Source organism: Rhipicephalus microplus, chromosome 4 (genome assembly GCF_043290135.1).
Source record: "Rhipicephalus microplus isolate Deutch F79 chromosome 4, USDA_Rmic, whole genome shotgun sequence".
NCBI lineage: Eukaryota > Metazoa > Arthropoda > Arachnida > Ixodida > Ixodidae > Rhipicephalus > Rhipicephalus microplus.
Window position 1 is genome coordinate 97270581 of NC_134703.1, and position 71878 is coordinate 97342458.

The 71878-nt window shown below is 45.6% G+C and overlaps 3 protein-coding genes across 4 annotated transcripts in view; 1 reads left to right on the top strand and 2 right to left on the bottom strand.

Moving 5' to 3' along the window:
- Positions 1–334: 334 nt before the first annotated feature.
- LOC142814506 (deoxyribonuclease-2-alpha-like) lies at positions 335–37512 on the bottom strand. The gene is made up of 7 exons (XM_075893319.1): positions 37259–37512; positions 35389–35581; positions 34313–34385; positions 31740–31904; positions 29571–29771; positions 1653–1897; positions 335–868 (listed from the first exon to the last, which is right to left on the bottom strand). The coding sequence occupies exons 1-7, from the start codon at positions 37372–37374 to the stop codon at positions 479–481; spliced, it is 1383 nt and encodes a 460-aa protein (XP_075749434.1). The 5' UTR covers positions 37375–37512; the 3' UTR covers positions 335–478.
- A 5549-nt stretch (positions 37513–43061) lies between these two features.
- Positions 43062–59641, bottom strand: LOC142814509 (trans-1,2-dihydrobenzene-1,2-diol dehydrogenase-like). 2 transcript variants are annotated; one of them, XM_075893322.1, is made up of 8 exons: positions 59251–59641; positions 55288–55399; positions 53471–53634; positions 51969–52221; positions 49084–49208; positions 45831–45981; positions 44026–44101; positions 43062–43176 (listed from the first exon to the last, which is right to left on the bottom strand). In XM_075893322.1, exons 1-8 carry the CDS (start codon positions 59341–59343, stop codon positions 43113–43115), a joined length of 1038 nt encoding a protein of 345 aa, XP_075749437.1. In that variant the 5' UTR covers positions 59344–59641; the 3' UTR covers positions 43062–43112. The 2 variants fall into 2 exon arrangements, with proteins under 2 accessions (XP_075749437.1, XP_075749438.1); XM_075893323.1 differs by lacking the exon at positions 44026–44101 and having other exon boundaries at positions 59251–59635.
- A 5931-nt stretch (positions 59642–65572) lies between these two features.
- The window catches only part of LOC142814387 (juvenile hormone acid O-methyltransferase-like), a 6518-nt gene continuing 212 nt past the window's right edge, over positions 65573–71878 (top strand). Inside the window, exons 1-3 of the mRNA XM_075893123.1 lie at positions 65573–66139; positions 66796–66952; positions 71695–71878. The exon at positions 71695–71878 is cut by the window's right edge and continues 212 nt beyond it. Of these exons, the coding sequence (XP_075749238.1) occupies positions 65573–66139; positions 66796–66952; positions 71695–71861 (891 nt within the window). The 3' untranslated portion in view covers positions 71862–71878. The remainder of the gene's footprint in view (positions 66140–66795; positions 66953–71694) is intronic.

Sequence of the window (71878 nt, forward strand, 5' to 3'; positions counted from 1 at the left end):
TATATAATCAATTTCTGAAGAAATCGTCACTTCAATGTCTAGAAACATCGAAGATCTCGAGAATAACGTAAATATGAAAAAAATGAATGCCAGTTTCAAATTAAAAAGCTTATGTTCTGTGGTTATGCTTGAATACACGGTTACAGTATGATGTGCCTGGGTAGAGAGATACTTAACAGTCGTCACGTCTCTGTATACCTCATGAACGTACTTATTAGGGGAAAAAATATATGAAACGACGACAGCCATGTGTGGGTTGGTCCACGTGTTTGAGACTCCTGGTTCAGATAATTTAAATGGTGTGTTAGTTCACGAACGTTTCATTTGTCAGCCGGACAGTATAGTCATATTTTATTTGTGTAACCAGCAGTTATCACGTACGAGATAAACCCAGTGGGGTTCGAAGCGAATACTTGTATTCAATGCTAACCTCTTAGAGTCGCTCTCAGTAGAATTCATGCCGTATAAAGTCACAGTCTTAGGATTTCAAAAGATTGCGAAACTGCATCATCAACGGAAGCTCTGTCGTCGTGCTGTACTTGCGCGACCTTCTGGATGCTGGCTTGTGCTCTTGGGGATGATTCAGCTGAGACAACGTTGATATGGCGACATCCATCAGGAATTGACGCAAGCTGGGCTTCGTCGTTCTACCTGTGGTGGTTGTGGTGCGAGCTGTGCGTTTTCGTGGCTGGGCATTCCGCGATCGTCTTGTCCCAGAGCCCGAAGAAGGAGTCGGTGTCGAGGCACTTGTCTGTCGCCCTCCATTGAGTGAGCAGCCAGTGTTCACGATGGCACTCCTGCGGAATAACTTCGCGAGAAGGTTGTCTTCAACGCATACTGCTTCTCCTCCTCGCTTCAGCTGAGATTCCTACGATGAAAAGAAGCATGAACATTGACGTTAGGTGCGCTCAAAGTTCACATTAAAAGGAGGAGGGGGCTGTGTTCCAGCGCAGACCACACCCTTGCCCCCTTCAGTCGCAGTCAAAAGAGAACAACCCTAGCAACAAGTGCAAAAAAAAGTTTATTCCAAAGACCTCCTTCTATTCAAGGAGAGGGATGTAAAGGTAGGGGGGTAAACAGTTTGTGGAATGCAACACAATTGTTTTTTGTTATCTACTGCTGTCAGAAACCTCTATGGCCATCATCCTGACTTTATAACAAATACGGGCAAGCCGAACGCAGTAAGCACATAAGACTTCGTGCCCCTGAGCTAATTACGTGAATGCCTCTCCTGATTGATTCATTTATTGATTTGTAGGGTTTAACGTCCCAAACGACCATATGCTTTTGATAGACGCTGTAGTGGAGGGCTCCGGAAATTTTGACCACCTGGGGTTTTTAACGTGCACTTAAATGTGAGCACACGGGCCTACAACATTCCGTCTCCATCGGAAATGTAGTCACCGCTGCCTGGATTTAATCCCGCGACCTGCGGGTCAACAGCCGAGTACCTTAGCCACTAGACCACAGTAGCGGGGCAAGAGTGCCTCTCCTCTCTGTGTCCTCTAGCTCATAAACACATGACAGGAGTGTAAGTTACGAAATGGGCATTGAACTACAATTTGTCAAACACAGAAAGGAGGACTTTTTTGCAGCAAAACATCAGTTTGTTTTTGTAGGAAGCGGAAAGACTCAAAGGATCAGCTACGAACCATGCGGTTCATCGAGCCAATGCAGAAGACAGGTCTATCCACGGCCACTGCCCATTTGCTGTGGTCTTCCTCGGTCTTGAAGGTAATCGAACGCCGATCGGGCAGCGACAGCTTCACCAGGTCCGAATGCGTTACCGTGTAGGAGCGACTGCAGTTCGCTGGTAGCTTGTCGCCAGCGCCGTTCCTCCAGGATTGAACGACAAGGTCATCACGTACCAGTCCAGCCAGAATGGCCGAGTAAATGTCTGCATCAGGCAAGAGAAGTAGTGAGAATCAACTGGCGCTTTTCTTTCGTTCACTTTTTAGGGACTTCTCAACTAGATGGTTTTTCAAGGAACTGAATGAAGGGTCCTGCGGAACCTTCTACATTACGCTATGAGCATGGTTCAGCCAGGCTATGACCGTCACAGGACGTTACCCCCGATGCATCGACGGCTCAACCTGAGAGAAAGCTTTCTGCAAACTTCAAGAGGTCAACACGTCTCTGTAGGGCTGGCTTTCGGAGATTTTTTATTTCATTTCATTTTTCTAATGCTAATATTTGCTGCTCTGTCGGTCCGAGAGTTGGTCGGGATTATCTACAGACAATTTCACGTAAGACACATGGGAACAAATGTTTGCTGAGCTTTCTATATTGCTACGCAAACTAATAAAGTGATGAAACCTTGAATGCCTGAATGCAATCGTTTTCATGTGTATGCGTTTAACATTGTACTGTTCAGCTGCTAAGGATACAACATGGCGTGGTTAACAACCAAATATAAAGGCACCGAAACCCTTCGTAAGAATAGTCTATAAAGGCCAAGCGAACTTTTTCGGGGCGATGACTATTCTTATTTTAAGCAGGTTTACTTGCCTTAAAAAGTCACGAGAATAAGACACCATTCCATTGCAGAAGAGTAAAGTGAAACGATAACCGGTGAAAAAAGATTTTACTGTAATTCATAGTGATAACGAAGTTACCGAAGAAAGAAAAAAATCAGAGCATATCCACGGAGTGATTGATGATGAGTGGGGCGAAGCATCTGTCAGCCCGTCCGTGCTTCCATCCGTCCGTCCACGCGACCATCCGTGCGTCCGTCCATGCTTCCGTCCATCTGTCCGTCCGTGAGTCCGTCCCTCCACCCGTCGATCTGCTAGTCTGTCTGTCCATACGTTCATGCGTCCGTCCGTGCGTCCATCTAGTGAACACTCCAAGTACCGCCATCTTCCATCTCGCATCCCAGTGTCTACGTACCACAATGACGGAACATGGACAGACCCACGCCTTAAGGAGCTTCACCTCTAAAAATCTTTAAAAAAGCCTTCAATGAACGTTTTTGAAGCCTTTTAAATCAAAAGCATGAAAACATCAAAATGTTCGAACGTGAATTTTCGCCTTTTTTGCCTGAACTAGAAAATGACTACGTCAGGAACTCTAAATGCAATTACCGTAAGTGAAATAAAAAAACAATTGAAGATTCAAAACCAAGTAAAAACCGTGGGCCAGATGTGTTAGGCGCGTAACGAGTGCCAGAGAGGCGTGAAGGATCTCGCCACTTTATTCCTCAGGATCGAAGAAGAACGGCGACGGCTGCCTGCGTCCTAGCCACCAGGCGTGAGGTGTTCTCTCTAGCGCGTGCGTCGAGGTCCGAGCTCGGGCAACGTGAGAGGCGCAGTGCTGTGACTAAAAAATGGTCATGATGTCTCATGAGAATGAAGGCGCTACAAACACTGTACAAGTGTTACAAACCATAAATGTGAGCAGCCTTGTATCGCTTCTTTCACGAGTGTTTTTAAGTGAAAAGCATGCCTCCATCGTTTAAGAAAACGCACATAGTGTTAATTCTAAAAAGCAGTGATCCACGTAAGCTCCGTTCCTTTGAATCCTGTAGCCCTTAAGCCTCGCGAATACTGACTGCAAAGTTTTTATGAGAGCATTATCTAAGTGACTCCGAAGAGTTACGAAGACATTAGCAGGCCCATACTACACATGCGGTATGTGGGATTAAAGAAACAACCATTTCAACAAATATACACGTGGTAAGAAATATATTGGTGTCATACGATTCTGAAGGGGGCCTAGTTGCCACACTCCAGCTAGATCTTGAAAAGGCATTGGAGAGTGCCGCCTTGCTAATACGAAGAGTGTATTTCTTGTATTTAATTTTGAGAATTACCTTTTCTAATGTTGTCACCCTCCTATGAGCTATGAATGCATCTGAATTTTTGTAAGTTTTCCTTCCTTCCAATTGTAGAAGCAGGCATTGATATGTTTGTTTGATTAATTTTGTTTTTATAATATTTCAAAGGTAACAGTTAGTGTGTTTTATTTTAACTGATAAGGGTAAGTAAAAGCCCCTGTTTAAAATACTTTTTGTGTTTGACATTACATGTTATTATGCGCGTCAGTGTAGGTCAACTTCGCCCTTTGTTTTGTTTAACGCGCGCAAGTTTGATTTTCATCCTTAGCTTCTTACTTTTCAAGCATGTTTTCTCTTGTTTTGATGTTAATTGGCTAAGCTCAATGAAGTGAGAGCTTGTAGGAGGACGAACTTTGTCAAGTTTGACAATCTTACGCTTGCAGGCGACGCAAATGTGCGTGATTCGGGAGTTCTTGGTATTCTAAATTGTAGATTCAGGGCCGAACTGAGTCAACTTCGGCAGCTTCGATCGTCCCCAATCTTCCCGGGTCACAATCGAGAATCGCTCACGAAAAAAAAAATCTGTTTGGTTAAGCAGTGTCATGCGCTGTAAAGGAGTGTCGGCATTGTGTATTCCTCCCGAGATTCGTTGCTCGTGATGCTATTTATTAGCTCAGCGTAATCTCGAGGAAACATTTGGTTTCTGTTGGTCTGGCGATTTGATCAGCATTTCAAGGGTGCTTGCTTGGGCCAGAGTGGTTCAGCTTTGTGTTCGACTCCATCGTTCCAGTGAACCTCTGCAGGCTTATGAAAGTCTCAACTGGCGGAGAGAGCGGAACGGCTACCGACGGTCAACCAGCATCCCTCCTTCCGAGCCGCGCTGACGGCTCAAAACTCCGGATGCATTGTCTGTGGCGGGGGTGCTGTTATGCCACAGACATTTTTCTAGTTCGGGAGCACGTCTCACGAGATCGAGCACTGTTCCGACGAACTGTCTCCCCCCTCCCAGCGCCGCCTTCTGTGCAGAAGAACCGTGCAGTTCCGGGGAAAACGTCGCTTCCTCCGCCGAACCACCTTGCAGTTCCGGGTATGGCTGCGTCTCCTCCTCCGAGCCCGAGAACTGGTCTGAGAGAATGGACCACAGACGGTATTTAAGGTCATGTCAGCCCCATGTTTGAGAGGATTTACCCCAGCCGACGTTGTGCTGGCCGGCTCTGTAAAAAAAAAAACGACAACCTGCTACAGTAAACGCTCCTTCTTGTTGCTGTTTTGAAAACAGATTGCCTCCCTGCTTCGCCTTCGGGCAAATGCTTCAGCGAAGTCCGCTCCACGGCTCGCCACTCTTCGCCACCACTACCCTCGCGACACAGCATATTCCTAACAATACCCAGCATGTAGGCGGACTTTTTTCATTCCGCAGCAGTGAAACGACTAATTGAAAATGTGCAATTAATAAATACCATGAAATAAAAAAGAGCAACGATGGCTATGCGGTAGCACACCTGTCTGCCACGCAGATGACATGAATTCGATTCTTGGTCCTTTCACTGTAATTACTATTTTTCTGCGCACCACAGTATGTAAAGAAGCCTTTATATTCAGAAACAGCGAAACAAGAAGTCGGTCATAAGGGAAAAATGTGGCTGATACCAATTTTCATGGGAATCGGTAAAACACGAAAGTGAAACGTGTCTTCCCAAAGGTAGGTGAGCATTTATAGTGTACTGTTTTTCACGCTTACTCCAGGGAAGCCGACGCATCAGAAAGACATCGAATCACAAACCATGCGTGGCTTTAAGTTGTGACGTCATACAAAAGTTGAGCCTTATCATAGGTGATAAGGGCCTCATCTTTTTTTACCACTTTTCGACACTTATTGTGAGGAAGCACAGGCTTTAGGGAAACATCGGATCGTAAACTGTTCGCCGCTTTAAGGTGTGACGTCAGACAAAAATTGAGCCTTATCATAGATGATAAGGGACAACATTTTTTAGCCACTTTTTGATGCTTACTGAGGGGAAGCCGGCGCATGAAGAGGATATTGGGGAGTTCTGGATTGGCGCACCGCGAGCCCTTGCGGTGTGGTTGCTGCCACTGCGCATGCGTCGTAACGCGAGTCGGCGTTCACGTTCGCAGACCGCACGCAAAAAATCCGAAATTTCGTGCGGTAATGGCGGCCCGCATGTGGCCCGCAAGCGCTGGTTTCGAGGCTACAGTGTCCCTGCGATCGTGCCTTGCGTAGAGTTACTTTATATGCTACCTTTAGGTACCTAAAAATAGCATATAAAGCATATACAGTAACTCTAGCCTTGCGGTTAGCAGCAGGGCAAACGCTATTCTAAATCTCTTATCGCACCCGTTTCGCCCACAACGCCCCAAGCGCTTGCAAACGATATTCTAAAGTTTCCTATTAGCTCGGAAAATGTTAACGGCTCAAAGTGTAACGCCAGACATAAGTTCAGTCTTCTCATGTGGGGCAAAGGCCTCGTTTTTCTTTTTTAACCAACTACTGTGATGATTTCCACATGGTGTCAGCATGATATAAAAGCCCAAACTTCACCCCTGCACCCGACCCTTCCAGGGAGGACTTGGAGGAAGCCCTGCATGACTACTCCGAGACTCTGACGCTCAATCAAGACCCAAAGGGTCTTGGTTGAGCGTGTCAGGCTCTGACCTGAAAGTCCAAAGGGTCTTGGTTGAGCGTGTCAGGCGTAAGGCTGACGGCAATCGTAACCTGTAAGGGGGAGTCCACCTTGTGTTTGCACGTGGCGGCCCCTTAAAGACCGCTCTCTACCCTCCCTCTACATAACAACCATAAATATTAGTTTTCAGCACCGCAACGATACTTGCCGCAGGTAAGCCGACACATCAAGGCAACATTACTTCGCAAGCCATTCGCAGATCAAAGGTGTGGCGTCCATCAAAACTTAAGGCTTATCATTGGTGATAAGGGCCTCAACTTTTTATACCAGGTTTTGACTGTTGCCGTGTGGAAGCACAAGCATCAGGGGGACATCGGATCGCAAATGGTACGTGGCTGTAAGGGGGTGACGTCAGAAAAAAGTTGAGCCTTATCATAGGTGATAAGGGCCTCATCTTTTTAGACCACATTTAGACACTTATTGCGAGGTATCAGATGCTTCAGGGGGACATCGGATCGAAAACCGTTCGCGGCTGTATGGTGTGACGTCAGGCAAAAGTGGAGCCTTATCATAGGTGATAAGAGCCTAAAATTTTTAGCCACTTTTTGACGCTTACTGTGGTGAAGCCGACGCATCAGTGGGACATTTGCTCGGAAGACGTTCACGGCTGCAAAGTGTAACGTCAGACGAAAGTTCAGCCTCATCATATGGTAAGGGCCTCATTGTTTTGAGCCAATTACTGTGATAGTTTCCACATGGTGTCAGCATTTCATAAGACCCAAAACCTCACCCCTGTTCTCAACCCTTCGCCGGAGGACTTGGAGGAAGCCCTGCATGTTTACTTTGACGTGAAAGTACAAAGAGTCTTGGTTGAGCGTGTCAGGCCTGCGGTCGACGCCAATGATATCATGTAGGGGAAGCCCCGCTAGTGTTTGTACGGGGTGTCCCCTTACGGACCATTCCCGACCTTGCCTTTACATACCATCCATATATAACTGTTTTTCACCACTACCACAACGCTTACTGCGGGTAAGCCATCGCATCAGTGCGACATTACCTCGCAAAGCGTTCGCGGCTCTTAGTTGTGACGTCAGACAAAATTTGAGCCTTATCTTAGGTGATAAGAGCCTAAAATTTTTAGCCACTTTTTGACGCTTACTTTGGTGATGCCGACGCATCAGTGGTACGTTATCTCGGAAGACGTTCACGGCCGCAAAGTGTAATGTCAGACGAAAGTTCAGCCGTATCATATGGTATAAGGGCCTCAACTTTTTAACCACTTTTTACACGCTTCCTACGGGCAAGCCGATGCCCCAGGGAGACATGGAAAGACGTTCGCGGCTTCAAAGTGTGACGTCCGACAAAAGTTGAGGCTTATCACAGGTGATAATAGCCTCAACATTTTATCCCGAGTTTTGAATTACTGCGGGAAGTCAACGCATCAAGGGGGCATCGTATCGCAAACGTTAGCGGCTCTAAGGTGTGACGTGAGAAAAAAGTTGAGCCTTATTATAGGTGATAATGGTCTTGACTTTTTAGCAACTTTTTGAAGCTTACTGTGGAAAAGCCGACGCATCAGGGGGACATCAGATCACAAACTGTTCGCGGCAGTAAAGTGTGACGTCAGACAAAAGTTGAGTCTTATCATAAATGATAAGGACCTCATCTTTTTTCACCACTTTTCGACACTTATGGCAGGGAAGCCGACCCATCAGGCGCACAGTGGATCGCAAGTTGTTCACGGCTGTAAGATGTGACGTCAGACAAAAGTTATGCCTTATCATAGCTGATAAGGACTTCAACTTTCTTAACTAGTTTTTTTTACTTCTACTGCAGGGAAACGGAAGGACAAAGGGGACGTAAGCTAGGAAGACGTTCAGGCCTGCAAGCTGTGACGATAGACAAAATTTGAGCCTGCTCATAGGTGATAAGGGACTCAACACTTTTTCACCACTTTTCGACACCTACTGCGGGGAAGCAGACGTATCAGGGGGACATTTAGCTCAGGAGGCTCTGACGCGCTCCGACTGTTCATTACTGCAAGAAGGGACGTCAGGAAATATTTATCTTTGTCAGAAAACATAAAAGCCTGAACTTTTTAGCAGCAGAGAGATGTACCACTAAGTGATGACTGCTCGTTTTACTGCTTCTCATTTGAAAATCGCTCATACATGCTGGTTAGGCACCAAAACGAATTGACAGTGAAATGGCCGGTAATCGAACCCAAGCCCTCTGCGCGATAGGCAGATGAGCTACCACAGAGCCCCCCCCCCCTGTTCGTTTTCTGTGCATCGAATTGTGCATACCCCTATACATGCTGGGTTTGCCCCCCAAAAAATATATGAATGAAAAGTCCTGGCATTGAACCCATGCCATCTGCGCGTCAAGCAGGGGTGCTAACACAGAGCCACCACTGCCCGTTGCACTGCTCTAGATTGAAAATGCCCTTATACATGTGCGGTAGGCGAAAAAAGCAACAGTGAAAGGGCAGGGAATCGAACCTATGCTGCCTCCGTGGTACTCGGGTGTGCAACCACGCAGCCGCGACTGCTCGTTTATCTGCTTCGGATTAGAAATTCCCCCATATATGCTGAGTAGGCACCAAGAAATAACAGTAAAGGGGCCGGGAATCGAACCCATGCCGTCTGCGCGGAAGGCAGGTGTGCTGCCACAGAGCCACCACTGCTTATTGCTATGCCTCGGATTGGAAAAGCCCTTGTACATGCTGGGTAGGTGCCAAAAAAAAATAACAGTGAAAGGGTCAGGAATCGAACCCACACCGTCTGCGTGGCAGGCAGGTGTGCTACCACTGAGCCACCACTGCTCTTTTTTTTTCTTTAATGAGAGCCACCACTGCTCATTGGTATGCCTCGGATTGGCTCATTGGTATGCCTCGGATTGGAAATACACATGCTGGGTATCCGTCAAAGAAAATAACACCGAGAAGGCCGGGACTCGAAGCCATGCCGTCTATGTGGCAGTCATGCGAGTTACCACAGATCCATGACTGCTTTTTTTATTGCCTGTGTTACACAGTACATCGTAAGAGTACCATAAACAACACATGTACAAATACAGATTGAGTGCTCTTTCATTAAAAATGAATAATAAAAAAATCCCTTTGCCAAGTCCTAACAGGCGTTGTTCAGAATTATTCATTATTGACCAGAGGCTCAATTCTGGCTAGCCATGGTTACAGACACTCTTGCGCAGCAATGACATCAAAAAAAAGGAGTTATTTTCTTACTAAAATACATTTGAGCTAGTCTTTTATCGGGATCCCAATAAAAACCAGACATACGTGAGCACCATATACAATGGAGTCCAGTAACCATTAACTGATTGCAACGTGTTCCGTCCTCGTAATCTATCGGCAAATATCTGGTGTCGTGCGAGTCAAGTGGAAATTCCTTTTTCATCGTTCACTGTAAAATATCCCAGAAGTACACTCCCTCCCAACAGAGTAAAAATAGATGGTTTATTGTTTCAGGTTGCTCACATATGATATATTGTGAATCCCTGGCATGTAAAAGCCACCTTTTTCTAAAACAGTTGCGGCTGAAAGTGTGCTTGTGTGCAGATTGAAAATGAAAGTTTTTATACCTGGCGACATCTGCATTCCTTTAACCCGTTTAAGGACATCTTAGCCTGGGGACCGACTGCATATTGCCTTGCACATAAGCGGTGGAAAAAGGTTGCCTCATACATCTTTGCGCAGCATTTTTCTTGTAACCGTAGACAAGTATTCTTTCAAAAACTATACAGCAAGGAAACGAACACTAAACACAATTTCGCTATAAGAACCAAACACTTTTCCTCGCGCTTCCTGTGAGCATGCAATGAAGTCTGGCAAAGATGGGTCCTCGTTGTCACGGAAGAAAAGGAAACGCCCAACTAGTTGCCTCACAAACAAGTGGGGTAGCCCCGATTCTCCATATTTAACCCTTCCTAACAGTTTATTGCGGCCACATCTCTCAGGCCAGATCCCCGCACAAACACGGCAAACACTCAGTGCAGTTCCTGTACGTTGATCCGGTTACAGAAAATGAATTGCATGACGTACTATAGCCTGGAAACGAAGAACAAATGTCAGATTGTAGTCTTCGCAAATACTGAAGGTGACAAGCTCTCCACACTTCAGCCTTCTCTTTGGTACATTTATTATCACCCTGCCAGTATTACTCACTTTGTTGATATGCCTGAAGCGGTGCTCCCAAGTGCCTTGCTGGCGTTGTCGACCACTTGATAGTCGCAAGCATAGCAATAGTTTTAGCTAACGTGGTTGCTTGGGCGAGTTGGTACGACATGATTCACATAAAAAACAGCGCCAAAAACGAGAGACAAGAAAAAGAAGGAGACAGACAGCGGCACTGTGCCGCTGTCTGTCTGTCTGTCAGTGCCGCTGTCTGTCTCCTTCTTTTTCTTGTCTCTCGTTTTTGGCGCTGTTTTTTATGTGAATAGTTTTAGCCCATTATCCGTATTTGACACCTAGGTACTTGCTCCAGTTTCTACTACTTCCAGTGAACTCACCGAAGTTTTTAACAACGTTTATCATGCGCAAAACGCTTTCCTTGTATTTGTAACTCACGGCTACGTCATTCGCATAGGCCAGGAGTTTTACTTCTGCATGTTGCATTGTAAATCCTTGAATACTTTCATTGTCAATCACTGCCAAACACATTGATTGATTTGTGGGGTTTAACGTCCCAAAACCACCATATGATTATGAGAGACGCCGTAGTGGAGGGCTCCGGAAATTTTGACCACCTGGGGTTCTTTAACGTGCACCCAAATCTGAGCACACGGGCCTACGACATTTCCGCCTCCATCGGAAATGCCACTGCCAAACACAGACTGTCTAGATAAATACAGAACAAAAGCGAGCTGACGGGGCAGTCTTGCCGCATGGAATGTTGAATGCTGATGGGGGCCCAAAGTGTCTTGGTAATTATCAACTTACTAGTGCCGTTCCGGTAAGCCACGGCAATGCCGTCAGTAATCATCCCTTCGACGTTTACATGCTCCATAATGATACTCAAAAGAGCATGAGAGACAAAACAAAAGCCTTCCTCAAAACAAGCAGGAGAATCGCAACTCGCTCCTTCAACACGTCACAGCATTTCAGAATAGATCTCATTGTATGTATGTTATACAAATGTCACATGGGCACTCTTAATCGCGATCAGTGTCGATCCGGATTAACCACGTTCCTGATCAAATGCGGTCACTTTTAATCACAATTAGGCGTGATCTCCCGGATCAAGACTATCGTGATCCGAGCATCGCGATCTGCCCGAGAGATCGTGATTTTGCGGCCGCCTGAACCCCCTTGCTGGGCTTGCTGAAATCACAACAAGAAAATCGAGCATAGCTCGATAAAAATGCTCCGAAACAGCTAGGTGTTTATAAAAAAAGCAAATTCGAAACTGTTTAAATTGAAACAATTTTTAAAGTATTGCATACTTTAGGATTTGCATAGACCGCATGTAGTTACGAGAGAAGCAGACGGCAAGCATACGACAAGCAGTCGACCGTTGCCTTCAGCGCTTAGTTCAACTCTCGCTCCGTCGGAGCTGTTAGAGCACGTAGAAGCAAACTGATTATGAGTGTCGCAAGCCTTTCGACTATACGTCGCAACATACGCGCACTTCGTGGTCGGATGAAGAGATCTTTACAGTAATTGACCGCTGGCAGATGCAACTGGAACAGACTCGAGGCGCCAGAAGTGAGACACTGGCGCGCACAACGAGATTGACGCTTCGCTGCAACTACACAGCTACGAGCGGGGGCCATCAGAAAACAAAAGCGAAGGTTTATAATCTCACACAGCAATACAGGTAAGTCCTAGAAAAATTTCGTCGAGTTATGGATTTATGAAATTACTATCGCAGAGGCAGGCTAAGTTTCTGACGTTCGAGCGGTTCTTGCGCGTATAACAGTGCTGATAATGAGCTCTATAGGTATAACATACATTGAGTTTTGTTAGTGACATGTTTTACGGCACGCGAATGCCACCTGGGGCATTTCATCTGACCCAAGCTCGAACCGGATTAGCTGGGCCGAGTAGAAGCGGTCATCAAGTTGATCGCGATCAAAAGAACTCATCCGGATGGCCCTGATTGCGATTTAAAGTACCAGTGTGACACCGGTATTAGTGTCGATAATACGTCCTTAGATACCGCATGTTTGGTGCCGGCCTACAATGGTTTTCATTGCTGATTGTAACTTATCCGCAATTACCTTCATTAATATTTTGTAATCACAGCTCGGAATATTGGTCTGTACGAAGTAACATCTTTCACTTTCTCAGGCTGGTCGGTCTTAAGGATGAGAACGATGTGCGCTTTCCCAAAACGAGTAAGGCAGTGCATTTACATCGTACGCTCTGTTAAACACGTAGGCGAGCATTACTAACAAGTCTGATATAAAGTGTTTACAAAAGGCAGCCATTACGCCGTTTAGACCAGGGGATTTTGCTGTTCCTAAACAATTGATTGCCTTTTCAACTTCGTGAGCTCATATCGGAGCATCTAGTCCTTTTTTCGTATTGAACGCTGAGTTCAGGCATACACCACAAAAAGGCCCAATTAAAGGTGTCCAAATCCACAGCTGTCGATGCATAAAATTGTTGGAAGTGCTCGAAGAACGCTTGTGCTACGCCTGGACAGTCTGTTATTTCATGACAGTCTATTGCGCCATTATGATTGCACCACGCAAGCGTCATTTCTAAACCACGCGCGCGTTTAGTTGGCGCTTCATCTGCTCAGCGTGCCTCGGCCCTTGCACGTATAATCGCTCCCCGATATCGTTCCTAATCGCAGAGCTTCAATTTCGCTTTAATACTTCGCAAGTCTTGTTTGTAAGCACCTGGTTCGCTGAACTCTAAGCTTTTTTTTTCAACGCCACCCCAAGTTTTTTTCCTCGTTAGCTTTTCTTGTACTTTATTTTACAAGAACGGTTGATTTAATTGATATGTGGGGTTTAACGTCCCAAAACCACTATATGATTATGAGAGACGCCGTAGTGGAGGGCTCCGGAAATTTAGACCACCTGGGGTTCTTTAACGTGCACCCAAATCTGAGCACACGGGCCTACAACATTTCCGCCTCCATCGGAAATGCAGCCGCCACAGCCGGGATTCGAACCCGCGCCCTGCGGGTCAGCAGCCGAGTACCTTAGCCACTAGACCACCGCGGCGGGGCTACAAGAACGGTCAGTTCCAGTTTTTTATTTCGTTGTTTTAAATGTAACCACCTTTCAGTTACTTGAACATTGCTGTTTTTTATTTCCTTGAATTGTTCCTACACATTGGTTTTAAAAAAACTTGTCCTTTAGCAATCTGAAATTCATTTTCCCCCATTTCCTACGTGAATGCGTTGTCTTTTCTTTTGTGTCCTATACACGCCCACTAGCGACATCTCACTCTAGGAGCTTCCAGGCCTTCTCCGGCGTGACAATTGCGTGATGCGAGACGTCACTGCTCCTCGCGGATGCGCACCAGAGCTCTCGATAAACCACGCGAAACTGCTCAACCTTGGCCAGCGTAGCTTATGCTACAAAAGAAAAGACTTCCTCACCATGCCCGACTAATCCTATCATAAGGGCTCTCATTAAATGTTATATGCTTCACTCAGTTAGCGTTGCAGGATTAATCAGAGTAAAACGATGGAAGAGTCATTTACAGGCATTTCTTCCACTGTATGCACCTAAGAACATAGCGAAATCACTGAATGCTTTCAAAATCACTTCTCTATCCCTTGCTAAAACAATCATCTTCCAACGGAAATAAACATAACTACTGTTATTATGATTTTTACTGAAGTAATTGTGAACGCGTTTATTTGTTTCATGCTTTGATCATCATATTTCACTCTTTGTATATGCTGTGATTTTTTTACTTCTTTTCTTAAACCGTGACTGCGAAGGCACCAGTTCCAGCACCGGGCCCGCGTCATTATTTATACCGGTTTATTAACATAACTAAGCGTAACCCACCTCGCAAAACTTCATGAAGGCAAAAACACAAAATTGAGTTTTCTCGGCTCAGCTTGCTTTTGTTGCGTTAGCTATAATGAAACAAACGCAATAAGTACGAGGACATCATTAAAAATAGTTTTAAAGTGAACTAAAACTCATTTATCTGAATGAGACTAGACTCGGTGACTTGTAATTAGTATCTTCCTCTTTTTGGATTATCTGAGCTCATAGAAAATCAGGTTCAATTACTTTATTGGTATTACTAGAACTTCTTTATTTACACCTAATTATAATCAGACTGGTTTATGATGCCATAATAAACCACACTTAGATACTTTTATGCTGACCTTGGCGCTGCTTGATTAGCTTAGTTATGAATTATTAGCCTAATTATGCCACCCAAAAGTCCAGTAAGTTTTTTGTGTGATTGAATAACACACTAATCATTCAGCCTTAACTAGCACGCGTTTTAACTCACACTAGACATAAATGAGCTTAACTGCTATACTCTCAGTAGGGAGCAATTAGTATCGTTCGGAGTTTTGCACCTCTAGGCTCATGGCGAAGTCGACTTAGAATAATGGGCTGCGATAAGGCTTGTTTTACTTGGGCTAACTCTACCCAGCTAAATTAAATTATAGGATGATAAACTATGCTTAGTTGGATTTGTATGTACGTGTAAATTTCTCGAACCATGTGGGCCCACTGAAGCATTAGTACGGCTAACATAAAAAGAGCAACCTGGACCTGGAGGAACCTTAAGTACGCCTGAATTTATCAGGTGATACCGCACTCAATTAAGCTAGATTAGATTTGACTACGCTTACACCAATTTAACAAGGCTCATTCAAGTTCAACTTGGCCTAACGCTTCAAAGGTATGCTGAGCTGAAAAAATTTAATTTTGTGTGCTTGGCTTCATCACGTTTTGCGAGGCTGGCTACGCTTAGTTATGAATCAACCATCATCAATACCTACGCTATCCCGGTGCTGGAACCGACACCATCGCAGCCGCTACGTTAAAAAAAGGAAGAAAAAACAACACAAATTTGATGGAGCAAAGGCAGCGACACCCTGTTGTCGTTTCGGCTATGAGCGCGTCGGAGAGAGCGACATGGGAGGCAAACTGATACGACAGGATCGGGTATCAGAGATGTGCACCGCACCAGGCGTCTCGTTGCTATATAGCACGTCGATGCCTTCGACCACGTGATCCTATTGTCTGCACACTTACGCACATGCCTATACATCCTGTCCATACGGGCGAGACTATTGCCCTCGAAGTGCGTATTAGACTTCACGTGTTCTGACTAGGCAATTAGCCAAGTCACACTCTGCCAGTAATTCAGTACTGTTACTCTGTCACTGTCACTCTGTCAGTATTAGTTATCTTGCCTGTCCTGTCTTCGTATCTGAATACACAATCACCAAGAACAACCACTTTTCAATGCCTGCATATGTGCACCTTGAGAGACGAAAACTGAATTTGTTCTTCGCAATTGTTCGAAGCATATACGCAAAAAATGTCACATAATGTCACATACAGTGAAATAAGTGTGCACTAGTCTACCTGAAGAGCACAAAAAGTGTTCATTAGCTGGCCTGGGCATTTTTTTCATAAAGAAAGTAACACCTTCCGCCGCTTTTTTGGCATGACTTACTACCACGTAATACATTAACGTAAACCTTCGAAGCATCCCTGGGGTCTCCACCTCTCCTTCCAACTTTGTCTCCTGCACAGATAAAACATCAAGGTTTTGGTCCATCACCGACCTGCACATTTGGCTTTGTTTACGCTTGGATGCCAGACCTTTCACGTTTAGCGTGCCTAAGCTAAAGGTTTGGTTGGTTGCCATTGTCATGACGAGAAAGACAGAAAGGCCTAGAGCTCGGTGCTCACCACCACATCTTGCCTGTGGCTAGACTGTCCAGGAACATCCGCTGGTCGGGCGTGGTCCATAGTCAGTGGTGGCTCATTGCCACCCTTTCTGTCTGGTGAGACGTTTTGACGTGGCCTGATGCTGAATCTTCACCTCACAGTTGTCGCTGCAGGCGGCCCGTCGAAATGACTCTCGGTGGTTTTCTCGTTGGTAGTGTCCAGCAGCCTTGGGATAAAGCGTAGTCATTGGTATCTATATCTTCACGGCTTCAGGGCGCATTCACGCTTTCTGCGACAGCCATGGCATATCAACTTCGGGGTGGTTCTTGCTATTTTTCTCCCGTTCTTCGGCATGACTCTGTTTGGCCTCATCTTCCTTTTCAAGGGTTACACGTTCCCCTTATGCTCCTCCCTCGTTACTCAACGCCTGTGCCACATCGATGGCGGTCTCCTGGTCTTCCGGCCCCCTTGACAGCGTCTTCGGCTTCAGCAGCGTCCATCCTCATCTGCGTGTATATTTCGCTCGCTGCCGGCCCCATGGCAGCTACGCACCTGCGTACACATTGGTCTTCAGAGCGCCTCAAAATTTGGCATCGCGAACATCGCGGCACCTTGCACTCACGCCGGACGTGGCCGACTCGCTTGCATCGTAGACACTCCATAAGTCATCCGGCGGCCACGACAAGAACCAGATCCCCGGCAGTTCGAATTTGATGTGGAAGGTAATCAATTTTCATCCCACTCTTCAGTTCCAGGAGCACAGTTCGAGACGTTGAGTCTTTCTCGCCGACGCCTCTGATGCGTCAACATTCTCGCGTCACTTCAATAATTTTGCCGAAGGCTGCCAACGCTGTTTTTACATCGGCCACCCAGTACCGGAATCAATGAAAGTTAACGCGTACGATCGTGAGCGATATGAGTTCGAACGCGTGAGTGCGTGGAAAATAGCCTAAAATCCTACTTCTGTCGATTCGCAGCGGCCATGTCGGAAATAAAGTGGAAAGGGTGCCGCGCTTCCGATAGCTGCTAACACTGCCGTCTCGATGTCGTAGGAGCAAAGTGGCAGCTTGTAGTATGTTCGAAGTCGCTAGCGGTGATACCAATTCATTTCATCACGCAGAGCTACATCCAGTGTCATATCAAATTATGTTGCTGCCGCGATATAGGCTGTGACGTAATCTCCCGTGATGCACAGGTCATGCTTTTATCAAGTCTAGGTGGTGGTCGCTGGTCATTTTGATACGCTCTTTTCATTATCTTTTTTTTTCTTGAAATGACAATATCACAGGCCACGGCTGTTTTTGTCTAGTATTGTTCCGGGCTCCAGTGCTTAAACGTGTCGCAACTGCCTATGCATAAGCGGGAAAAAGTCGTTCATATATCACTGAAAGGTTACTGGCAGCGCAACATAGCTACCTTGACAGGCTGTAATCTCAGCACTGTCAACAGAATAGTCTAAGCGTATCGAGATGAACGAAGAATTAAGGATGCGCCGCACAAAAGGTGACCCCATGCCACGTCGTTGGATTAAGATCTGCAAGTTCTTGCTGTAGTCAGCGAGAAACCATTTTTAAGTGCGAAAGATGTGCGCCGTACTCTACACCTTGAGAATGTAACTGACAGCACGATACGGCGCAGGCCCTGGGAAGCTGCACTCCGAAGTCGCATCGCCGCAGAAAAGCCCCTTCTCACATGTGCCAACAAAACGGCTCGCCTTAAGTTCGCGGTCGATCATCGCAGCTGGACGGTGGAGGACTGGAAATATATCTTCTCCGACCAATCAACTTTCTCCAGCCGCTGGGACCAGCAGACAAGAGTGTGGTGCATGGAGAACACGCGCTTCTGTCCGCAGAACATCGAGGAGGTAGCCGGAAGTGGTCGCACATCAGTAAACGTTTGGGCAGCTATCTCGCGTGATGGCCTAAGTCCCCTTGCGAGAATCTCCGGGAGATTCACAAGTGATGCGTATTGCACGCTGCTGGAGCACGAGATGATTCCATATGTATTAAATGGCCCACACCCGGACGGATGCTATTTATTCCAACAGGACTTGTCTCCCTTGCATACAGCAAAGGACGTCGCACGTATTTTATATTAACGAGGGGTAATGCGCCTTGAGTGGTGCGCGAAGGGTGCGGTTATGGACATTATTATGCATGCATGGGCACGTATGAAGGCTAAGCTTTCTAGGCTTTCTTTGGACTTGGTAACAGTTGATCAACTCTGGAAAGCTGTACAAGACGAGTGGAAACATATTCAAGCTGACACAACCTTCATCGAGGCTCTCTGCAGGTTTCTGCCAGAAAGAATAGAAGCCGTGATTCAAGCCGGTGGAGCCATGACCCGTTATTAGCACAGTAAGCGCGTATGAAAAGGGCAAGCTAGCTGATGAATTGTGCACAATAAAATTTTTGTTACAATTTTGGGAGCATAGAATAAATGTTTTCAACCAACTACAGCGTGCAACTTTTCTCGAACCACGAGACCAGCAAACCGCACATTAGCAATAAACAACAATACTTTTTTTCCACGCTAGCGCTACAATATCAAGGTGGAGTCTTTGCGAGACGTTCTCCTCTAGCAGGTAAAGGGATACAGGGTTGTTTTTCACCGAACCCTAGGCAACAGCTTACGACGTTCTGCACGTTTAAATCTCTTATCAATGCGAGCAGCCGATGGCACGTAATAAGCTGCCGTTTCGAAGCAACGCCAGAGAAGCGAGAGTGAAAACAGTTAATGGAAGAGCACCCCTCCTTTCCCTGCCGGTTTTCACAGCGCCATTCTCGTACGGCGCTATCTAGATTTTGAGGCTCTTTGCCACGCGCTCGCGCGTTCAAACTCAAATTGCTCACGATAGTACCTATTGATGTTGAGGGTCGACGCATAAACGCACCTTCACGTTAAGGTCCTTGAATGCCAGCAATTTCTTGACCGCGTCGTCGCTCGAGAAGGTGACCACCGACACGTAATTGATGTTATATCAAAAAGGGGCCACGACCCCCAGCAACAAATCAGTCGAGTCGAATGCGTCACGGCAATCTTCGACCCGGTAAAGCCTTGCTCGCCCGTCGCCGCGCAGAAACACGGTGTCCCTTGGGCAAAGTGGCAAAATAAACTGATAACTTGCCTCCTCATTATTTTGGATAAACCTGTTACCATGGTCGGTGGTGGCAAAAGCTGATTCGTTAGAACCCATAATTCCCCCCTCCAAACAGCACGGCTGCCGGAAGTGGTGTGACAGCGCCATGACTGCTAGTTGTTCCACTTCGGATTAAAAATGCCCGTATACAGGCCGGGTAGGCACTACAAAAGCTAACATTGAAAGGGTCGAGAATCGAACCCATGCGTTTTGCGCGGCAGGCTGGCGTGCTACCTCAGAGCCTCCACTGCTCTGTGCGAGACGTCGGATTGGCAATACTCCTATACATGACAGGTATGTGCAAAAAATGAAAAGAGTGGAAAGACCGCGAATCGAACCCGTGCCGTCTGCGTGACAGGCAGGTTTTCTACCACAGAACCACCACTGCGAGTAGCTCTGCCAGAGATTAGAAATGCCCTCATACATGCTAGGTATGCGCAAAAAAAAAACAGTGAAAGGGCCGGGAATCAAACCTATGTAGTCTGCGTGGCAGTGAGGTGTGTTACCGTAGAGCCACCACTATTTTATTTCTTTATTACTGGTTTGGCAAAACTTACAAACACAAGGAATGCATATTAGTAGGTCATTTATATCACACTCAATGTGCCTGCCTCACACTGGCTGACACGGTTAAAAGCACTTCAAGCTCACAAGCTCATTCAATACATTCATCCAAGGTGGCTCATCTTGTTGCAAGCTGTACAATTCTTTTATGTAGTACATGCTTTCATTGAAGTATTGGCATACTAGCCTCGGATTTGGATCCATGTGCCCCACATTCATTCTGCTTTTCCACACGCATTGTAAAGAAAGCAGCATGAACGTTGTCGCACAGAAAAACGTCCTCGTTCATTGTTGGCATAGTACCGAACGGTGTACTCGACAGGTCCTTTTTTATTGTCTTTTGTAAAACATCCCAATTAAAAACTGGTCAATATGTGAGGTTTAGCGTCCCAAAACTACCGTAAGATTATGAGAGACACCGTAGTGGAGGGCTGTGGAAATTTAGACCACCTTGGGTTCTTTACGTGCACCCAAATCTGAGCACACGGGCCCACACTATTTTCGCCGCTATTGAAAAAGCGGCTGCCGCAGCCGGGGTGCGATACCATGACACCTGCGGTTCAGCAGCCTAGTACACTAACCACTAGACTACTTCGGTGGGGCCCAATAAAAAACTGCCTCACAGCATTTTATAAATGAATGTTCTACAGTCTCAGGCTTTTTGCATAATGAACAGTTCACAGACCAAGGTACGGAATTACCTCTTTCCTCAGGCCGAGTCTTCAGAGGTAATGTATTCCTGTACAGCTGGAAAGAGAAGGACTTAAGCGACGCGCGGCAGGCATTCGTTCTACTCGCTTAACACGTTAGTTACATTCCGTTTTTGTCTTCTAGTCACCTCGCTGACCACGCGACATTTGCTACTGCCGCCAAGGAAGCCGAAGACGAGATTTTTCATCTGCTGGTACCTTGAGGAAAGTACCGCTCGGGGATCATTTTGATAGAGACGTTTATTTGTTTCCCTTTTTTTTCTGTACCTGCACCCCTGGTTTATCCCCTAACTCCCCATTCAAACCCTCTTACAATTCAATTGGAACACAGGAATTCCTCCCTCCTCGACTCCCGGTTGGCTACCGTTGAAAATACCAGGCATAGAGTCCTTCCTCCTCGGCTCTTCCCCGAAGAACCAACGCCCCTCGCCGCCGCTCAACTTCCTTCACTCCTATTCCCGGAACGTTCAACGTCCGGCGTCGACGGGCCGGCCGTGGGAACGCACCTCCCGGTTACGTTCCTGCAACGCTGGACTAAGAGGTCATCAGTATAATTGGCCCGTGTATCAATGCCGCCGCTGCCGCTGGTTTCGGTTGCCACAGCGGAGCGCACGTGTACCTTCCACGCTTGCAGCCAGACTCCGCCCTTGTCTTCAGTAAGGCGCCCCCACTAAACCCCTTGGGAGACGTGAGTCTTCGCGTTCTTTGCGACCGACAGACAGCCGTCGTTCCGCCAATTCAGTGGTACCACTTCCGTCTTGTGTTGGGCTCACCGTCAGCAGGGTGGGTAACAATATGATGGTATTTGGTGAACGCACCAAGTTCGAACCCAACACTTCCCCTCCAACTGTGTTGCACTGTATCTAATACATGCAACACGAAACAACATCACATTTACATATGTTCACTGCATGGCTCGATACGTGAGGCACCAATCGTGAGGCACCAATCGTCACTCGCACTCCTGCGACTCGGTTGCGTGCCTGCACTGACAAAGCATACACCCCTCACATCACTGTCCCTTTTATGTGTCATCGCTGGGAATCACCAACCGCTACATTGCGTCTGCATTAGCGTTTAGAGACCCGTTTTTGTGTCTGATTACAGCTTATAATTCTGCAGTGCCAACGCCCAGTATGTCAGCCTCGCGCTAAGTGGAGTGGTTAGAGTCAGAAACTTGAGCTGGTTATGATCGGTAATTACCTTGGCTTTAGCACCGAACAGCCAAGCGTCCAACTTCCCCAGTGCCCAAATGATAGCGTAAGCTTAATTTTCTATTGTGGCCCATCGGTTCTGAGCCGGGCTAAGCTTCTTGCGATAGGGTGCTCCTTGTTCTCCAGGTCTTGCTGTGCAAGCCATGCACCAACGGCGTAATTAGATGCATCTGTCGCGAGAATAAATGGTCTGCAATGCCGACACCTGTACGAGACAGTTTTTCACTATGTCAAAAGCTTCTTGCGCTTCTTTATTCCACAGCAATTTCTGCGGAATACGTCGGCCAGTTAGGTTATCAGAGGCATAACGAAGTTAGAGTACTCGGGCACGCTGTCCATATAATATTTGGCTAGTCCCAAGAAACTACGAAGTTGTACCTTTGTTTCGGGAGCCGGAATCTCATTTATCGCCCGGACCTTCTCTGGGTCGGCCCCGTGCCTGCCTGATCTAACGTGCCCCAAGAGTTTCACTTCTTGTTGTGCAAAACGACACTTGCTTGCGTTGAACGTCAACCCTGCCTTCGCCAGTGACACGAGCACTTACGTGTCATGATGCCCTAGGCCATGAGAGCGTGATTAGCAGCCAACGGGACGGCTTTACGCTCTCTAATAGTAGAGTACCAAGTGCTCTAAATCGTTACCAACGTTTTCTAAACACACAAATGTTTCAGGCATTCATCACAGAGTGAGTGGCAAAAGCAGTACAAACCTGCGCGTCCTCGTCGAGAGGTATTTGCCACTAACCCACGAACACGTCTAGCACAGTTATGTATTTCGCGTTCGCTACCTGGTATAACAGATCAGTCGCCACGCTCATGAGAAATGCTTCTGTCTCTGTTATTTCGTTCAGTCTTCTGTAATCGCAACAGATGCGGATGCATCTTTGATACGCAGACTAGTGGATACGCGTGCGAACTTTCAACCGGGTGTACCAATTCCCACTGCTCTAACTGATTTACCTCCCTCTCTACTTCGTGCACCAGTGCCACTGGCACCCTGTAGGGGTATGCACGTCCAGGTTGTTTTCCTTCTTTGATTTCTATTTTCTGTATTCCCACTTTACAGGTGCCGGGTTTGTTTACGAATACCCTCGAATGCCTCGCGATTAAGTCTTGCAGCTGTTCTCTCTGTGTGGGCTCCAGATGTGCTACTTCAACAAGCTGCTGCATCGCCTGCGCTTGTGGCCTCCGCGGTGGGACCGGAACATCTCCGAATTGCTGATCTCGCTCGAATATCACTCCTACTGCACTTACTCGCGTGCGATATCAGCGAAACTTGTTAGCGCGAATAGTTCTGCGCGAACCGTCATCGAGCTCAACTAGGTAACTGTGCGGTCGCAGTTTTCCGGCGACGGCGATCGCTCCCTTCCATTTTGCCACTAGCTTCTCTTTTCCTTCCTTCTCGATGCATAGTACTTGGTTCACTGCGAGGAACTGTTTGTCTGTAGCCCTCAAGTTATAGCGTCCTGCGTATTCCTTCTGACTGACTTCACTCTGTCGGGCGGCTCCTTCACTAGCTTCTTCCAAACTACTTCGGAGCTTCGCAAGATATTCCGTTGTTGGTATCCTCAGTGATTCCGGAACTTTTCAGTCTTCTGACCAAGTCTTTTTGAGAATGCCAGGGGCCCGTTTGGCACCCTCCCGTACATGAGCTCGAATGCCGACCACCCGTAGTCGCATTTGAAACCTCACGATATACCCATAACAAAAACGGACTTATTCTATTCCACCCGCGTCTGCGTTCGCTGACTATGTGAGAAAGCATTCTTTTGAACGTGCCGTTCCAGCGCTTCACTGAGCTGTTGCTTTGCCAATGATCGGGTGTGGAAAACCTCGGCATTGCCCCGAGTTTCGGCAACATATCCTGTGTCATTTTTGACGTAAAATGGGTGCCCTGATCGGAGCGAATTGTCTTTGGCACCCCATGTTGAGAAAATATCTGCAATAGCACGTCAGATGTAGTCTTTGCCGTTAGTGAACGGAGGCATGCTACTTCTGGCAATCTTATGAGTAAGTTTACGACAGAAAGACCTCTAGCCGAAGGGGGTACCATAGAACCAATGCAGTTTATGTTTACTATTTGAAACGACGCGCGGAGCCTGGCCAGGAATGTTATGGAAATCCTTTTTTTTTTATTGCGACAAAGACTTGCCTTTAAGGCATACTATTTTCGTTAACTGTGTGCTGTTAGGCCGGTGTTGTGTATGACGTGAAGTATTGTCCTGTGGAATCTGTTTTCATGTATCCAGCGGTTGTAACAGGCTGTGTCGCTGTAGCGAAGGCCGGCTTGAGCGAGGTGACGGGAGCGTTTTGGCGGCAAACATTTACATGTCTATCTATATATTACCCTATCTATCTGCCTCGTCGGAGATTTCACCTGGCATTCATGGCATGATCTACAGCACTCCTTTACGTCTCGCGACATCTGCGACCAGTAAAAAGATATTTTCACCCGTTGTAGCGTTTGCCGCTCTCCTAAATGAACTGTCCATGGTGAATCGTCAGCCTTTTTCAGCACTTTGTGCTTGTGCGATGGTAGCACTAGCTGTTTGTAGGTGCGACCCGCGGGGTGTTCTTGTTGATATAATAGTTCGTCTAGAATGAGCATACCATGCGTTCCGGCTTTTCCCTGCGCCCAAGGATCTCGCAAGGCTGGGTCTGCTTTCTGAGCCTCAGGAAACTCCTGTAGCTTGCTTTTGACCGGCTCAGAACCTTCTCTGTTGCTCTCCGCGGTTATGACGCATGCAATCACCTGTTGCTCTTCGCATGCCTTATTCAACAGCTCTACCACCGCTTCGGTCTCCTCGGCTGCTGAACAGTCATCTGAAAATAAGTCCCGTTCAGCCTTTTCCTCGACAAACTGTGCGTAGTTGTAAGGCGTGATCAGCACGTTTGTGCCGTCTAGAGGCTTATCTGTGATTGCACAAAGCACGGCCGATTGTACCGCCTCGCACATTACTTAAAGACTTCCTTCAGTAGCTGTGAGTGGCACGTAAGCCAACACTGCGGTTACCTGTTGCCCGAACGCTCCGGTCATTTTTATCTGTGACTCCGCACCATACTACTGAGAAACCACTGCATTTATAATCACGCTAACTTCTGCTCCTGAGTCTGCATGCACGGCGTTTATTGGCCGACCTGAGCTTTTAAGTGTTACCGTTTTTAGCGCAGGTTGTTTCTGCTCTTTTCACTGCCACAACCTGTCTGTCGTGGCGATTCCTGATTGGAATGCAGAAGCAGTCACTCTCGCAACCACTTCACCGTTTTCTTGTCGTACTGCTGGCCTAGTGCCTTGCCTTGCTCCTAAGCTCTTATTGAGGCGATTCCTGGCAATGTGATCAGTTCCCGTGCACTCAAAACATCGCCTTTTCTATTTTCCGTCCGCGGGTGTTTCTACGGGTGATTTATCTTTCTTTTGCCACACCTCGATATTCCCCTTCTTTTGTGCTGCCTTACACTTATCACTCTCTTCGAAGTTCTCCGCAAACCTAGCCACCCCACTGGGTGACAAAAAGGCCTCCTACTGACTACAAACAACATGCGCTCTCGCTTCCGGGCTCAAACATTCTTTCAAGCGATCCGCGACAATTAGCTGCTTGAGTTCCTCGAACGTGCCTACCTTTGAACTCTGGACATAATAGTAGAAGTAATTCTCAAGGCGCACGGCAAACTGATCCCAGGACCCCTTTTCTTTCTTTTTCCATCCTACAAATAGCCCCTTGTACTCCACCGCCGAAAGCCTGAGGCCCTCCAAAATGCTCGACTTAAGCTCAACGTCAGCTTTTCACTGGTCTGCACTCAACCTGCACAGCAGCCCATGTGCCCTTTCACTCAACTGTGGTAAAACTAACCCGGCCCACCATTCGCTCGGAACTTCATACAACTCAAGCGTTGCCTCAACATCCTTTAACCACATTGCCGCAAGCGCCTCTTGGTTCGGCATTTTTTCCAGTATACCCTTTAACAAGCTTGCAAGTTTCAGTCGCCTGTCTTTTCTGTAACGTTCCGCCAAGCAATTCGCTGTCACCGCCCTCGTTGGACTCTGCCCCATCACGGGCTCGCAGCCGCTGGCTTTCTAGCATCAAGCGCTGCATCTCCGTTTTCGCCTCAGCAATATTCAATTGCAGCTGAAGCAGCGCTAGCTGCTGTTCCAACGCCGTATCTGGCGCACTACCATGACCCCCCGTGCCGCTATCGGCGGCTCCCAACGCTTGCAAGTTTCCTGCCCCATCCTGGTTCATTTTCGAGTTGTCCCTTTCTCTTTCTCGCAAGTTGTAACGCTTTGTCATAGCCTTCGCCCAACAGAAAATCAAGAAGTACCCGCCTGAAGTAACCTTGCGGTGCGCTCTTCCTCCTTGGAATACAGTGGACTAGGCTTGGTTCGTTGATCCCGCAGCGCGGTAGTCAGTTGAAGGTGGTTGTCGTGAGTTTCGGCCTATGTTGCTCCCCGCTGACTTCCTCAGTTCAGCCATGTAGGTCCTGCTTGACTGCGCCAGTTAAGTTTCGTTTTTGGTCTTCTACTCGCCTCACTGATTACGCGACATCTGCTACTGCTGTCAAGGAAGCCGAAGACGAGATTTTTCATCTGCTGGCACCTTGAGGAAAGGACCACTCGGGCATCATTTCGATAGAAACGTTTACTCGTTTCTCTTCTTTTTTTCTTGTCATTTCACCCCTGGTTTATCCCTTAACTCCCTATTGAAACACTCTTGCAATCCAATCGGAACACAGGAATGTCTCTCTCCTCCACTCCAGGTTGGATGGCGTTGAAAATGCCAGGCACAGAGTCCTTCCGCCTCGGATCTTCCTCGAAGAACCACCGCCCCTCGCCGCCACTCAACTTTCTTCACTCCGGTTCCCGGAACGTTCGACACCTTGGCGTCAACGGGCCGTGGTAACGCACCTCACGGGTACGTGCCGTCAACGCTGGACTGACAGGTCCTCAGTATAATTGGCCCCTGTATCAATGCCAACGCTGCCGCTGTTTCGGTTGCCACAGCAGAGCGCAAGTGCACTTTCCACCCTCGCGGCCAGACTAGGCTCTTGTCTCCAGCAAGGTTCCACCACTAAGCCCCTTGGAAGACATGAGTCTTCGCGTCCTTTGTGACCGACAGACAGCTGTCGTTCTGCCAATTCAGAGGTACCACTTCCGTCTTCCCGTGGGATCACCGTCAGTGGGGTGGGTAGCAATACGAAGGTATTCGGCGAACGCACCATGTTTTAACCCAACAACATTCCTCTCTGGTCCTAGGGAATACATTGATCATACTTCGGTATGGGAAGCATAACGTCTCGTTAATCCTTATACAGATGCTTCCGCGGTATGTTACTCAGGTATTCCATAGAGGATTACACGTTCAAGAACTGAACAGCCCAGACAGTTTCTTTTAGAGACCCTCGCACTCTGCCATGTCACCGTCGTGGCAAAACAATGAATCCTCGTATTTCATCACAGAGCGTTACTTGAAGCACTGTCAACAAGAGTGGGTTCTTTCGGTACTGTAAGTAAACAAATCTTGACAGAATCTGCCGTGTAAACAAATGGGCTAAACTTAACCCACCATTTTTAAGAGATCTAAACAAGTTAGTGCAACTTTTTCACTTCCAACTCAATCCCCACATAAAAAATTGCAAGAACTCTGTGTAATTTCTGTATGTTAACTAATAACATACGCAACGCATGCAGCACGTAAAATATTTTTGCAACGGCGATGAAATTGCGGACCGTTGCTTAGCCAAACATGAAAAAATTTCGACCTCCCCCCTTCAGTGTGTTCTCTTGGACCTCGTCAGTTTCCGTATTCCAGGCATCAGTTGCATCTCGATAGTATTCAAGTGCAACCCCAAGGTATTTTGCCGGCGTCAATGTCCACTGTACTTTTACAAACCTACTGGGCAGATCGTTCCATCTTCCAATCCAGAAACTCTGAAATTTATAAATATTGCTAGCGCTTCTTGTCATCTTACATAGCGCTTCTCGACCGTGGTTTTCACAATTCCTTTATCACGACAGAACAACGCGGTGTCGTCAGCGTACGTAAGTATTTTCACTTCTGAGGACTGAAGTGTGATACAGATACCATGTTGTTGCTGTTCACCTTTCTTATAGCGGCTGTATATCTTCATATACTTGGAGCGACTATGTAGAGCTACTATGTAACATCTAGATAAAAAAAATCTCATGTTAGTTGCGTGCTGCATAAAATGCCGTTAACGGTTATATTTCAATTCTTTTTAACTCCTTCTTGAAGGTCCAAGAGCCAAAAGCGTACCGTAGAGCACCATTTTTATGAAATAATGACGTTAAACAGCTTTTTACACCATGATCTAGGAAGCTAATTTTACCTAAACGGACACTAGAAGCAGACCCACTCAGGTTTGCTCAGACTTAGGTCAAGGCGTGAATGTGAGTGTGCCCGGCTGATCGATATGTCAGTGACTGTGTGTCCGAATGAGTCCAAATGAGAAAAAGGTTAGTGAGTTTTAGTACAAGTAAGTCTGGTCGATAAAAAACTTTGGCGAGCGTCAGTTCAAAGGAACCTCAATGTATGAATACGAAACCTTATTTAAAGTCTTCAGGTATATGACTCAACGCGCAGCGGGCCACCCTCGCGTTGGCAGAGTCAGGTCAAGGCCGAACGCAACATCACGGGCCCTCTGAATTGCCCACAGTTGATCCCCGAACATCGGGGCTCTTGATAGCGGATACCCACTTTTCTTCAATTGATGGGTTCGTGCCCCGAAACGGGGGGCAATGCTAGAGAATGCGGTCTAGGCTAGCGAATTCGTTGCAGTGCCTGCAAGAACCCCGAGATAAAATTATGGTGGGTCTGAGTGAGCTCCAATTTTTCAGTTGACCTATGCCAACAAGCCCACCTTTCAATATTTTACATTTTCATTAGCTTAGCCGTAATTTCTTTCGGGAAGGAAAGGGGTTCAACTACGGTTTATGTATGTTCGTGCGTGTGTTTGTACGTGTGCGTGTATATATATGAAAGCAAAATTGAAAAAAAAAATATTTTGGGAGAGAGAGCTTGAACCTGCGGCCCCTTGTCTGCACCTCTGGAATCCTCTGTGGCACGCACGCCTACAAAATGTGCCAAAATGTTGCGACACGCCGTGCGCCATAGCACCCCAACAGGACGAAGGAGAAGAAGCACTGGCAGCTGCTATCACCTTAACCCGAAGCTGTACGTTCTTACTACACCAATCACAGCATATATAGCACTTTCCATCGCATAATCAACTTGGTGCTATCACGCACGTCACTACGCAGACAGGAAGGACCCGGAGAAGAGAAGGGATTGTTGCTCATAATTTGTGGCGCACCCGCGGCTTGTAGCATTGCCATGCGTGGAACTGTTGATCGGGGCGGCATTGTGCACACGATGAGCTTGTTTGGTCTAAATGCTTCAGAAATATAATGTGGGTGGTTTAGAGGCCCTTAAATGTGTGTTAGGAATGGCGGAAACAAAGTGCTTGTATACGCCATTTGATGTCACGAAATGCTTGTTTTGTAGATCGCCATAAGTGCACGCTTTCCTTGCGATGTGTCCGATAAGCTCAAATGTACTACATAATACATTTGCAAATTAAACTGCTCGCATTTTCACCTCAGGCGTAGAGACGTGGCGGCGGCTCCAAACCAAGCAAGTAAACAAAGTGACGCCACCTTGTTCGAGTATCGACCTCTTGGCGACGCTGAGGAAACGGCGGCCTCCGGAGCTCGTCATGTTCTGCACGAGCAAGTCCTGGCCGCGACCACGAATGAAGCTCTCCTTGAAAAGCAACCCCATCTGCAGGTATCTCTCCAGAAGGTTCCGTGGGCTCGCGCTGGCGTACACGTTGGCATACTCCATGCGCAAGTGCTTCGCTGCAATGCAGTGAGCTTTTCAGAGTTTTTGCCCAAATAAACTATGTATGCATAAAGAGACACAAAAAAGCAACAAATAAAAAGCATTTTCTTGTTTTAGTTAGTTACTACTGCATGATACTAAAAACGCAGTGCTTGCGGCGAGAAGAAGCTTGGTAGGCGAGAAAATGCGATAAAATAAAAGCTGGTTGCGAGTTCGCTTCAAAACTATCACACGAGTAGTCGAGATGTCATAGAAAATGACGGTGTCTATACTACAGCATACGCATAGGAGGTATTCACGTGACGTCATCCGCAAGGGGCGACAGCACGGCTGCCGCCATACTTGTGGTCTCACACGCGAACATCGTAGGCGGAACACAACAGAATTCTCATCGGCACGTGTTATAACAATATTTTTTCGTTTGAAAAACGGCTTAGTGAGGTGCAGCAGTTCCAAACATCACGCTTTGATATGCCGAATCATTGAAGCACCGTGTGTATGGTGGCGCACTCGCTGGCGCCGCCTGGCGAATGAGGTTAGCGATTACCCCCTACATTGTTTTACCCTTTCGGTAGAATTGAAACAAATTGCCTTTATAGGGCGCCAGATAACTAAAGATCACCAAATTACAAAGCTGATTTGTCGCGTATTTGTAAATCGCTCCTTCAACGTCACTGAAGCCGCCTCTCCAACCACACGAACACACCTGGTAAGCGAGAACACACACATGAGGAAAATGCGCGTGGTGACAATGTGCACCTTGAGATTTCCGAACCAATAACCAAGATGTCATAGATTCTGGTGGACGTCTACTATGGCCTACAGAGTTCCTGATTGCGAAAAACGCAGTAGGTTGACCTCGAAAGAGGGCATGGGCTTAGCATACCAAGTTTCAGAAAATTTTATTGAGCGAATGCAGCCAAAATACGAAAAATAAACTTCGAAATCTTTCACATCACACATAAATATTTCAATGCGAGGTTTAAAAAAACAATGGCGTTGACTTTTTTAATAACAAGCTTATGACGGGGTAATTAACAACACTAGAGCCATCAGGGTAAAATTTGTCCATATAAACTATCCTTTTACATTAGTGTCCCTTTAAGATGCAAAGCCCCGGGACATTTAATTGAGCGAAAGTTGCTAAAATAGTGAAAAGCACTTCGAAATTCGTGACTTCACCATCGAAGATTTCGCCGGGAAATTTGAAAGTGATACACTTGACATCGACTTCTTCATAGATAAAGTTACGGTGATGAAGACAATGACCTGAGCTTTAGAAAATCAAGTTCTCGACCTAAATATTGAATAGCGTAAAATCTTACGTCACAGAGAACTGGACACATAGACGCAGTGGCAAGCACAGTAAGAGCAAAATGGCCAAACAAAATGGCCGCGGAATTCGCCTTGAGTGCGTCTTTATCACCATAAGGCGACAACAGAGATGAAATACATATAGTTTTCTTACCGGAATATTTTGAAATCATTCTTGCAATTCGGCTGACTGAGGTTGACATTTACTATCTCAAATGAACAACAATCCTCAATTTCGCAATAGGTGCAAGTGAGACTATACCATCTTTAAGGCGTATTTCAACAGAAGTTGGGGCACAAAAGCCATTATCGAAGCTTAGTGGTTAAAATTTATAGCAAACTTAAATATATTATGCATTTATGTTTGCTTTTGTTTCGTTCTTTTGTCGGAATGACCTGCTGCTCGTCAGCGACTGTGTGAAAATCATCATGCCAGCGAGCTTCTGCAAAAATGCAAGGTGACAGCGTTACCCCATCTTTTTTTCTTTTTTTTAACCTTCATAAGTCGCCGAATCTTCTCCAGTCAGTAAAAGGGAGCTTTTTACCATATCAGAGGTCCCTTAATGTAAAGCAGCTTCAATTGTTGTAGAGACGTAGCGTCTCTATATTAAAATGAGCGTTAGGCTCCTGGTATCACCGTTTACAAAACAAGAATTTCGGCAAAGTCGTACCTATTGCGTCCATTTCGGAAGACGGGAAAGTAATGCACATCAGTAACTGCGCGTTCTCTCTTCCGCTCTCGGGAAAGTTGTAGCGGCCGTTGCCGATGTTTTCCATGAACCGGGGAACGCTGTGTAGCAGCCACGCTCCTGTACCGCTGTCGAAAAGCACTACTCCTGTAGAGAATAGACAGGAATGAAAATTCTCAAAAGAAACGGTATGAATTCCCGATATGAACAAAATTCACTGAACACGTGAAAGCATCGCTCAAGCCTTGACTTCTAAATGATGTGTAACAAAAAGCATCATGTAGCACTGGAAAGAATGAACTAAAGTCGAGTGCCTTTGGCCAAGAGAAAAATCTCTCAAACGCTTTCGAAACCTCGTGCGCTGATCACGCATTCGGACAGCGGACAACTGGTCTTAGAGACAGACTCCTTTCTTGTCCTTGTCTTGCTCTTTTTTTTGACATTCCAATTTAATCAACTTTTATCCCCTTCCCCCGCACATGGTCGCTAGCCTGCCTAAATGCTAGCCATCTTCCCTGTCCTCCTGCTTATTCCTTTTTCCCTTTGTTCTTTTTAAGCAGTATCGTATGTTTAATACCCAAAAGAATATGTCTATTATTAGAGAATATGACAGTATATGTTCAAGTACTGTCACCAACTAGCCCAGCTTTCAGTCCTGTTGTAATTGAGGACCGTGTGTTGATGCGCTTTCTCGCTAGAACGAAGTAAAAAAAGTATATTTTTGTGATTATTGCATTTTACGTCGATAGGGCTTTACATAGATGTCAGGCATTAGAGTTCAGCTTAAGCTAGCTTCTTCGATTTTAAGTCAATGCACCTAGAAGCATATTTGCTATGAAATGGGGTGACATCTCTGTCGCGCAAACATCGAGCACTAGAAACTAGGCATGGTATGACAGAAAGCCGAGTGGGTAAGTCTACGGCAAAAAAGTGAATGTGTGAACACGGACACAAAAGAAACGAAAGAACCAACATAAACACAGAAACGACATAAAACAAACACCACTTGCGTTGACTAGTTCTACATTGATGTGGCCGTTTTTGCAGGCCCCCTTTGTTTCGTAATCAAGTACTAGACCAGCGTGCTAGACAGGGGCGTAGCGAAAATTTCTTTTCGGGGGTGTTGCGACTCCAGGTCTCACAGGTCTCATTCTGGTAGCGGGCCCCCGTCCTCGAATCCATCGTCCAACCAGCCAGCTGAAGCACTCGTAGGAACGACAAAAATTTATTCACATGGTTAGTAACTGATAAGTCGAAAGGAGATGATCAAGTGATCAAGAGTTCGTTGGAGACTGCAAACTGCAGAACTGAACAAGAACTGAAAGTATACAAAAGGTCTTGCGCTTATATAGCGCCGCGTTGCGAATGCTGGCGCATTGTCCGCAGCTTCAGAAAATACGGCACTCAGAGGCCTAAGTGCTCCACCCACGAATGCGAGGAAAGACAACACATAGTGCTCATGGGAAGGGCACAGCCTAAATTATGCCCAAATATAGTCCCGAACGCACCACACCAACGTATTGCACACGTCCCCAAGATTTTGCGCACTTCCAATGATCCTATATGATCTGGGTTTCCGAGAAATCTCTCGGCAAGTGGGGTGATGTTCTAAAGACCAGCTCCTGGTACACGCGCTTAGCTTGCCTGTCTACATTCGGATGGGACAATGCAGTGACCTGACAGCTTATTGTCAAACATTTCACTTGATTTAGCTGATGCTATGGAGAGAGGGCGAATGAAGAGTGGTCGACTAATCCCTCGTCGTTTGCCAGAAGTTGCTGCTTAACAGCTGCAAATATTCGGAACTTCGCTTCTCCACGAAAGGTGCGGCTGCAACCAGTTTGGTTTTAGCTTCCAGCCCAAACAGCAAATACAACGCTGGTTCGTGTCTCTCCAAATCCACGCCTGCCTCGAAAATTGCCCAGTTACCTCTTTGTTTGTCTGAAAATCCTTGTATGAAGTCGAGTTCCCAATATTATTTCCTAGCTCGTACGTTTTTTTAGCGTCGAACTGGTCCTGGGACACTCTTGTTCACGCTTTACAAAGAGGAAATCAGCCCGTCTCGACGGCACATTCTTGCTTTGAATGCGTCCGAAACTTTCCATAGGGTTACAGCAACGGAAATAATTTCAATACTGATGACGGTCATAACAAGGTTGATTTAGCCATACATCATGTGTGTTCGTGCAAACTTTTGTATTTGTGCGTTTATATATGCGCGAACAAAATTGAAAATTTTCAGGAAAGAGGGGTTCAATTTCTGAAACCCCCCTCGTTTACGCCCCTGGTTTGTGGCTAACTCGTCAAAGACTGACTTCTTGAGCCAAAATCAACTGCGTTAAATATGGAATTGAGTACGAAAGTTATTCTATTGCAGTTTCGAATGTCTGCATAATTTTCAGGCTTTACTAAACTTCGAGAAGTACATAAAACTGGTCCTATCTACACGATTGCAACGCCAATTTACATAAATGTGTCAGTTATAGGGATTAGTTTGGGAGTTTATGTTGACAACGTCACAGGCGCTAAAATGCCAGCTAAAATATATAACACACCTTTGCAGTGACCATTCCGAGTCCCATTGTAACCTGGAGGAGTCTGGTCGTTGTACACCACGTACAGAACGTCCTGCAGATGTACGTACCTTGATTGGTCACAGCAAAATACAAGCAGAAGCATGGAATTGATGCGTTCTAACGTATGTATTCTTTCTTACAGTAGGATATTCTAACACAATTAGTTTTATAAAACCTTGATGCTTTGTTTACTTTTCCATTTAGGTGATTCGCAAAACGTTGGAAATTAAAGAAAGGAATTCACACAGCGAATAATACGCACGTGTTCTGTGATATTTACGGTGTGTGGTTAGCGCTACTTCACAGCCTAACCTGTGTTTTGCGAAACAGCTTTAGGTTAGGCAAAATCGGAGGGTACACCGGCCGGGAATGTTGGCAGTTTGAGGCTTTTCTACCGACTATACGACAGTTGTTTCAGTCTACCTGAAAAACCTATCACTGTATGACATCCTATCGATTGTTATTGCGAATCAGGGTCGTGAAATTAATGGCTCCACAAATTGTTATGATCACACAAATATTACAGAAAAAATCTCACAATTGCATTTCCCGCAGTAAGCACAAAAGGAGGTGGTTTGCCTTCTGACGAGGTCCTGCTCGCGCTGGGCGTAACAGCGGTAGTGCTAAATAGGCATTCACAATTGAAAAGAACATTGTACATACAATAAAAAAGTTATTAGATATAATATAGATATTCACAAAAGCAGCCATCAGCTTGACAACAGAGCTCTGCACCAGAAGATGCCCAGAACAACAAGTAATACTATTTGACACAGTTTCAGCAGTAGCTACAAGATTTGCAAACAGATGACATTCTGTCATGACTGGGCAATAATAGTTCCTTTCTGCAAATAAATGTCTACATAGCGGACAGATCAAGTGGTTATGCTGCATGAAGTACGCTTAATCCACTGACTCCTTATCTTTAAACCTCCTCTATAACTACTTCCACGCTCTATTCCACATTTCCGCTTGTTATGTGTATTCGGTTTAAAGACACTGAAAATGAAGTCGAGTGAAATAATGCAAGTGGACGAATAAAAATAGGCGTTTACCTGTGGTGGACGTAGAAGAGGATTGAGCGTGTACGCTACTGGGTTGTCCTCGTCGTAGACGTTCTGGTTCGACAGCGTCCACGTCTGCGCCGTCTTGGGCGTGTTAGAGTCTACGTACACAAACTCACCGCCCTTGGGCGTCAGGAAGTTCTCTCTGGACGCCTGCATCTTGGGAAGCTTGTACATGACGAACCTTGAATGCGTTGTTAAAGAACAAAAAGCTTGTATAAAGTTCTGTATTCACCAATGTAGGGGCTTGTTTTAGTCATATATAAAGCTTATTTTTCTTTTAAAAGTGAGGTTCCTAATAAAAGGATTACGTCCTGATTTCGCGTAAAATTCTAGTTGATTCATTTAGCATTCCTAACTGGCAGTTCACACCGAGCTATATTCATATTTGCGAATCAAAGTACTCTAACCACTCGAAATGTGTCAACATGGTAGTAACGTGTTTCAGAAATCACCGTTAGCCGTTCTGGTGTAAAATATTAAAAAACAAAAGTACCATACCAATGATAAAATACTCCGAATTTTGAATGCAAATAATGCATGCACTTTTATAATAAAACAACCTAATCGGCCTTGCAATTATGCATTCCAGCTTGTTAAATATTTAAACTTTATGTAAAAAAACCTGGGGTCATAGCAGCCTGCTTCCATTGAAAAATTATGCTTCTGAGGCCCCTCAGCTTCCTCGGGCGCATAGCTGTTGCAGACCAAGTATGGGCTTTTCGGTTGTTTTTTTTGTACTTTGCCACTTAAAACCAGTTTAACCAACACACAGAGAGTGTTACGTATTTTTGTGCGAATGTGCCACTTTTTCAATGCATTACTTTTAGGGACTTTTTTTTGGTAGCCACGCCCAAATGAATTTTCAGCATTCCAAACCCGTCTTCTTCTCGAACCTCCTTACTAGTATTTCATTGTGAAAGTCAGCATCTGAATTTTTTCAAAGCATGTTAGTGCCTGATTAGTTTCTTTATTCGAGTTCATGAAAAGAGGGTAAGTGTACATTCACTTAACGAAGTAGCATATTGCATACTGCCCTAGCTGATACAGGTTTTTTATATTATTTCAAGTGTGTAATTGCAAAGACTCAATGAGAAGCTTCGAAACTTTTAACGCTTTTCTCCCTGCCTTTCCCTCATTTTATTCTCTCTCTTTAACGCTTTTAGAACTCACGTCATATTTTGTCAATAAATATATAAGATATTCTCGTCAAGTTACAAAAAGATGGGGTTTTATTTCATTTCAAAAAGGGTGTTTTTTCGGTACGCCTGCAGGAATCGCTTAAACAATAACACACTTAAGACGAATGCCTGTGCAGACAGCTCAAGATCAATAACCTAAATGTATGCGTGAGTGCATAATTACGGATTAATTTTGACCACTCCAAGAAAGCAGCGGTAGTTGCGGAAAAGGAAGACGCATGACCGCAAGCCTGACACTACGACGTTGTTTTACGTTGAAAATAGTATGAAGTTGGGCGTGTTGGTAAAACATAACTAATGACGTAACGCGTAAAAACTGAGACACGGGATCAGTTAATTAGTTATTTACGTTGAAGCCCTAGCTGAACAAAATATGTTAATGTGCAAAACATTTTCTAATTAGCGACAATTCGTAATTCAAGAAGGAAAAAATTAAATTAAACGATAAAAGTATTCATTTATTTATTTGTACAGCGTTTTCTTTGCATGAGAAAACATATACAAAGCGACGACTAATACAGCATGATTGTCAGAAAAAGAAAAGCATGTTGATGAGCCAACCGAAGAATTAATCTGAGGGGAAGCGAGTAGACTCATCACTAAACGGTAATTACGGGACTTCGACGCCGTAGATCCGTGATTGCGTAGAAGAAACTCACCAATCGACATTCCTTCCCGATTGGTCCTTGCACCTTATCGAGCCGGGCGTTGTCGCTTCAAACCAAGGCACGCTCAACGCAAAAAACACAAACACGGACGTCCATTCCAACCACATCGTGAATGAGCCTGGCTATGGTCCAAGGGACTGTGGTTATTTTGTTTAACCGAAGTCTAAGATGACGGCACGAAGCTCTCCAGTATGAGACAGCTAGTGAGCTTTTGGAAGGGAATTGCGCCTGCTTGCCGACTGAGTGAAAGAAAAAAAGAGTGAAGACGGCCCTCCGTGTGTGCCGAGGTCGCAAGAAAAGTGCCTCAGGCCGAGAGTGTCAAGGTCGAGCACGACGCAACAACAAACCACGGACGTCTCTTCCGCGAAAACCCGCCGTTGTGGCGTAACCCTCCACTCAGCGCGGTACGCCGAGAAACGCTCACAAAGGCTCAATTCCCAAGATCATTGGGTGTGAGCGGAAGCGTTGATCTCACACTGCCCAATTAACGTCTCACACTATCCTTCAGCGACAGACTGGGCGCCCCTCTCGGCCGAGATACCATGTGCACATTGAAAGTACAACAAGCCAAACAGGAAACGACACATGTTCGTTATCGACAGCAAGCATAAAGATACATTTAGGGCTATAGCTCTCTTCAAAGTATATTTGAGTTTTCCCTAGCTGCAATCGCATAAGTACGAGCGACTGAAAACTTATCGCTTGCTTTCATCCAGAAAAGAAAACCTTGAAGCAGGAAACTCTCTCTCAGTCTCCTAGAGAAAGTGGCAAGGGTGAGTCACTGACCTTGCCGAAGGCCTGAAGTTTTTGGCGCACGATGGCATGTGTCGTTGAATACAAAGACTGAAACTCGCACACGCATACGATGCCATTGTAGCTTTAAGGAAGGCTCGAGCTTTTTTTTCTCTCTAAGAATGTGCTGTCATTTTCGCATCCCCGTCAAGCTACCTCGCTCTTTAGTCTTACTGTACCATCGTCGTAAATATAGCCTACAAGAAGCGTCGTTCTAACAGAACTTTAAGGCAGTTGAACTACGGAAGTAAGAACTACATTGAAAACCGTTATATAATGGCTGCACACCTAATAAGCTACGCTTCAGGTTTTATTATCGCCTAAAAAGGTTTAGCTCTTTCATGGCAAGCGTCAGTGAAAGCAAACTGCCGCCGAATTCTGACGCCGTATGTATAGTGCCTAGAATATACTGAAGTATATTCTAGGCAGTATAACATAAGCGTCCCAGCTTGGTTAAAGGATTGGATTGACAGGAAGTTGTCACTCCCTTCTTGGCTTGCTGCTTTTTTTTATTCTAATATGTATATCTCTCTTATTACTATATTTGTTTGAATAGAGTGCAGACACGAGTTGCTTCTGGTTAGTTCTTGTCCCTTTTTATTCAGTAGCATGATCTACTTACACGGCAAAGAACACTCCAGATTGTTAACATTCTCAGTTTTCCTTTATCACCCCAGCATGTATTTTGACACACCCCTCCGTTCGGAGAGCGTATTGAACATCTAGCCCCATGAAAGAAAAGCTTCAGAAATACCTGACTGCTAAGGTACCAAGGTACGGGGGATTTGTAGAACTTTTTCCATAAATTTCTGATTTAATTTTGTTGCACCAAGGGCTCGCGGTGGTACATCGACTGAGAAACACTACAGGTCAACATGGGAAGCGTGTTAAAAAATGTAAGTTCAACTGAATGCCCGGAACCCCTACATTCGAACACGTAATGAAAAAAGAATTCCCATTGGTATATCAAGAACGCCTAAGAAATTTTGGGGGTTGCGAAGCATGTAGGGACGATGATCATGTCGAGCAATATGTTTTCACAAGAACAGTATAGAAACAGGTGCAAGTGTCGGAAGCCCTCGAGGAAGTCTATGCTAGCACTGCTTCGTTGTTTCTACTGTGCAGACAGACGCGCAGACCTCCACACTTTGCCACCTTCTAGCCATACAGCGTAAATTTTATTCGGGGATTTGCGTCTCTAACAACGATATGGTTATGAGAGACGCCGTAGTAAAGGGCTCCGGGAATTTTGACCACCTGCAGTGTACTGTGCACTGACATGGCACCGTACACGGGCCTCTACCATGTCGCCTCTATCGAAGTGCATTGGCGCGGCTGGAATCGAACCCGCTGCCTTTCAGTCTGCAGCCCAGTACCGTGCACCAGGGCGGACTATATGTAGCTTCGCTGCGAATAACCGCTTTTTTCATGCAGAGCCTCAGAGCCCTGCAAGTGTTACTAGAAGACCTGTACTCGTACGCGTTTACTATCCTTGATTTTCAGGTGGGCTGTCGTAAGCGACCTCTTTGTAACGGATGACCAATAGAAAATATTGGCACCTGGCGCTCGCAACAGTTGTTTCGAACGCGGTGCAATCAAGCTACGCATTCGTGTGATTGTGTCATATAAGGACGTGTGCTGGGCGGTTGCCTGAACGACGTGATGTTCAAGCCCACAATTAAAGACCGCACTTGTTCTCCAAGTTATTATGTAAAAGAAAGGAAAAGAAAGGTGCCGCCTGTAATTCTCTTATCATTGCGATGACACCTCAACAGGACGGCACAAGGTTAAGGGGAGTGGGATTAAAAGTGGACTTGTTTATATAGCCTATAATGTGAACTTGACGTGCTTTCGAGCCGTGGGACCAAAAAAATCAAAAAGAAAAATAATGCAAAACAGTTGTGCTTAACAAGCTTTATGTCACGTCATATATTACCCGATAAAATGAGAGAACACTGCATTTGTGAGAGATATAAAAAAGACCATTTCGTTTGATAAAAGTAAACATGATTAACGCATGCATACACAGCTGTCAGGAAATCACCTTCTATGTGTGCTATATATCGAACATTTAGAGACAGCAGCGTACAGCTGCCATATATTTTTTCCTGTTTCCTTCTTACACCAATAAAACGGTAGAAAAAGGCACAACTTGTTCATTCCCAAACTTCACCCATCCCGGTGAAGCCAATGCAATGGCGCATAGCACCCGCTGAGCTCTCGTGCATACAAGGAAAATATTGGGGAATGTTTTATAATGTCCTCCGCTTGTGCGCGCCAGATTTATCATATGATCGCAAAGTACACCATACGCGAGAAACCAGTTTACACATTTAAGGGGATTTCAGCGTGTCTATAACTAAGAACGTTTTCGTGGATCAACACGCTCATATTATTGTACATATCCAAAGGCCTAAAACAGCCATGAAAACCATGAAAACCATGAAAAATAGAGTTTACTGTGAAAAATATATTGAGGCGTTGGTTGAAGAATTGACGCTAGTTTCGGCAGCCTGTAGGAAGCAAGGCTCAGCGTCAGGTGAAGGTAAAGCGGCAAATAAGGAAGATAACAGAAAAAATGGAATACAACATATCATCTTGAAAACTAATCTATGAACGGAGTTCTTGCACTACGCAGCCTTACACCATCCATCTGGTACATATATACTAAAGCTGAGAGTTGGACTGCTTGGCTCAGCAGAATTTCAATATTTCGCCATGCATGGACGAGGACGAAAAAGAGGAGACTCAACGCTAGTTGTCTGCGTGTCTGCTCTTTGTTTGTCTTCATTACATGAGCTGTGATACAATGATATTGGTATATCAATGCCTTCAGACATATTCTTGTTATTCACTAATTAACATAAATATTAAATTATGCATGTATGTATACTGTGGTTGCTGTCGATATTTTAATTTAAACTGACCTAAAATTCAAAAACGTTGTCGTCAGCGAGTCCCAGTTATCATTTAGCATGCTGTCGCAAGGGCCACTGGTGTTTCAATAATCCATAACACTCTTAGCTCCCAAAGGGTGTATAAGGTAAAAAGTTACACTTTCAAGAATATTTGAGGGAGGAGAACATCTTTATTCCCATTTTTTGCAAGTTCTGGTAAGAAAAAAGGAATTTTTCCTGCTTGAAATTGCTTGAAGGATGCAAGGGGTGGTTTACGGCGTAGCGGGCCACTGCTGAATAACTTTCAATCGGTTCTTCGTCACAAGTCAATTAAAACAAAATTTAGGAATAAGCAACACACATACTGTCGTTTGCACCGTCATGTAGGCCTAACGTCTACTAATACTCTTAAATAAAGCAAAACTACAATTAGCGGACACATTCGTAGTGAGATCGCTTTGTAGACGCTACTCACTGATTGAAATACGACCTCTATGTTGTATAGCTAGGCTTTTACAAATGAAGGCAAACGACACATCTTTCACTCAATCAGTCATACAGCACCGAACTCAGTACACATTTCAGTACTGAAAACTATAAAGCAAGCACCATGACCGCATGTTTGATTATAAGATACCAGTGAACAACGGGAACATCCTCGTATACGCGTTATCCGTAAAGATTACGTTTCAGCTGCTTTGGACTTCAAATGACGTCAAACGGGCCCTTCTCTTCACGTGTGCTTTCCGCTTTTACATACAGCACCCTATTCAGTCCTTTCTAAGATTGTCATGGGCAGTCCACAAAAATTAAATACGCCAGGAGAACATTGTGTACACAATGCTAAATTATTCTTGCTGAAAGTAATCACGCTGTACCACAGGGACCACAAAGCGACTATAACCACAATTGTTCTAAATTATTTATGAAAAACGCACTCCCCCGTCTCACCCGCATCAGCATGTGTGATGCTTGATGCAGCTTCCCAGGACACTGCAAGATTAAGTCTAGTTCGCCTCCTTACCTTTCTGATATTCTTTCTTTCTTCTTTTGACATTCATGTAGTGTAAATGGCGACCAGTCTTTTTGGCTACGTTCCTTCCGCTGTATCTGTCTTTCATGCCGTTCCATTTTGTCGTACAAGTAGGACTTCCAACCTTATACGTAAAACTCGTGACCTTCTGCGAATACTTAAGGCCGTTTCACATGACGCACAAAGTAGCAATTTTCAGGCTGCGAATTCGATCGCAGAGAAAAAAAAAAGCAGTTCGCTCCCGCCGCAGCGGTCCGCGGTGAGCTTCTAACATGCTGGAAATTTTCCCTCTGATCGCAGCGGCAGGAGCGATTTTTCGTCGGGACCCATCAAAATAGGGCTGGTCGGGCCAAGCCGTCGAAATGGAGTCGACGTGTTTGTTTTGGTAATGGCCAGTGCCGTGCATTTTAAAATGAATTCAGACTGGAAAGTGTTCTGAAATGACGAAACAAGCGGGCCTTTCGTTACCGCTCATGGTAGCTTCATGATATCATAATGCACATATTACATTACATTCGTGTCTGACACAATGAGCGGTGGCTAGAACTCGCCGCTCCTTTCGTAGAGAGAAAATCGGGGACCATTCGAGGTCCATATGAAACGAAACCGCCATTAGCGACGATTGCGAACAGAGCCATTGGAGCGAACAGAACGATTTTTTTTTTCGCTGCAATCGCAGCATGTGAAACAGCCTTTAGCCGCATGAAACTGCAGCACTTGAAATTATTGGTTAGCAGATTGACCCACCAATAGTGGCGAGCTTGTAAATGTAAAGCAGTGGCCAACTGTTCCCCAGCTTGTCTTCGCAGCCGTGACTAAGTGACCCTCATCTGGGAACTTGTGTCCGCCCCTATACTTGTGAGCTTACCAGAAGAACAGTAAAAGATGGACTGTAATTGCGTGCAGCATTTGCCGCGAAACATAGCGGAAGCAGAAACCACACTTAAACCGAAGTTTTTGTCCTTGAAAGGCTGAAAGAATATGAAATACTAGGATAGTAACAACCATCTGCGAACACCGGATAATCAACGCATGAAGGCTGTCCCTCACTTGCTCACTCAAAGAAAAAACATTGCGTGTACTGGCATTATTTTAATGGCTTACACCAATTTGTTTCAAAATTTCATCCAGAATTTCCGCGATCAGCAGCGAATCCCGGTGTGTCATCTTTGGGCTTTCGAGAAGACCTGCAAGAAGGTGAAAGCAAAACACACATTAAATATATATATATATATATATATATATATATATATATATATATATATATATATATATATATATATATATATATATAAATTCAAGATTTTGTATTGACGTAGCCTCTCATGGCCGGCTACTTATGGAGGCGAAAATGCTGTAGGCCTGTGTGCTCAGATTACAGTGCTCGTTTCGTTAAACAACTCCACAACTCAACGTGGTCGAAATTTCCGGTCCCTCAGCTACGGCCTCTCTCATAGTCATATGGTAGTTTTGGGACGTTAAACACTAGATGTAATAATCATCTCGTCTTATCGCATGAACGTTTCATTTTCTGAAGCAGGAAATGGTCTAAAAAACGGTCTTACTGTAAGCCACCATCACACCGCCATTCTGCTTTTATCATCTTGAATTTACGTTCTGCTGACAAACGCTATAGCAGAACACGCATGTACTGCAGAACGTTAATTCTAGGCGCTCTTTTTGGTGTTAACATTGCGCACTCACATCAAGACTTTTACCCAGGCCGAAAATCGGAGCTCAGAAGATTACTCATTCACACAGGGCAATAAAGCTTGCGGAGAACCACCAAAGCTTAATATTTTTTGCGTCACAAATGCAAGCTGCAATTATGAAATATGCCGTACAATAAAGGAGTGCTCTATATCTATGCACATGAGGCACTATTATTAGTTGCCTCCATAGAAATGCCGTTGTCGCAGCCTGGATTCAATACTGCAAACTTCGGCGTTTGGAGTTTTGGCTTTGCACAGTCGTAGAGATTTAGCATTCATAACATACTTCCACAGAAACTACAAGTGCTCGAATGCTATACTCACATCACACTGTGCACTGCAGGCGTCGTGAACTGGCGAAAGTTGGCAGAGCGGCCTTTCTTGTGGCCCGCCCAGACCTCTATTCGGAAAATATAGTACAAATACTCATACAAGGTACCCACTACGCGGTTAGCACCGTGACAGCTAGGCTACAGCAGCGGGTACCACATACACATAAAAAGCGCTAGCCCTCCGCTTTGATCTAATTAAACGCCTTATCAGATGCGAAGCAGCTCTTTGAGTCACGTGTGTTACTCCATAAGTACGTGCGTCCTTACGAACGCAACGCAACGCGTTGCCCTCGCTGCAGGTGTTGGAGCGGTGTCAAGTAGGTCACGCTGCGACTGCGCGTTGATGTCACTCTCTCCCTCAATCACAGCACGCTTGCCGCAGCGCTCGCAGCTGCCGGCTCCTCCGCCCGCTCGCAACACACCTCTCTCGCGTCACCTTCTTCACTGCCCGCAAAGCTAGACCACACGTCAAGTGGAAACACTCTTTCAGCTCGTGTATCTGCAATGAAACTTGCCCGAAACCCAACCCGCCCCCCGAGTATCTGAGTTTCAAACAAACGCTTACTCGAGTAAACGCTACACCGAGTTTCACTTGAAACCATTCCTCCAGTACCAGCGACGACGCCCGTTTCAACCGGGTCAACGCCGTGCGCACTGCTGCTGCTTCGCATCCCATCAGGGTTCTTTTCTGGGAGATCCTCTTTTTCTTTAAAACTTTATTTTTTATCCGGTACATGACGCGAATGCGTCAACCTGGCTATTCCCATGATGGGACAGGGAGGTTTGGCCCTGTCGTGGGCGTACTGGACAGCCATGATTTGATTCTCATAAGCTGGTGATCTGATGAGCCTATCTTAATACCCGGCTCCAGTGAACCCCAGTACCAGAGAATGTGTTCTGATGTCCATGCATTTTCGTTGCAGGCTTTGCATGTAATTTTTATTTCTTCTGCTCCATACCACTCACTCACTAATTTGAACTGGTGAATAGGACGATTTTGTTTGTAGTTGTCTAAGTGTTATGACTTGTGCTCTGTTGAAGTTTGCATAGGGGTGTGGATAAAATTGTTCTGCCCAGATAGAATTGTTTAGCGATTTCATTATACGTGGTGAGTATATCTTGGTGTAGTGGAATCAATCCAGCGGAGTCGGGGCCAATTGTAGAAGCATGCCGGTCTCCCACTCCAGTTGTGACTCCGGGCAGTGATTGCCTAGCTGGAGTTACAATAAATTTCCGTGCAATTATTGTTCGTCAATGCCATGGCTATCGCTACTTGCTCAGCGATCTCGGGTTTATTGGTGTTAATTGATGCTGCGTTTGTGCAGTCCTTTTTGTGATTTACTACGACTGCAGAGTAGCTGGGTCGGCCCCTGTATTTCTCAGCATCCACAAAGCAGGCACCGTTCTTTACTCTGTCTAGTCACTGAATCAAAACTTCAGCGCCAGCCACTCTCCTTCCATGATTATAGGTGAGGTGCATGTTTCTAGGTAGCGGAGCGACAACTATAATATTTGTAATCTGTTTCTGTCATTCAGCGTAGCTTTCAGTTGCTATTCTTGGATTGATCTTACTTTTACCAAGATTGTTCTCGCCTGTTTTAGTTGAGAAAAGTCGCATTAGCTGTGACGTTTTTTTGTGCTTTCACTATTCGGGGAGATGGTTCATAATTTTTATGTAGGCTCTTGAACAACTTTGAAGTGGCAGAAGTTAATCCAAACTCTTCTGTTATGGCATTCTTTATGAATCCACACTGGTTCGCGCACATCAAACTCCAGGAGTTAGAACTAAACTCTCACCTTCACGCAAACATCTCCTCACTTCCTCTGCTTCGTACCGCAAGCCCGCCGTGTTGGGGCGGTTAAGAGGCACGGAAGACTGTGGAAGTTGAATCTCGAATTTTCCCGCTGGTGAGTCGACGCAGGTTGGCGCTATGAATGGCGGATGGAGCTTCGTGGTTCAAAAAAGAAAGGGAACCATCACAAACATCGCAATTAATGTGACCTTATTTCTAGTAGCTAATCATGCAAAAAGTTACGGGAAGCTCGAATAGGCAGATGAGCGCGAGAACAAAAAATGGTGGAAACCAATACTCTAGTTTCCTGATCATGTTACTATTGCATCTTTTTCAATTCAGAATTGCAATAGAATATACTTTAAAAATTACCTAATTTGTATATAGAGATTATAACCAAATGTATATGCTTCTACTAAAGACCAGAAGTTAACAGGACACAACTGAGTGGCGGAACTATAAGAAAGAAACAAACAAACAAAAGAGAGAAAAAAATAAGCAATAAATAAAAGATAAAAAGCAGAAAGAACGAAGGAAAGAGAAAGAAATAAAGTGTGAAAGAACGACGGTAGTATGAAAACATGTGCGTTGTTGATTAACAGTCATTCAAAGAAAGAAAACTATTATTTTAGTGCGTTAGTTAATACAAAATGAGCCCCCGGCTAATGAACACCGGCAAAGAACAGAAAATGTAGAGCTCTACTTCAGTTTAGTAAAACAACATACGTACTTTAGAGAAAGTAAAAAGTCTATACTCTTTGTACCTATGGTGTCCCGCAAACGTTTTCACATCACTGTTTCATGCAATGGCTACAAACGGTGTCCGGAAGTTTCACCAAAGATTATGTCACTGCATTCGTAATGCGCGATTCAAGCGCAGCTTTTTAGGTGCTTTTTATTGTACAATGCATGCAAAGAAACATTTTGGACACCTGTGTGAATGTTTAGGCAGTGCGATCACTGCCCTGTTGCTTCAGCGAGGCTGTCCTCTGGCTGGTGTACCGTCGGCGGGTATACCGTAAGAGGGTATGACTCGTTGGCACGACTTCATAAAACAGTGCACGCTAACGGGCAAGAAAGGCAGGAATTACTTAGAGACAAGTGCTGTTCTCTTTCTCTTTGTCCCCAGTGCCCACACTGTTTCGTATCTGATAGAATAAAACTACGGATTCTGGTAAAATATCGCGGAGTGTTTTCTGGCCGCTAGATGTTACTTGTTCTTTATTTTTATTTTTTATTATATTGTCGACAGAGAAGCTACTTAAAGGGGCACTGAAACACTTTCTTCAAGTAACCATGGAATGAATTCACTGGAAGAGCTTATTGCCTCACGAAGTAAACGCCGCAAAAATTTTTAAAATCCGTCCAGTACGAGTGGAGTTACAAAGATTTGTCGCACGCTACAAACGCATTCTCTCGTCTCTCGTCCCGACGAAAGCGCTTGAAGCTTAGCAGGGAGGGATGGCAGGGGCGAAACAAATACGTCACGCGCGCCACGTGACCTTGAACACGCTTTTCTTTTTTTTCTCCGAATGCGCGGCTTTTTCAGGGTGGACGCGCGCACACACCTGGACAAGTCACGAACTCCCACTGCAATCTTTGTAACGACCGAGTGCGCCATGTTCAAATCAGCCAATGGCTGATAGATAGGCTTTTTACGAGTAATCTTTGAGCGTCTTTCGTGATTTGTCGAGAAAACAGAAAGCAATATTCAGCTCGCTTTGATAATTTAATGTGAATTCAAGGCCACGTGCTGGGCTACAATGCATGGCTCGCGTGTTGTCGGAAGCCTCTACTACCGATCGGCAGCGTTTCCTCACCATGCTCACAAAGTGATTGATTGATTTGTGGGGTTTAACGTCCCAAAACCACCATTTGATTATGAGAGACGCCGTAGTGGAGGGCTCCGGAAATTTTGACCACCTGGGGTTCTTTAACGTGCACCCAAATCTTCTCACAAAGTGGTGCAGCGCCCCTTTAAAGCTTAGATAAATGCCTAGAGATCCCCGTTCACTATTGTAGCCCAGCTGGGAAAGCGATGCCGGACGAGAGGGAGCGTACGAGTATGAAAAGGGGTGAGGGGGAAGCCTGGCAATGAAAGTTTAGCGATGTGGGCAGGGCAATGCCGGGAGAAGAGGAGGAGAGCATGGGGCGAGCTCTGGCGGAAAGGGTGCAGGCAGTGTGCAGAGGAGGAAAGAGAAGGTGTTTGATTGGCGTTGCTGATGAAGGGAGTCGACCAATTGTACAGCACGCTTGAGAAAACGTGGTGCTGGCGATATTAGAGGAAAGAGTCGCTGAGCTTGGTGAAAGTGGAAAAAATTGCCCGCAGCTTCCCTCGGGGGAACACTGAGGAGGATGCGGAGCATATAATTGGTTAACGGGGTGTTAAAGTGCGACTTACTTGGGTCGATGGCTAAATTGGTTAACGTGGTTGTGAAATGGGGTGTGAAATTGCGACTTACTTGGGTCGATGGCTAAATTGGTTAACGTGGTTGTAGGAGGGGGTGTTAAATGAGTGAACACGTACACACGTATGCGAAAGGGCGGCGCTGGTCGAAGGGACGTCGATCATTGTGTTTGTGGATTCGTTGGAATTCATTTCACCGCGACCTTGGACGTCGACGCGCCGTACAAACCAACCGACGAGCGGCAACTGAGCGAGCGAGCGCCGACCTTGAATATATATACAGCGCGACGGCGCATGCACTGTCAGCTGTTGAATGTTCTCGAAGCGCGACGGCGCATGCGCGTCCACTGGAGAATCAGGAGAATTGTAGAATGTTCTCGAAGGGGAGAAGTGCGCGCGGCACAGATGGTGGGTGACGGTGCATGCGCGCATCAGCTGTCGAATGTTCGAGAAGGGGGAGAAGCGCAACGGCGCATGCGCGCGCGTCAGCTGCCGATGTTCTCGAAGCGCGACAGCGCATGCGCGCGCGTCAGCTGCCGATGTTCTCGAAGCGTGACGGCGCATGCGCGCTACATTATACAGCTAGCGAATGTTCGTGAAGAGGAGAAGCGCGCGCGGTGTGTAGAGGAGGAAGAGATGCACAGATGGTGGAAGAAGGAGGAGGAAGCTTGCGGGCGGCGCCGCACTACAAGCCTCGAGTATTAGATGCTCCGCATCTAAAAGACGCGCTGATGGCAGCAGTTCCGCTGTTTAATGAGCCTTCGTGACGTTAAGTGAGTAGAACCTGTGCTAATTTTTTTTTCGTCAGCTCGATGATCAAGCTATGAAATTTAAAGGGACATTCACTTACGGTGATTTTGCCTTTAGTGCCAAATATCTCTGCTGCTCCAGGCAGATTGACGATGCCAGACAATGCAAATGTCGCAAGACGGCCACCGCTGAATTCCATCGCAACGGCAACAGCTTGGTCAATTCCTAGAAAAGAATCAATCAATCAATCAATCAAAAACGAAAAATCACCACTCAAGCGCCCTAGTGTTTAACAGTGGGTTCAACCCGACGTTCCACTGAAGCCTATAACGACTATTGGTTACATTTTCGTGCTTCTTAGTGGGGTTAGACACATGTTAGGTTTCGGTTTACTACAGTGTTTATTTCATATGCCACACATACTGCCCCACATGATCCCTTCATGAAAGATGGTAATGAGCAGTGAATTGCGTTTCGCAATACGTTAATCACAAAACTTGTTTCGGAACCACAGGTGGTCACAAACGCCACAGCCGAAGCCAATGTGCCACTGAAAAAACTCCCGCCGAAAACAGACGTTCACCCCGGCGAACGCGCGGCCGCAATCCTCACATTGACGTACGCCGCAAAGCGGTCTTGTGGCAAGCGTTTGACATCGCGAGCTAAGTCAGTGGCGTGGTTTGCAGGATTCGTTCGTCACCGGCGATTTCATTTCTATTCGAGATTCAGCGCGGCTTCTAAGGCTGCCGGATCTCCAGTGCACAGTAGCTGCCGGCACTCGGCCTCAATTGATTGATTGATTTGATTTGTGGGGTTTAACGTCCCAGAACCGCCTTATAATTATGACGGACGCCGTAGTGGAGGGCTCCGAAATTTCAACCACCTGGGGTATTTTTTAACGTGCACCCAAATCTGAGCACACGGGCCTACCACATTTCCGCCTCCATCGGAAATGCAGCCGCCGATGCCGGAATTCGATCCCGCGACCTATGAGTCAGCAGTCGAGTACCTTAGCCACTATACCACCGCGACGGGGTGGCACTCGGCCTTCTGAGCCTGTTTATGTGCCTGGACTGCACCATCGGCCCGACGAATGCGAACTTTCTCACGTTTTCATTGTTCGCGCTCTTCTTTAGTTGTCCTTGGCATACTCATGCGGAAGGCGTAGGGAGAAACTCGCGCACGCTCGGCGCCACAGCTGTGACGGGATGGACGACTTACGTCACTCGCGACGCCACCAATGGCGCGCGGCCTTGAGTACGACGCTGCGAACGACGTAACAGATACGCAGCCAATGGAGACCGCTCGTGACACCACTGCCGGATAGTTTTTTCGTTTGTCCTAGCCGTTTACAGCTTTTGCCGTAAAAAGAAAGACGTCAATTCAATTAACAATTGTTTAACCTGCCATGAGGGCCTCGTTGAATCTTGCGAAAACACAGGTCGGCGAAACTTGTGGAGCTCTCTCAGACTCACTCATGAAATATATTTTGCGCTTAGGGCTCACTCAGCCTCACACTCACCAAAATTTTTTTCTGAGCCAGTGACACTCGGGCTCGCACTCAATAAAGGTTTCTCTAACCGTGCTCACTCGAAAACTCAATTTTACCAAAATATTACTGACCCGAACTCAAGTAACCTCACAACCACGGCTCGAACTTGTCCTGAATGCGTCTGTGCGACTCAATTTATGAGTTCATTCGTTTAGTATTATTTTAGTTCAACAGTGGTGTCAGTGCTCATTCAACACCGATATCTCACATAATCGGTGCTCTTCTTGGCGTCTTTTGATATAGTACCTTGAAATACGAGTTATGAATGGCTACTAACACGTAAGGAGATTTTTCTTGAAATGATGACAACAAAAGACATATTTATCAAGAACTTCGCCGGAAGAGTTACCAGGCGTGGGGTTCAAGGCTCCTTTCTCTGAAACTCACGCCTGTTATCTATAATAATTGAAATGATGTATGATCGCTACATCTTCGAAGTATATGTGACTAGACGCGAGCACAAACATGTATCGTGGTAAAGCTGATAGCAACGCTGAAGGTGAGTAGATAGGACAATAGGTCGGCCAACGTACGAGGAACTCACACAGCCCCACTCATCTTGGTCTTTGGACTCATTTGAACCAATATTTTACTGAGCCGGACTCACTCTGACACACACTAACAAAAGTTTTCTTCAAACGTACTCCCTCGGACTCAATCTCACCGAAATATTACTCACCCGAACCCACTCAGACTGAGACTCGTGGCCCGCTGAGTCTGAGTGAATCGACCCATGTTCGCCGACCTAAGCCGCGTAAAACAAAAGTAACCTGTATGATGATACAAGTACAATAACTGCGAAAATATAATCAAAATTTTTCGGAGAATAGGCACGGAACACGTGAGAACAAAAAACATAATTATAAAAGGACAGCTATGGAAGCAGCAACATTACAAGCCACCTCAATAAAACCTCTAAATCCCTCATCTGGAAACGGTCGATCACTGGTACGGTCATGATCGAGCGAGCGTATGTTATTGAAAAACGACGCAAAAAAAAAGCTCAAATGATTGGTACGCATTTCAGGGCAGCATTTCGGTACGCTTTTTGGTGCCATGTTTTTTTGCTTACGACGCCGCCGCCACCAAAATCTGTGATTCGTAAACTCGAAATTTGTACAGCGTGTGTCTAAACAATGTTTTTCTTGTGTGCACTGTCGCGTATCTTCTCACGCATACTTTTCGTTTCCTGGCTCGTACTGCCTAGTGCTCTCCCATAGTATAGTACATAGTACTCTAAATCGCCGAACAATTTTTTCTAAACACACGAAAATTTTGGGCAGATGCAGGTCAAGCACACGGGTGTTCTCCCATAGTTGAGTACAAAGGACTCAAAATCGTTAAATACTTTTTCTAAACACACTCGAAAAATAAACTGTCCCTGTCATGTTGGCATGACCAACGATAAATTCTGACTGCAAAAAATAACTCGCCTTCCGACGTTAGGTCCCCGCAAGCGCTTATCTTGACCGGCTGCTCAGCTCCGAAAACTTGGAGGGCAATGTTGGTACTGTAGTTTCCCAGCGTGAGCAAAACTGATCCACCCAGCTTCTTCACCAACACGCGGCCTTGCCTATCCATGGGAGAGCCATAGGTACAATGTAGATAGCGAGCTTCTCCTATTGTGCCGTTCTGAAGCAGCTCCTCCATGTGCTTGTAAGTAGGCATGAAGCGACTCCACAGCGCCTGTATTGTAGCATGCCATGAAAGTCGGTAATTGCAATATCATCTCTGGTCAGACATGAATTCCCAAAGCATTTCGCAGAAAGCGCTGGAATTCACTCAGGACCATAAACGTTCATTAAGTCTGGCAATGATGGGCAAGCCTGCACACAGTATCCATTTTATGCTTCGGAAAACAAGGCTTCAACAGAAAAGCATTTCTTCTAGCAAACTAGCGCACACCCATAACGAGCGGAGAAAATATTTTTTTAAAGCAGTGTCATTATTGCAGCCATGAACGTGAAGAGAATTCAAACTCCTGCTTTGATTTTTTTTATTTTGCTTGTAGTTGTGACCTCCCCACACCCCGACCCCCAACGGCAAAAAAACTTCGCTCTACGCCCATCCCCCTCCTCTCCCCAATGAAAATTCTGACAACACCCCTAAACAATATCAATATAAAGGTGAAACGGGTACACTGCTTCGAAATGCACAAAAGCATTCATCTGCCATCCTGACACCAAGCATCTCGGCCTACTGTTTATACATGTGTACTCTGCGACTTTTCACTCTGACTAAGCATAGAATAAACAGTTTATTTTTAGCGGAGAACATAGTATGGCAGCCTAAATATATGTTAAACATCAACATACAAGAGAGATATAAAGCACATTCCAACCAGTGACAAATACGGAATCAGTGTTCATTCATACTTAATTGAGAAGTAACAGCTCGTTAGTGATAGAAGGCACGCAATCTTCTACATTTCTTAGCAATTACAAATCGTCCCAATTTTCAGCAAACCTCGTATATCCCCACTCTCGTGTAAATCGACATTTATGTTTGCGCTGTTAAGGCGGCCTGCTGTGGGAAAATAAGCTAGCGCAAGCAATAAAAAGCGCGGCAACCTATACGCAGACGAGTAACTTTTGGACGGCGCCGCGCTGTAATGTATATTAGCTCCTGCAACGCATTGTTCCTATGTGTCCGTTCCATTCACCGTGTTTCCATGGCCCAAGGCAACTTTGTCTACGCCTAACACACCCCCAGGTGGTGGCCATCCAAGCGTCACCCTCGCTCATAGCATACACCCGTATTATGAAGATGGTTATGTGCTGGTACGACTACAAACGATTACCCAATCTGAATGCCTTGACGACGACGCTTAACACACTCGTATTGCTTGTATGGTTTTGTGTATTAGCTGTTTTACATGTTTAGCTCCCACAGCAATGTGATGAACGTTAGGTGTCTCGCCTTCTGTAATGCTAACCTCCATGAGGAACAGCTTCTTCTCCTTGGCCATCCGGCAGATGTCTTCGGTGTCCCGGCGGTTCATGGTAAGAGGCTTCTCGCACAAAATGTGCTTGCCGTTTGCCAAGAGCATCTTCATCGTCGGGAAGTGGTCAGGGTGAAGGGAACCGACGTATGCCACCTCTGCAGAAGCATCGAACGGCAATTTCTTATGCGCCGAAAACGGGCAACATCATCATCATTCTCACTACACCCACTTCGGGATGAAGGTCTTTCTTATATTGAGCCAGTCAATACGATTGTGTGCTTTCTGCTGCCACATTACGGCTGCGAATTTCTTATTCTCATCTGTCCACCTGAGTTCCGATCTTCCCTTGCACTTGTTGCATTTTCTAGTTAGTTCGCTTAACCATCAGCGGTTATCGTTGCTATACGCGCTAAGTGTCCATCCCTTGTAAATTCCTTCTCGATTTCCACTACAATATCCTAAATACCAGTTTGTCCCTGACCCATCCTGCTATTTTCCTGTCTTTTAGCGTTACACCAATCATTTTCTTTTCCATTACTCGCTGAGCCATCGTCGTTTAAAGTCGAACCCTCTCAAAACCTTCCAGACTTCTGGAACTCCGGGCCATCGTGTAACCTACATTTTATACCATACACAAGCTTGTGGTTCAATCAAATATCCCACGTTGTCCTTCAATATCCCAGTTTGGTGTTCTTGGGTCTTCTAAAGGACTTCATACTTATACAAACATATTGTAGTTGCGCAAAACTAGACAGCAGCGCCTGCCTTTCTTTCTTCTTATTCTGTTTACATTACTATTCCAGTTTTGGCTACTACAACATGTTTAGGAAACACTATCCTCCACAAAATCTATCCTGAACTTTATGTTTATATATTTTCCTAGAAAGCCGTTCATACATTCCAGATGTTTTGTAACAGTAGCATTCATATTTCAACCACAAATAAATAACTGCTGATATTAGCCACTTACCACTAAGTAGAGTATTCATAAAAACTAGTAAAATATGTTTCGTGCATTTATTCGCCAGTACTAGTTGGGATGAGCGATTTCTGTGAGAAAAACAAAGCCGAATACTCGCAGTGGTAAAAATAAACATGTCGAGATTCTAGTAACGCCTGATAGCTGTCAAGTTTTAAAAACTGTTTGCATATTATTATCCATACCAAATTGTGTGATATTGCTTTTTTGTTAGTCCTGAGTTACAATACTGCGTTCATATATTCAGAATTTCGAGAACAATGACTTCATGCTTATGCATTTAGACCGGAGCCCCCAAGAGATGTCAGTATTGACATGATACTCCGAAAACAATTCGAAATACTGCATCATCCTCCATATGTATCGCGAGGATATGTGAAAACGACACACCATGGTAGTTACTGCACAGCGCTGTTGTGCATGAAATCACGGGTTTGATCGCAGATGTAGCAGTTGCATTCCTATGAGACAAAGCAAAATTGCCCTTGTACCGGGACGATGGTCAGCTCTGAAAAGTTTAGGTGGTCGAAACTTATTCGAAAACTTAAATACGCGTCCTTTATGATATGCGCTATCGGAATACCATACCTAAAAATGAATATGTACGTGTTTTATAGCAACACAGCACTTACTCTAGCACACAACAGCAACGCCACACCTCCGTGCTTGAAAGTAGTACAGTTCTAAATAGCCTCCCAAAAAAATCATTTTCCTGGTACATTTTTTTCTGGCCCTATGCAACCAGGAGATTCAACAGCCGAAATGTGCCTTAAGAACAGAAAACAATATTGTGCCATTTGATAACCCGAAGCACATGTCTTATTCTTACCCACATCTGGGTCCCCCGCGATCTCCTCGTAACTCGAATAAACTTTCCCGATGCGATGCAGCTCAGCGAACTTCTTGGCATTGTCGAAGTTTCTTCCAGCAACAGCGACCACCTGAGTGCAGGAGAAATTTACTTGTAAGCCTCTTCGTCCACTCTCTAGTCTCGAATAAATTGCAAGAAGTATATTTCGACAAGCTCCGTTGGACTGTCCGCAGCATCGCACACATAAAAAATTTCTTTGTAATGCCACAGCTGCTGGATGGAAGTAGTAATGTTTTAGACGACGAGCCTCTAAAGAAAGACTGCATAAAATGCTGTGTGTGTGTGTGTGTGTGTGTGTGTGTGTGTGTGTGTGTGTGTGTGTGTGTGTGTGTGTGTGTGTGTGTGTGTGTGTGTGTGTGTGTGTGTGTGTGTGTGTGTGTGTTTGTGAGAGAGAGAGAGAGAGAGCGACACAGATGTCTACCGATAAGAACATTTTTACCCCACAATGCTATCGATAGCTTTCTAGTACACAAATCAATTGGTGCATCAATAAGTGCTGCATAAACAGTCCCACTGGTGATTTTATATACCAACGCCTCCTCTATTTTTGCAGTGCCCTGGCGAAGGAGTGGATTTCAATGGGAAGTGGCCGTCAGTGATTGTGCGGCATTTCGCCCCCAGGCGCCGCTACTGGAGTAGCGATGCCGCTGCGTCGTCTCTCGCGCAAACGAATGCTGCGGCTGCATGCAAAGCTACTATGCGGCTCAATTTTCTGCTGTGTTCGCATTGTTTAGGATGTCATAGAAACTTGTGGGAAAGAAAATCATGAAGCACTGGATGTTCTGGACACCCAGCTTGTTGCAAAGGCATGTGTCGTTCATGACTACTTGATCGAGGCGCTCGCGCGTCCTCTGCTTGGCCAATACCAGATAATTAATTGATTTATATGTGGAGTTTACGTCCCACAACAACTATATGGTTATGAGAGACGCCGTAGCAGAGGGACTCGGAAATTGCGACCACCTGGGGTTCTCAGAAATGTTGTAGGCCCGTTTAGTGATACCAAGTGTCTTGTTGCCAAACGTGACGGGCAGTCTTCAGTCACCACTACTTATAATGTATAAAATATTCGGGTTGTGAATGACGGCTAGATATTAGAGTGTAGTAAGAAGATTTATTAGAAGACCAATTGTTCTGCTTGTTTACTGCAAGTACGTTCCCCCTGAACACCAGCGGAAGCTGCAATTTCACGGAGCTACAGCCTTACAGTGCATTAAGGCGACAGCTTTAAATGCCTCATAAAAAGCGAAAAGTGATCGCTGGTGGCATACAGTATCTTCTCGCGTCGGTGGCGTGAACTCTACTGATGCAAGAAAACATTTTTAGGTGAAAACGTCATTATATGACGTCACATATTATAAATGCTTGTGACATATCGGAAGGTCACATAGCTTTACGGCATCATATAACATCTTCACTTGGTTGAAATGGGCCGATCATGAGGGCAGTGCATAACCAGGTGAGGGGCAGAAAGCTAACTTTGTCTCCAATTTTCGAGGCAGTAAGGAAGTCATGTTGGGCGCAAAAATATCCCGGAGGGAAGTAGGAAACATTCCGTGCATTGAATCGAAAGAAAACGGGCATAGTTTTTGCCTTTCAGTCGTCTCAAGCGAATCCATAAGGGGACCGGCGATTTTTTTTTTAACCTATGAGAAATGTAAAAAAGACCGTATGATTTTTTCTGTCAGATATTCGGAGTGATACACAGCAGTATCATATACTGACGCATGCAGATAATGAGCTTGCGATAGCTTGAAAGGAAAAAAATAAAACCCGAATGCTATAAAACTCGAACGCATATATCGAACCAGTAGCACGGCCTGACAGAGCCGCTGAAAACAGCGAGCCACTATGTTCGTGTTACTTTTCATCCTCCTTGCATCCGTTAAAACCGTCAAGAAGCACGACGGCAAATTAACTTGCATGAAAGCACAAATTCGCGAGCTTCCTGATACGCACGGCCGTTCAGCGCCAGCATCCCGTAGTCCTAGAGTTAATATATATGCTACCTTTAGGTAGCTAAAGGTATAGCATATACAGAAACTCTACGTAGTGCGCTCGCGCAGCGCCATCATGCGGCAGCGGCGAGCGGAGGCGGAGCGCGCGCTCGATGGCCTGAAGGGAGCGTTCGCCCGGCCACTGAAAAAAAAAATAGAGGAGGCGCTGCACATATTTTTGTCGACCAACAATGAGTGTGCTCTCAAACAAAGGTTGATAACCGCACGCATGAACACGCAGAACGATAAACTTTTCAGGCGGCAGTTTATCTACACGGTTTACAAGCGGTCTGGCTTTAAACACAAACATGTGGCCGCTAGCAGCGCTGCGAGCCCTTTTGAAGTGCCTCCTCACCCACATACCGCTTCGCACTGCATCAACATGGCTCTTTCGTTTCAATTGCAGATCGAGTGTCCCTATTTCAAGAGCTTCATGTCGTAACGGTGATGATCTCGCCTTAACTCTAGTGGCCGATCACGTACTACATCATCCACCGCTTGATCATTTTTCATCTAGTACATAACTACTTATTTGACCCGATGCAAACTAAGACGTTAGAAAAGGGCCTGGTTACGTAAGCGTTTGCGCTGCTTGTCGTTGTAGTCCCCGGGACAAGCGCGGTTAGCACGGGAAATCACCTAGCAACGGTCTCCGATTGATTGATGATTGATTGATATGTGTGGTTTGACGTCCTAAAACCACCATGTAATTGAGAGATGCTAGCAACGGTCTCTACGTTTGTACACTATATTGCATCCTTGCGGAAAAAAAGTTGGTGTTCTTTATTTTTGCTCTGAAAAGCTTACCACGAAGGCACAACAACCGCAGCACGCGTATATGTACGCTTGCCTGGCCCACGCTGCATCATATCATCCACGCTATAGCGGCAGCGATGTCAAAAGCGGTCGAAGATGATACTACTGCGCTATATATAAAAAATCCTAGCTTTAAAAAGCAGGGTGAAGAAATAGATGTTCCGGTCTGTAATAACTTCGCCAGCAATCATGCTTCCAAATGTTTGGAATCGCATACTTCTTCATACTAGATCATCTCGGTCACTGCAATCTTCTAAACACAACATGAATAACATATCGTTAAATGAACCTTTTTTTCACATGTATTGAACCTATTTTAATCATCACTTCACAGTTTTGTATTGGTATTTCTAAGTATTGTATGATGTTGCTATGGTAAATATATCTTTTTTGTTCTTTTTTAGTATAGATCATTTTGCTTTGATTGCGTTTTTATTTATTCCCTATTTTTGCTGCTGTATTTTGGGACCTCCTGATTCTGTATGTATTATGTTACCCGTATTTTGTACATGCAAAAATAATAAACTTGGACTTGAAATACGTGGTTTCACTACTATTTTTGCGACAGAAACGAACGTACATTGCACTGATGTTAACATCGGAAAGTGACACGTGTTGTTTATACACGCGCATTATTTTTCCGATAAAGTCAAGATGTAGCAAGGCCACTTGAGCGATAGAAAGGGTGTCGGCGCCACGCAGTGGCATTCCTATATTTCCAAGTGCCGTTGGGACTCCTATTTTCAGTTCTTTCATTTAAAAATGTTTCATTTTATTAGTTCATATTTACAGGAAGCGTGGCAACAAAATGATTGCGACTAATTGACCCGAGGGCATCGGTTCGGTTTGATCAACTCAACAACGTATTTGACTTCCCAGCCTGATTTTTTTAATAACTATAAGCTAATACTTGCAACCCTTAGCAAACGGTGTTATTCTATTTCTGTACACTGCAAGATAAAAAAAAACGGCCGCAAAACGACTAGGTGAAGAAGACTAGATGCCTCTGTAATATCACCATCTTCTGCAACCTAACCAGCCAGGTAAATTTCTCTATTACACTCACGGTGAAAAGAACACTGATTCTGTGCTTTCGAATCACACTGACCTGATGCTCATCCTGCGGCAAGTTGTTGAGACAGTCGACGAAGTCGTTGGATATACTACCTGCGGCCACGATTCCCCAGCGAGTCGGAGCCATGGTTCAATGCTTCACCCCTAATAGAACCACGTGCTTTTTTACTTGGAAAATCTTACGTTGAATTCCAATGGCAGATCGTAAGCATTCGAGTGAATCACGAAGGGAGCGCGTCCATCCAAGCGGGATTGTTTTTGCCAAATCTGCGAGTAGGATGGGTGCGCCTCGACGGGAGCAGCTGGCACAAGGAAATCTGGCGAGGGTACACGAGGGGGTGCGAAGTGTTTGCCTGGTCGTCTATTGCTGTCCACGACTGTAAACACCCAGCCATTATGGGAGGGAAGGCGGGCTCACAGATTACGTCACGCGAACTTCCGGTCAAATTCGACGATTTAGGCCGAGAAAGAATTCTCGCCATACGAAGCAATTCGTAAACTCGGGTGGCTCTCAATTAACCAATTTAAAACACCATTCACGCTCGCTGTTTGCCACTGTAATGTAATTGTTCCCCCCAAAGCAGGAAAAGTTGATCTGGATCTTCCACTGAAATTTAACGCTACGCGCACCGTCTTTACTTGCACGGGAAACGCAACACAGCGAACAGGTAATCAGCACAGATAGCCGTCTTTCAACAGCGTGTTTGGAAGCTGGCCCCGAAACCGCGATGTTTGTTACTCCGGATAAGATAGTGACGCTGTGCTCTCTCCCTGCTGCGAAAGAGAGAAGCAGTGAAGCGAAGGCATCGCGATTTCGGAGTTCTTGGCAGGCGCTGTGTTTTGCTGTCGCCCAAAAGACCCCCGCCGTCACCTTTCATCATAAAGTAAAGAAGTCATGCGCTAGTTCATGGCAATAAAAAGTGTGCAGATAAACTTTTATTCACACGCTTGTTTATAATTTACTACGTAACCATGTGTCAGCCCTTCCCGCGTTCCTCCTTCGGTCCTCACGCAGAGGTTCGTGAAATGATTGATTGATATGTGGCGTTTACCATTCCAAAACCACCATATGACTATGAGAGACGCCGTAGTGGAGGGCTCCAGAAATTTCGACCACCTGAGCTTCTTTAACGTGTACCCGAATCTGAGCACACGGGCCAACCGCATTTTCGCCTCCAGCGAAAATGCAGCAGCCGCAGCCGTGATGCGATCCCGTGACCTGTGGGTCAGCAGCCGAGTACCTTAGCCACCAGACCACCACGGCGGGGCGATTCATGAAATGACTGAGGGCCGAATCACTGTTGGGATCCTCGGGGAGCATTGCCGAAGTCCTGGCCTGTAGCGTGAATTCTTCACTGTAGTGCGAATGCTGACTGTGGAGAGATGCGAATCACGGCGCATGTCGCGTAACTCATTCGTCCGTGATCACGATCATCGTGTGAATACAGGTTACTTAATTATAGCATCGACATGAATATGGGAAATGTTGGACTTTCCAGTATTTGTAAAATAAACGCCGCGCAGTGTTCGCTTTCGTGCTATAACGATTATTTCATCTATTCAATGACTCGCTTATTTCTTGCAAGAGTTTAATTTGGGCGAGTTGGTTCATCGTGGTTGTTCTAGTAACCGCGCTACAACTTCAGGAAGAGACGAAAAGGACAGAAAAAGCGCTGTTTTGCCTAATCATATTTTAAGCTTAAATCATTGCTTTGGTAGCCAAAGGCACCTTGATTATTTTTGTCTGCATGCCTAGCCGTCTATGACTAGCATCTCTCGTGGTCGCCTTCTAACCTTCGCACATACCAAGCATTGCATAGTAGGAAACTAGTGCGACTAACATGACTGACTGCTCGTGGCATAAAATTTGGAGGATGCTTGAGCTTCGCCTTCAAGAATGGAACTCAACAGCATAATCCGACCTCATGCGCAGCCTCTTGTCATTTGTTAGCCTAGCTTCAGTTTTCGGTGCATGCATTAACTGTGCCGCAAGAAAACGAACGTCTGCGCGCTTAACGCTGGCCACTACACACCACACGAGCCTACACATCTCACTTTGTTTATGCATTTGCTTAGATTGATTAACTATATACCTGATTGCTTTCGAATGGGTACGCCTCTCAAATACGCACTCATTGTGCCATTCGCATGTTTGCCGCCTGGCGTGATTCTACGAAGTGTGGCAGCTTGGGCTAGTTGGTATGGCATGAGGATAGTTATAGCGCGAGAAAAAAAACCACGACACAGAGACAAGAAAACCTTTCGTGTCCTTCTTGTCTCTGTGTCGTCGTTTTGTTCTCGCGCTATAGCTATCGATCGTAATTCTACGCTTTGCCACGCAATTTAAATGTGTTAAGAAGACTCCTCCCACTACATGACATTCACATAACGGTTTTTTTTCTTGTTACCTTTTTCGAAACAGTTTGAAGTAACGGCTTGGCTTTGCGTTCAAACACCTGCTTGGACTCGAACTTTTTGCTCATTTGATATGCACCTCTAGATTTTTCGCTCACAACCAGCGACGCCGACAGCAAAAGTTTAGCGCTATCACGTTAGTTACGTAACATGCGTGTTCCATACGTCATAAAATTCTTGATTGATTGATTTGATTGATATGTGGGGTTTAACGTCCCAAAACCACTATATGATTATGAGAGACGCCGTAGTGGAGGGCTCCGGAAATTCAGACCACCTGGGGTTCTTTAACGTGCACCCAAATCTGAGCACACGGGCCTACAACATTTCCGCCTCCAGTCATAAAATTCTTTGTCCCTGTCATGTGAGGCTCATTCTGTCATACCACAGACCGTGGTATGTGCGCGTGTGCCACACAAAGAGCCCAACAGGTGCCAAAAGAGACATTGAATTTTTTTAATTGATTTATTGGTGTGTGGGGTTTAACGTCTGAAATCCATCATATGATTAGGAGAAGCGCCGTAATGAAGGGCTCCGGAAGCGCAGCAACTATTACACAGAACACACAACACAAGCGCTTAACTTCAACGAAACGTTTATTGCAAAAGTCAGAGTATATAAAGGAGGTGAAAGAGAAAAAAATAATAAAAGGCAGAACAACAAAAACCACACGTGCAGTGCCGTACATTACTCATTCGTTCTTATCTATCACACCATCCAAAAACAAAATTCTCTCCACGTGAGCGAGATAGAAGGTACACTAACACACTAAAAATTATCACGTGTCATATCTGCTGCACATCAGGACAGAGATTTATTAACCCATTTGATGCGGTCGTGCCACCTCTTGTTCAGTCCTTGGAATGTCTGCTGGATGGCGGTACTTCTATATGATAAATACACAATGAAAAGATGCGGGATGGCGGTACTAGGAGTGTACACCATATGGACGAACGGATGGACAGACACACGGACGGATGGACAGATGGACATACACATGCACAGGCGAATGCACGGATACACAGACGGACGCACGGGCAGACGGACGGTCACACTAACGATCGCAGGGATGGACGCACTGGCGGACGAACGGAACGACGGACGAACGCACGGAAGAACGTACGGATGGTCGCACAGACGGACGCACGGACGGACGGAAGCAAGAACAAATGGACGGACGCTTCGCTTAGCTCATCATCATGCACTCCAGGAATATGCTGTGATTTTTTGTGTGTGTTTTGAGCAGCGTGGAATGTGTTGCAAGCTCATTGCTGTTGCTTGTGCGACATTCCAATATGTTTCCATTGCATTCATAGCTTGGCCTTTGAGGAGAGACTCAGACTTCTTTAAAAGCGAAGCTCCTTAAGCCGTGGGTCATGCGTCTTCGATGTAGTAGTAGTAGTAGTAGTAGTAGTAGTAGTAGTAGTAGTAGTAGTAGTAGTAGTAGTAGTAGTAGTAGTAGTAGTAGTAGTAGCAGTAGTAGTAGTAGGTAGCCATCTCTTGTTTCGTCCTTGCAATGCCTGCTGGGTGGCGGTACTTGTATATGATGAATATATGATGGAAAGATGCGAGATGACGGTACTTGGAGTGTTCACTAGTTGGACGGACGGACGCATGGATGGACAGACAAAGAGAGAAGCAGAAGGACATACGCACGGACAAACAGACGAACAGACGCACACACGGACAGCCGCACACACGAACGTAGGAACGGACACACGGACGGCAAACGTGAGCATGGAAGGACAGACGAACGCTTCGCCCCACTTATCATTATTCACTCTGTAGATATGCTGTTATTCTTTTTCTTCGTAAAACATGCACACAATGTCAGCCTATCAGGATTTGGCACTTTTTAGCTGCACGCTTCATATTTGTTTGCACGGTGGATAACGCACAAAACGAGCTTATGTTGATCGCGCATTATAGTCATGCGAGACACGCTAAAAGTGTGTGTGATTGCGTGGCAAAGGCGCGTAGAACACAATGCACGATTCATATACGTAGTATGTTATAACCCATTCTAGAGCTCATTTTCGCATGACGGAAGCAGACCGCTCCAGTAACGAATCATAACAATAATATAGCAAACGCCAGAACAGAAAAACTTGCTCACTGTTTGTATATCCAGAAATTGTTTAGGCACACGTCTGAGACGTGTTGACGAACGATTGGAAGAGATAATCATTTCAAAAGACTATATTTATGCTCCTCGGAGTCGAGAAGAGTTTTACGTCGCTGTATGTAACGGAATTCACTGCCAATATATTCCTTGGCTGCGTTTTAATAGAAAGCTCTTCGAATAAATATTGCTGTTTAAAGTGGTCAAAATATTTGTTCTGCTCAAAACCTGCATATATTTCTGAACCTTCTCGTGTTGTTCTTTGTGATGTACAGTGCTCTCAGAGTAACATATACAGCGCTTTCTGTTGCTGCAGGCTGACAACCCCAAACTAGCAAGAGGTCTGGTAACAATTTCTCCCCTTAACCATCTTGTTGATATTGTGCAACCGTGTCCTAAAAAAGTGAACGGTTGGAACCATATTTTAAAAATAAAAAGTGATACGCCACCGGTGACAACTGCTTAGGGGCACCATTACCGACCGCGGCCCATATATGGTACATCGAGCTCAGTTTGTGGTGACTTTATCCGTGGTGAGACAGCCATACACTTACTGAGGATTTTCACAGACCCGAAACTGAGCCACTTGAAGTGGGCCTCAGGCCTGGCCGACCGCCCGACCTCAACTTCTGGATCCTTAGGCATGCACGTTCATTTTGACGCCATGATTTACGGTGACTAAGGGAAGGTTTTCGGAATAAAAGAAACAAAAAGAAAGAAGTTACCATCACATTTAGTTTAAGAATCAACATTTTATTTCACGGGATGCCAGCTGACCATCACTGCGAAGGCGCCATGAATTCTTTTACATTATAAGCACGGCTGCTTGTGCGTGTCTCAATCTGCGTCCGCGTGTGTTGTCAACTTGAGAGGTCTTTCGCCCTAATTATCTAAGGCAAACACCTAGGAAAAGACTGTCGCCCCGTTCAAAAGATTATAGAGTAGCCGTTGTGAAAGTCCAATAAATATAGCCTTCTGTTAGACGCTATGACCTCCAACAGGAGTGTTTCAGTTACGAAGCAGTGGAAAATCTGCACGAAGAAAATGCAAAGCCACAAAGAGTCATTGACCGTGCAAATAGTCGTTGCTGACGTGCGCGGGGCACTGACGCAGTAGATGACTCTCCTTCTGCCCCATTGGCTATATAAATGGCATTGTGAACACCCAGTACCTTTTCGTCCACACTTATTCTGCCGGTGAGTAACTCACGCATCAATAGTTCGGCCTAGCACTGGATATAAAGGTTATTGATTGTGCATTGCATACCTTAGCCGAAAAACTACAGTGTGGGTTATGAGTGACATCACTGCAGAGGACGTATTTACTTGTTTTCCAGAACGTAATGCTAAATGTAAAATTATACTTACGTTACTTGCACTCATTCTACATCTTAGCACGGGCACCTCCTCCTCAAATTTATTATTATTGTTCCACAGGCACAACGTCATCGTCGTAAGCAAGCGAGTAAGCTGCTTCTATGGCTGTTAAACAGCAATCAGTTAGATTGTAGCGGGTAAATAGAGTTATTGCGCGACAAGCGAACTTGTCTTTTCTTGCACTCTTTACACATATCAAATAGACAATGCATGGAGCAAATACGCACACTGCACTTCTAGTCTCAGTAATCTTAGTTTCATACCACTCACTTCCGAAATGTTGAGCAAAATGCCCTTTGCGTTGTTTCGTGTTTAATTTAGTGTTGCAGATGCACTCGCGATTATTTCTGTGCGATCCTCTTGCATATCTGAACACTCACATGAGCGTTTGCTCAATTGATTTCTAGCATAGGCAGAGAGATACAGGCACTTAAAGTGGCAGCATGGAGTCTCGGCTGTCAATCAAGTCATCGTCATCCTTCCTGGAGAACTCGCTGCCTGCGATTTACGACGAGGTAAGAAGCCATAACCGAGAGTCTTCTGGCCAGCTTCTGAAAAGATTTCAGGCATCTTTCTTCACCAACCACACAAAAAACGGCAAATTCAATGAACAGTATCTGGACATCGGTTGCGGTCCAGGTAACTTCACTTGTCACTACCTGCTGCCTCTATGTCCGCCATCATTCAACAGACTAGTAGCAGTGGACAACTCGTACCCCATGATCGATTACGCAATGCGGAAACACAGTCACCCAAAGATCGAATATCGGATGCTGGATATTGTGATCGATGACGAGGTGTCTCACTTTATCGAAACCGAAGGACATTTTCAACGCGTCTATTCTTTCCTGGCCTTCCACTGGATACACGACAAAATTGCCGCGCTAAGGAACGTGGAACGCCTGTTGAGCCCAGGTGGCGAGTGCCTGATTGTGTTTAATCCTCATCCCGGACCACTACAGCTTTCTAAAGCAATGATGAACTCGGAACGATGGAAACAATACAGTGACGTAAGTATTTGCACGGCCACATGGTCCGTATTTACAACATTAGTTAATGCCCTTACACAGTGGTGTCGTTAGCGAAGTATTAATTTAGGTGCTTTGGAAGTGACGCAGGTTCTCAATGAAAAGGAACCACTAACATTTATTTACCACGCTGTATTTCTTTCCTGCGAAAATGTTGTAATGTTCATCAAACCTAAGAGCGCATTCTGGGCATTACTCAAGCTGTCCCACAAGATATAATAACTTATGTGCAGGATCATCACAAAGTATCCTTCTTAGGTTTGTAATCCCCTAATCAACCGAATTTCCCAACCCATGTAACAGCACGAGAAAGTGAACAGGTGTACAGAGGTATAAGAGGCTCAAGAGGTGTCTGTCATTGACCTTTCCGATATTTCGTTCTGTTAAATGAGTTGCGACCATCCAATCAGCCCAGCAAATAATCATTCTCAATAATGATACCTTTCGCGTCTGTTAAGAAGTTTAATGCGTTTTCTCTATCATTTTTTCGTAGCAATATGTTCAAATTTCAAGTGTCCACACGCTTCGAGATTGCTGGTGGTGCTTTATTTTTTATTGTTATATGCTACTTTTTGTCTGAATAATTGTACTAGATGCGTGTATTTTTATATTTGAACACTTAAAATTGTAATGCGCAGGTGCTCAAGAAAGTGGGGCCTGAGTTTCCTGACACCCACGACACAGTGTACCTGAGGAACTACCTTATCGACGTTGTGAAGTCAACCAGCCTTGTGCCGCTGTCGTGCGAAGTGGTGCGCGTCGAGGCTAAGAGTCCAAGTATGGAGGAAATAGCGCGTAAGTATATATTCTCGCTGGTTAACTACAAAAGTTCCGGCGTGAACATCCGCGCCATGATTGTTCTCCTCACAGAAGTGATTGCTAGTACTTGGAGTAGTTTATTCTTGCTATTTGTAACTTTCTATGTTCTGGAAAAAAATTGACCCCGTATCTGCATGTTTCTGCAAATGTCGTCAAAAGACGATAGCCTTGCGTGTGGAGAGAGTGAACAAGACATTTATTTGTTCTTCTGCACGAGAAAATCGGTGAGTGGTATTTTGAAGGCGCTGCTGTAGAGCGCCTCGAGCGTGCAGCGGAGGCGAACGAGTGCATAAGCCACGTCACAAGTGAGACATGAGCGCTATCTGGCAGTTATCTTGAAAAGCGAAGCGCGCACGCCCTGCGCGCTCGTCTCGGAGGTGATAAGGTGTAGAACGTAAGGTGATGGGTAGGTGCCACCACCGTCTCGTCTTAGTAAAGCGTTGGAAACACTCCCCGTTCCATTCAGGAGTTGCATGGTCAGCGCAGCGTGATAAGCGCTACAGTCCTTAAAGTTACTTATGTATGCCTTTTCTAGTAAAAGACGCACATGCAGAACATATACGTGTCGTTACGGTGCCCAGACATGCGCAATAAATGTTTTTAATTGACAATTGCACAAGCATGAACGCTCAACCTTGAGCAACATTGGTGGGCGCTGCTGGTGGTGTCAACCGTTTCGAGTACCCGACGCCGTTAAGAGTGGACAAACAGACAAATGGACAGACAGACAGACAGACAGACAGACAGACAGACAGACAGACAGACAGATGGACAGACAGACAGACAGATGGACAGACAGACAGACAGACAGACAGACAGACAGACAGACAGACAGACAGACAGACAGACAGACAGACAGACAGACAGACAGACAGACCAAAATTTTTGCCTCGAGAGTCCCCAAGAAAGACTGTCGTCTTTGAAAACTAACTCTCGGCTGCTGACCACCAAGTCACGGGATCGAATCCCGGCCACGGTGGCTCCATCTTCGATGGAGGCGAAAGTTCTTGAAGCCCGTGTGTAGATTTTATGTGCACATTAAAGAACCCCAGGTGGCCGAAAATTTTGAAGCCATTCACTACTGCGTCTCTCACAAACATCTGGAGGTTTGCGTACGTTAAGCGCCAACAAATAAATTTATCTGAAAAATGATTTGTGACGATTCATATTTCCAAAGTTTGAAGTGGTTACAGAATTGTAAGCATAACGCGGTGAATAGCCTCGATTCTTATATGGCTGTTCATCAATTGTCACCCCGTAACTGGTGAATAACGCACTGCAATACACCTGAACACATCTAGTTCAGTCGGTGCTGCCATACTTATGCAGGCCATTGTGCCATCTCTCCCAAGCAATGCCATAAATCGCAATGCGAGCAGACGCTTCGAAAATGAAACGCGAACCCCTCCTCCCTTCGCTACAGCGACACAGCCAGTTACAACCGCTGGATACATGAAAACAGATTCCACTAGACACTTCTTCACTTCATACACAACACCGGCCTAACATCACACATTTAACACAAAAATATTATGCCTTGAAGGCAAGTCTTTGTCGCAATAAAAAAAAAACCCTCCTCCCCAAATCCGGTTGTAAGCAGGTTTCGCGCTTTTTTTCTCCTAAAAATTTATGCAGTTTTCTTGTAAACCGTCGAGAAGACCTTTCTTGACACTCAAGAATGTCTACAGCACGCGCAATGCAGACTGCGAAAGGAAATTCATCAGGTACGTACTATCACGGTGCAAAGAAACGTGAAGAGCGGAAAGCGTGGCTTTCCACTCAGTTGAACTTCGAAAGGCTTTGTCTGTCGCTAGGTAAAACTTTTGCTTTCATGCGGCGTCACCGTAGTGCTAGAATCCTGCTCCACCTTCCGCTCATGCACCGAATGGGCTTGTAATTAGCCAGTCAAGCCTGGCACTCGGGGAGTCAGAACACACACGTGGTCGGAAAATGCCATTCGGAGCAAGATTTTACAGTGCTGCGGTGACACCGGCTAGAAAGACAGATTCGCTTAGAGACAGTCAAGACATGCCGTTGTTCGACTGAGTCGAAAGCCATGCTTTCCAACGTTCAGGTTTCCTAGCATCACGATGGTACACCGCTAAAGTTTTACTAAACGTGCACAGTGCGTTCATGCACGCGTGTATATCCTATTATTAGCATGCGGCCTGCGGAAGAGTACGGCAATGATTTGGCGCCACCTACTATATACAGGCATACTGCACGAATATTACTGCTACAAAGCGGAATGTCTGGCATTACGCATGATTGATTGATTGATCTGTGGGGTTTAACGTCCCAAAACCATCCTATGATTATGAGAGACACCGCAAGGAAGGGCTCTGGAAATTTCGACCACCTGGGGTTCCCCAACGTGAACCCGAATCTGAGCGCACACGGGTCTACAGGATTTTCGCCTCCACCGAAAATGCAGCCGCCACAGCCGGGATTCGATCCCGCGACCTGCGGGTCAGCAGCCGAGTACCTTCGCCACTAGACCGTATTCAGGTGGCGTCACGCCTGAATACGCGCAATAAGTGTACTAACTCATACACTTTTAATGGGCTCGTATTTTCTCCTGTTCATCGTGATTATCCACTGGCGGTGGAGCTCGGCTTTTTTCATTGCGGATGGAAATCTGCCATCGGTAAACACCACAGCGGGGCGATTCTCGCGTCGCGTTGTCATCTTCACAGATAACACTTTATAATACATTGCCTTTGCACTGATTATTTTCTGATCCAAGGACGGTGAAGTGGTGCCCAGACGACTTTTCGTAAGCGGGAGCGGCGTGAACAGGCGCTTTCTCCCCTTCTAAAGGCCCAGAGCAGCTGCCTCAAGTCATGTTAACATGGCGCAATATACGCAAACCTTCCAGTTCAGGACGAAATGTCGTCTATGTGCGAGGGTATGCCGACGAGAACCGAGGCTCCGGGATGCAAAATAGGCGTTCTCTGGTCTATAGAAAGCCGGGGTAGCAAGAAATTTTGATTGGGGAGGGGGGGGGGACTTTGTTAAACTTGATGCCTGTTTCTTTGTGCGTTTGTATGCGTACATGTATATCGACGTGAACAGAGTTGAAAATGTTCGAGGAAGAGAGGGGTAGAGCCATTTTTTAGAGCGAAAGCTGTATAAGCCTCGGAGAAACGGGAAACTGTTCGGCAGTGGTGTCACGAGCGCTCTCCATTGGCTGCATTATCAAATGCGCCATTCGCAGCGTCATACCCAAGCACGCGCGCCACTGGCTGCGTTGTGAGTGACGTCGTCCCGAGCACGTGCGCATCAGTTTCTACATAGACATTCTACAAGGGTCCTCTAGAAGAGCACCGATAGTAGAAACGTGAAAGAGCTCACATTCGCAGGGTTGATGAGGCCCGCGAGGCCTAGTTCCAGCAGGAATTGCATACAGAAGATCCACCAGCCTTCTAAGCCGCCCTAAATCGGGAACAGGTGTGCGAGTGATGGTAGCACGTAGGTCTTGCAAACCACGCCACCGAGTTAACACGCGCGGTTTCAAACGCTTGCAGCAACGCTGCGCCCAACAAGCGCCGTTGTGGGCACGACAGCGTCAACGTGAGGATTGCAGGAGCGCGTCCGACGGGGCGCACTCCCGCTTTCGGCGGGAGCGGAACTTTGGCTTCGGCTGCTATGTTTCTGATCACCTGTGGTTCGAAACCAATCGCTGTGTTTAACGCATTGCGAAACGCATTGAGGCACTCATTACACTTCTCATGATCGTGATAAAGCGAGGCACAATGAGGAGCATGTAAAATAAATAAACACTTTGGTAAACCCAAGCCCAACGTGTGTCTAAACTCATTAGGAAACACGAACATGTAACCAATAATTGTGAAAGACTTCAGTGCTGCAGCGTTGGGTTGAACCCGCTGCTAAACACCGGGGCCGAGCGTTTCAGCTTTCGCTGGGTAGCCATTTGTACGGAAGGCATGGGCGGTGATTTTTACTGGTGCATTCACAGTCATCTGGGCCCATAAGGCAGACCACACGGCCAGTCTCATAATTTCCAGGGTTACCCTTAATACAAGGTTCCACTGAAAGGACTTACGTAGTTTCTGAAAGTGCTGAACCCAGTGACAGCAAGAGCATCGGGCTGCTAAAGAAAGGCACCGTGAATTGAACGGGGCCATAATATGACCAACGTGACGAGAAAACAAAGTAAAATTGAATCCAGAGAATAATATTACAGACTGAAAAGCCTTTCAATGAAGCCTGGGTTAAGTTAAAGAAATGAAACCACTCCTCATTTGCTTTTCCCGGCAGTCAATTCACGCCGTCGGAAAGTATGATAAAGAAAAATGAAAAAAAAATTGTTCCACAAAAACAACTAGCTATTTCTCTTCAATAAACAATGAGAACGCCGGTGGCACGCAGTCGTGAAGTGTGAGGAAGAAAGGCGAAAGAATTATTCGACGCAAACTGCGTGCTGTTTCTCTTCAATAAACCACGTGACGACAGTGGCTTTGCTGAATTAAAACAAACTTGACATCCTTGAAGTCGCCCATTTTATTACTTTTTTCCTATATTGCTTTCAGCTTGTAGAATTCCTGGTCTTGATGCGTGTTTTTTGGCATGCGCAGCGCGCCGTGTGACGCTAGCTACGTGCAACTTAAACAGTCAACTCGCATAAAGTCTCCCGAAGTTTCAAAATAATGGTGTTCAATGCAAATACATACAATACACATTTCTCGATTGCACAGGTCTAGTTCTGCCCATCAACCCCGTCTACTCGCTTCTGGGAGAAGAAGGAAAAGCAGAATTGGAGAATTTCCTGAAGGATCTCATGAAACAAGGACGCTGCTCAAACTATTCTTGCACAGGAATAACTCGGGAGCTGAGGCTCGTGTTTCACGGATATAAGCCGTAACATGCTGAGCTTCAATC

Bases quoted from the DNA above. Each gene is read 5' to 3' on its own strand.
- LOC142814509 (XM_075893322.1), bottom strand. From the start codon at position 59,343: ATGGCTCCGACTCGCTGGGGAATCGTGGCCGCAGGTAGTATATCCAAC. The intron at 49,209-51,968 runs GCGAGTTATTTT...ATTCTTTTCTAG, and splicing joins CGGGGACCTAACGTCGGAAG to GAATTGACCAAGCTGTTGCC. The intron at 45,982-49,083 runs GTAAGTGAATGT...TGAACCACGAAG, and splicing joins GCACTAAAGGCAAAATCACC to CTCCATCCGCCATTCATAGC.
- LOC142814506 (XM_075893319.1), bottom strand. From the start codon at position 37,374: ATGTGGTTGGAATGGACGTCCGTGTTTGTGTTTTTTGCGTTGAGCGTG. The intron at 31,905-34,312 runs GTGTGTTATATA...TATTCTCTACAG, and splicing joins TCGGAATGGTCACTGCAAAG to GAGTAGTGCTTTTCGACAGC. The intron at 29,772-31,739 runs GTACGACTTTGC...ACTGCATTGCAG, and splicing joins TTCCGAAATGGACGCAATAG to CGAAGCACTTGCGCATGGAG.